Source organism: Syzygium oleosum, unplaced genomic scaffold (genome assembly GCF_021117445.2).
Source record: "Syzygium oleosum isolate NSW1041296 unplaced genomic scaffold, Sole_v2.1 Sole_v2.01, whole genome shotgun sequence".
Lineage (NCBI taxonomy): Eukaryota > Viridiplantae > Streptophyta > Magnoliopsida > Myrtales > Myrtaceae > Syzygium > Syzygium oleosum.
In genome coordinates, this window is record NW_026607485.1 from 1,749,683 (window position 1) to 1,821,771 (window position 72,089).

General features: G+C 42.6%; 4 protein-coding genes across 4 annotated transcripts; 1 reads left to right on the top strand and 3 right to left on the bottom strand.

Annotated features, from left to right (window-relative positions):
• The first annotated feature begins 12,849 nt into the window (after positions 1–12,849).
• On the top strand, positions 12,850–13,530 carry LOC130139938 (uncharacterized). Its single transcript, XM_056317941.1, has 2 exons — positions 12,850–12,962; positions 13,125–13,530. Exons 1-2 carry the CDS (start codon positions 12,850–12,852, stop codon positions 13,528–13,530), a joined length of 519 nt encoding a protein of 172 aa, XP_056173916.1.
• Positions 13,531–21,871: 8,341 nt separating this feature from the next.
• Positions 21,872–24,293, bottom strand: LOC115691608 (protein SRG1-like). The gene is made up of 4 exons (XM_030618302.2): positions 24,006–24,293; positions 23,663–23,910; positions 22,491–22,815; positions 21,872–22,209 (listed from the first exon to the last, which is right to left on the bottom strand). The coding sequence occupies exons 1-4, from the start codon at positions 24,264–24,266 to the stop codon at positions 21,940–21,942; spliced, it is 1,104 nt and encodes a 367-aa protein (XP_030474162.2). The 5' UTR covers positions 24,267–24,293; the 3' UTR covers positions 21,872–21,939.
• Positions 24,294–26,947: 2,654 nt separating this feature from the next.
• LOC130134337 (protein SRG1-like) lies at positions 26,948–30,695 on the bottom strand. Its single transcript, XM_030618304.2, has 4 exons — positions 30,323–30,695; positions 29,950–30,197; positions 27,694–28,018; positions 26,948–27,280 (listed from the first exon to the last, which is right to left on the bottom strand). Exons 1-4 carry the CDS (start codon positions 30,581–30,583, stop codon positions 27,035–27,037), a joined length of 1,080 nt encoding a protein of 359 aa, XP_030474164.2. The 5' UTR covers positions 30,584–30,695; the 3' UTR covers positions 26,948–27,034.
• A 5,131-nt stretch (positions 30,696–35,826) lies between these two features.
• On the bottom strand, positions 35,827–41,823 carry LOC115691609 (codeine O-demethylase-like). The gene is made up of 4 exons (XM_030618306.2): positions 41,534–41,823; positions 38,101–38,342; positions 37,322–37,646; positions 35,827–36,219 (listed from the first exon to the last, which is right to left on the bottom strand). The coding sequence occupies exons 1-4, from the start codon at positions 41,789–41,791 to the stop codon at positions 35,944–35,946; spliced, it is 1,101 nt and encodes a 366-aa protein (XP_030474166.2). The 5' UTR covers positions 41,792–41,823; the 3' UTR covers positions 35,827–35,943.
• Between the last annotated feature and the right edge of the window lie 30,266 nt (positions 41,824–72,089).

Genomic DNA, 72,089 nt, shown 5'->3' on the forward strand with positions numbered 1-72,089 from the left:
AGGACGAGGTATGGACACTACGAGTTCACGGTAATGCCGTTTGGGCTGACTAATGCCCCTGCCGCTTTCATCGACTTAATGAATAGAGTATTCAAAGAATTTTTGGATCAGTTCATAATTGTCTTCATAGATGATATTTTGGTATATTCAAAGAGTCTAGGAACATGAAGTACATTTGGAAAAGGTCCTACGAATGTTAAGAGAGCATGACCTTGTATGCTAAGTTTAGCAAGTGCGAGTTTTGGCTTAATCGAGTAGCATTCCTTGGACACGTGATCTCCAGAGAAGGAATCTCTGTAGATCCGGCGAAGATTGAAGCAGTGATGGATTGGCCAAGACCGGCGACAGTTACTGAGGTTCGAAGCTTTTTAGGTCTAGCCGGTTACTATCGCCGATTCGTGGAAGGATTCTCAACGATAGCCACTCCACTGACAAGGTTACTTAAAAAGGAGACGAAGTTTGAATGGACAGGAAAGTGCAAAGAGAGTTTTTAGGAATTGAAACGGAGATTGATAACTGCGCCAGTACTAACAATCCCTTCAGGACGGGGGGGATATGAGATTTATAGCGATGCTTCGCTTAAGGGATTGGGATGCGTGCTAATGCAACATGCAAGGGTAGTTGCTTATGCATCGCATCAGTTAAGGCCTCATGAGATGAACTATCCAACTCATGACTTGGAACTGGCAGCAATCATTTTCGCACTTAAGATTTGGAGGCACTATTTATGTGGAGAAAGGTTCCAGATTTATACGGACCACCAGAGTCTCAAGTATTTGTTTTCTCAGAAAGAACTAAACATGAGACAACGTCGTTGGATGGAGTTGTTGAAGGACTATGACTGTGACAATTTGTATCATCCCGGAAAAGCCAATCGGGTAGCGGATGCCCTAAATTGGAAGTCGAGCATCGCGCAGTTAATAGTCAAAGAATGGATCCTATTGGAAGGAGCGCGTGACTCAGAGTTTAAGTTTGAGGTAGGACATCTCTCCAGTTTGGTGGCGACGTTAAGAATTGAGCCGGAAGTGCAAACCAGAATTAAGGCATTACAATCCACGGATCCTGAGATTCAGAAGATTCTAGAAATGGATAGTACGAAGAGGAGACCAAACTTCCAAGTATCCGAGGATGGAATTCTGAAATTTAGAGGACGTTTGTGCATGCCCGACAATTTGGAACTTAAGGATGAGATTTTATCGGAAGCTCATAGGAGCAATTATAGCATTCACCCGGGCAGCACGAAAATGTACCAGAACTTTCGACAACATTATTGGTGGAATGGAATGAAGGTGGATGTGGCCAAGCATGTGGCCAAGTGTTTGACGTGCCAACAGGTGAAGGCACAACATTGTAAACCTGGTGGGATGTTGCAGCCGTTAGAAATCCCAGAATGGAAATGGGAACACATTACGATGGATTTCGTAACGGGATTGCCCAGAAGCCAGAGGGGGCACGACTTTATTTGGGTGATAGTGGACAGGCTAACTAAGTTGGCACATTTTCTGGCAGTACGAAAGGATTTCGCGCTCGATAGGTATGCTGAGTTGTATGTAAGACAGATAGTCCGTCTTCATGGAGTATCGGTATCGATCACTTCGGATCGTGATCCCCGGTTTACTGCTGCTTTTTAGAGAAGTCTCCAGACTGCCATGGGATCAAAGTTGCAATTCAGTACGGCCTATCATCCGCAGACGGATGGTCAGTCTGAAATAACCATTCAGACTTTAGAGGATATGCTGAGGGCATGTGTATTAGATTTTCAGGACAAGTGGGAACAACAATTGCATTTGGTTGAATTTGCCTATAATAACAGCTTCCAGCAGAGCATTGGTATGGTACCGTTTGAAGCGCTTTATGGCAGAGCGTGTAGAGCGCCGTTGTGTTGGGATGAAGTGGGAGAAAGAAGTGTAACGGGTCCAGAGTTAGTTCAACAGTCAGTGGAAATGGTAAGAACTATCCGGGAAAGGCTAAGAATAGCTCAGAGCCGTCAGAAAAGTTATGCGAACCGAAGGCGTAGACCGTTGGAGTTTCAAGTCGGTGACCATGTTTTCCTTAAGATTTCCCCGATGAGAGGACTGTCTCGGTTTGGTAAGAAAGGAAAACTGAGTCCAAGGTATATAGGCCCGTTCGAAATTTTAGAGAGGATTGGAACGTTGGCCTATCGTCTCGTCTTGCCGCCGAATTTATCGCAAGTTCATAATGTCTTCCACGTGTCAATGTTAAGAAAGTACGAACCGGATCCGACCCACGTGCTGAATCATGAAGTAATAGACGTGGACGACATGGTGTCGTACGTGGAGAGACTAGTATGAATTAAGGACAGGAAGGAGCAAGTTTTGAGGAATAAGACGGTCCCGTTGGTCAAAGTTGTTTGGGAGCATCACGGGACAGGAGGTGCCACTTGGGAAAATGAAGATGTAATGAAACGTCATCACCCCTATTTGTTTGGATAGCTAGGTACAGTTGTAAATTTCGAGGATGAAATTTTTATTAGGGGGGAAGAGTTGTAACATTCTGAATTTTCGATCATTTTCCCGGGATTTATGAAATGAATGTTTTGGCCAATGCACTTATAGTGAGATCTCACTCGGAACCGCGCATTCTCGGGATACTAACCTGAGGGGTAAGGCCATCAAGGGGTTGAGTTCGCCCGACCAAAGAACTCGACCTTGGTTCGACCTTCGACCATAAGGATTGACGAGGGACTTTTTTGGGCCAACAGAGACCGATCTATTTGATCGATCGTATCCGAAGGGAACTAGCGACAGACCCTCGCAATTACATGACAATCGAGGTCGCCTTGGCTCGAGCAAACTTAAACGTGACTCGACTTAGTGTCGGTCACGGGTCGAAAGCGCGTAATCCCAATGAGCTACCCGTTAGTAGGAGATAAGCTAAAGTCGTGATTGTTAGATTTTAAGCATTTCTTGGAATCCGGGCCCGGGAATCGAGAATTTTGAAAGTGACAATTTTTAGCGGCCAATGACGTTTTTGGCGTGGCCAACCTTGGGGCCACCCATTTTTGTAAAAAAATGGATTTTGGTTCGGGACCGAAAAAATGACCGTTTTGCCCTTATGGACCGCGAACGAATTTTGAGGACTGGATTAAGTCGGGGGACTGATAATTAGCCTGTATGGCTGAAAATAGGAGGACAAGAATGCTCCTCTCCTTCCATGAGCAATTACGCTTTTACCCTTGAATTATTGGAAAAGATTGAATGTGAGTCGTTGGATTTGGATAAGATCGAATATTGGCCTTTGGATTGGTGTGGTAGTTAGAGGGGTAGATTGGTAATTTCGGGTGGGGTTTTAGAGACCAATTATTGGGGGCACCATATATATATATTCATTTTCTCTCCCTCTCTCTCTCTCCTCACCCTCACCCACCGAAACTCTCTCTCTCTCTCCTTCCTCGTGCGTGAGCCAACTTGGCCGGCCACCAGCTCGTAAGCCGCCTGGTCGCCGCCCCTCCCGCCGTCCGCCACCGGTGCTTCTCCTTCCTGGCCACGCCACCACCGTCCGCCGTTCCTCTCTCTCTCTGTCTCGCCTGTGCTGTTCGGTCCAGCCACCACCCGAGCCACCCCTGACCGTCCTCTCCTGCCCCATACGTCCCCATCGCCGTCCCTAGCCACTCGATCGCCGCCTACCAACCGCCCGTCCATGGCGTTGCCGCCGCTCGCCCGCCTAGCCGCCGGTGCTGCTGCTGCTGGTCCGGCTGTTCGAGCCTCCTGTCCAGCTTGTTGTCGCCCCTTTTTAAGGTAAGTGACTTCCCCAAACCCTCCTTAGGACCTCGGGTATTGTTGGACACGTTTAGGACTCGGTTTGGGTAATTTAGGGGTTGTTTGAGGCATGTGAAGAGGGCTGGATATCAGGTTGTTGTGGACTGATTTGGTGAATGAATATGTGCGGTTTAGGAGGCTCGGATAAGGCTGTGATGATGCGGAACGACATTGGCTGAATTGTATGTTTGATTGGTAGTCTTATGCCTTGAATGGGCTTGTATGTGTGGTTGTGTGATTTGTGGTTGTTGGCTGATTTTAGACTGAGTATTGGACTGAATGTGTGTGATTGTGAAGGCGTGATGGTGTGACCGTGTAATGAGGCCGCGTGCCAAGTACGTATGGCCATGTGGCGTGATTGTGTGATGGTAATATGTGGTTGTGAAATGTACGTGTAGCATAAGATTGTGTGGTCGTGTGGTACGATAGTACGAGAGGATTGGAATGACTGGAAAAGTGGTACCCTAAGGCGTGTTCGTTTACGCGGGGTAGGTTCCGTCCTGAGGCGTGTTACGCGGGACGATGCCGTCCCTGATGTGGTGACGATGCCCGGCCCGACGGGATGACGATGCCTAATGAGGTCAGAAGACCATTAGCCTGATGCGTTTTATGCGGGCGCGGTAGTGATGGAAAGTTGAGAATGAGCTGGACTTGGTTTGATGCACGAGATTTGTGAAAATTGAAGCTTGGTGTGAGTTAATGTGTGAGTGTGACTTGTCTCGCGTGATATGGAGCTGGATGAATATGGACCTAAATGAGTTGGCTGTATTATTGTTTGACTTGCAGGGATGTGCATGATAGATCCCAGGTAGGATTGCATGTGATTGTTGGTATGACTGGTTGTGTGTGTTATGCATGTTTTGTCTGGCGGTACGTGAGAGCCTATGTGGGGTTTGGGGTTGTGCACTTATTGAGATTTGTCTCATAGTTGTATAACCACAATTTCAGACCCCCAGCCATGAACTCAGGAGGCCCGCCTCCTCGTTTTGGGATCCCTAGTCATGTGGATCATCAGGAGGTGGAGTACCCTTTAGAAGACGACCAAGCTTTCGTAAGACACTCGAGCGTTGTTTGGGTTGACGAGGGCGGATCACACCTGAAGTCGTATTCGTACGTGGCGTGGACTTATCGAGATGGCGTGGAGGAAACAGGTCCGCTGAGAAGCTTCGACATCCCTTTCCATGGCGTTGGCGAATGGGTCCCTTTGGCGATCATTCCTCCTAATGGCGAGATCGTTGATCCCGAGGAGCTGGATGAGGAGCCGCCCATGGTGGCCCCAGTGGAGCCGCAGGCTGTGCAACCATTACAGGCGATCCCTCCGTACCGCAATCTTCGTATTCCTCCGGGATTCGAATCAGAGGACTCAAGAGTAGAATGGGAAGAGGGTGATCCTCAGGAGCCACCAGGGCTAATTTAGGGGTTGTGTAGAGTGGGTCTGACCAGTCACTTTTTGGAAGATAGGTCGACCTATAGTGAAGCTAAGTTAACCCAATCACCCGATCCTTTTTGTTATGTCGGTGGTTTTTGGATGCTCGTCTGCTAAGCTTGTACGTAACGTTGTTTGTATGCTCGGTACGTTGAAAATGTATATAAGTTAATGTTGTTAGTTCATTGACTGTCTTGATACTCTACCCCGTTGTCGTCTTTTTAGTACGGGTGTTTTGATATTCATTTCCGCATGTACTTCTGATCGTTTGGGTCGGCGATGTTTTCATGGGACGTCGCATTAATTCGACCAAGGAGGGATGTCGCGAGTTCGATGGGGTTCGGGGAGTGACAATCACAAATCGGCCACCGTCAAGCATCAAATTGCACTCACAAGCACCACGACAAACTAGCCACATACGAACATCAAATCCACCCACGAATACCACAACTAGCCAATCATTGACCCACCAACATTAGCCACTAATATGCATCCAAAACCATCCCAATTCCAAACCACGAGCTCACCAATCCGACATTCAAGTCGGCCACAATCAATCATCAAATCACCCACAAACACTACGACAAGCCGACCATTGGACCCACCAAATTCAACCACAATTAAGCCCCCACAACTATCTCAATTCACCCCACAATTCAACCATATTCAACCCACACAGTCCAGTATAGCAATTCAACCATAACAGCCCATAATCTACCCGGTCTAATCCCTAAACAAGTCTAAAAATACCCATAGCCCTAAGTAAGGATTAGGAAGTCACTTACCTAAGTTTGGCTCGGGAAAAATCCACACGGGCTCAAAATGGCCCGGGTGAACAGTGACGACTCAGCGCGGGCGAGGGCGCGACAGGCAAAATGGCCGGCCAAGCTCGGCGCGGCACTTGGCCACGGCCTGGGACACTCGGCCACGGCAAGGGTAGCGGTTGGGCACGGCTGGACAGCGGGCTAGGCAAGCTTGGCATGGGTGGGCAACGAGCTAGGTTGTTCAGCCCGGGCATTGGGGCTGGGCCGGGCTAAGCGACGACACAGGGCCGGGTTGGCTAAGCGAAACGGTTGGGCGGCGGAGGCTCAGCCACGGTCGGGATAGTTCGGCCAAGACTGAGCTGGGGTGGCGCGGGCTGTCCAGGCGAGCACGGTGGCTACTAGTAGCGGCGAAGCTGCTGGGGGAACTGGGTGGTGGCGGGCGGAGCAGTGGCGGCGACCGGAACGGTGGTGCGCGGCGGCTGGAACGGCGGCGCGCGACGGCTGGATGAGGCGAAGCCGAAATAGGGGAGACGACGGGGAGGAGAGAAACAGGGGGAGGGGGATGGTCGTGCGGCGACCCGAGGCGGCACGGCGGCGTCGCGGGCGGCGGGGAGAAGCCGGACGAGCTGGCCGGCGGCTCGGTGGAGCCTGGCCGTGTCGGACGCGGCGATGAGATGAGCTAGGCAAGGGCAGGCTCGGCCCGGTGAAGGAAAACAGGGGAAGGAGAAGGAGAATGGGGGGCTCATGGCGGCCACGGTGCGGCGGTTGGCGGGGCGGCGGCGCCAGGCGGACGGTCCGGCGAGCAGTGGCTGGGGTGTGCGGCGGTCGGGCGAGCGAGCAACAGAAGAAGGAAGCAATAGCAGTCGCGACCAAAGACGAGGAAGAAGAAGAAGAGAAGAGGAAGAAAGAAAAAGAAAAGAAAGAAAGGAAGAGAGAGAGAGGAAACGTGAGCGGAAGAAAAGGGAGGACGGAACGTGCATGCATGGGGCAGAGGCGCGACAGAGGGGGAGAAGAGAGAGAGAGAGAGTTAAACGAACTTGAGTGCGATCCGACGATCCTCGTTCAAATCCGAAAACGATCCAACGGCCCACGAAAAGCCCTAATTATAAATTAGGAAAAAGGGCCAAAGATAATAAATAAAACACACTACGAGGGAGGTCTACTAGTCCAAATCCGCACCCGGTCCAAATTTCACTTTTCACTTATCCCGGGCAATATCGAGGCTGGCCACAATAATATCGACACCGTCCAATTAAATTCATCACAAAACTCCCAGAAATTCAACACCAAAGTTCAGGCTCTAAATAACGGCCAAATTCGATCAAATGCGTTATAGCGAAATCTCAAATTTAAAAATAATCCGAGAGTAATCAGTTCTGGGTGAGATTTTACTATAAGCACACTGACGAAATACACTTTTTATAAATCCCAAAAATGGGCCGAAACTTGGAATGTCACAACTCTTCCCCCTTTACAAAAATTTCGTCCTCAAAATTTACAATCCAACTCAACTATTCAAACAAATGGGGGTATTGGTGTCGCATCAACTCTTCGTTTTCCCATGTCGCACCTTCAGTTCCATGGTGCTCCCAAATCACCTTAACCATCGGAATTGTCTTGTTCCGCAACACTCGCTCCATTCTGTCCTCGATCCATAGTGGCATTTCCACGTGCGACATTGTGTCGTCCACGTCTATTTCTTCATAATTCAGCACATGGGTCGGATCCAGTTCATACTTCCTTAACATAGACACGTGAAATACGTTGTGAACTTGGGACAAATTCGGCGGTAGTGCGAGATAATAGGCCAATGTGCCAATTCTCTCTTAGACCTCGAATGGAACCACGTACCTCGGACTCAACTTCCCTTTCTTACCAAATCGTGATAATCCTCTCATCGGCGATACTTTCAGGAAATATGGTCCCCCAGTTGAAATTCCAAAGGCCTACGTCTCCGGTCTGCATAATTCTTTTGGCAACTTTGAGCGGTCTTAAGTTTGTCCCGAATAACCTTGACTGCCTCGACTAACTGCTGAATCAATTATAGGCCTGTGATACTCCTTTCACCAACTCCGTCCCAACACACTGGCGTCCTACAAACTCTGCCAAACAATGCTTCAAACGGTATTATTCTGATACTTTGCTGATAACTATTATTATAGGCAAAGTCTACTAAATGTAACTGTTCCTCCCAACTGCCCTTAAAATCCAATACACATGCCTGCAACATATCTTCCAAAGTTTGAATTGTCCTTTCAGACTGGCCATCAGTCTGAGGATGATAAGCCGTGCTAAACTGTAACCTCGTTCCTAATGCCGTATGAAGACTTTTCCAAAAAGCGACGACAAACTAGGATCACGGTCCGAAGTGATCGTCACCGGTACTCCATGGAGACGGACTATGTGTCGCACATACAAATCGACATACCTTTCCAAGCCGAAATCCTTTCGCACCAGCAGAAAATGCGCTGATTTTGTCAATCGATCAACTACCACCCAAATCGAATCATGGCCTCTCTGACTCCTCGGTAATCCCATGACAAAGTCCATCGTGATGTGTTCCCATTTTCACTCGGGGATTTTCAATGGCTGCAACATTCTACCCGGCTTGCAATGTTGCGCCTTCACTTGTTGGCATGTTAAATACTTAGCCACATGCTTGGCTACATCCCTTTTCATGTCGTTCCACCAATAATGCTATCGTAAGTTCTGATACATCTTCATACTACCCGGGTGAATACTATAATTACTACGGTGTGCTTCAGACAAAATCTCCTCCTTCAATTCTGCATCATCGGGCACACACAACCGTCCGCGGAACTTCAGAATCCCATCCTCGGATACCTGAAAATCGGATTTCCCTTTTGTGACATCCATACCCAGAATCTTCTGAATTTCCGGGTCCGTCGACTGTAAAACCTTAATCTTAGTCTGGATCTTTGGCTCAATCCTTAATGCTGCAAGAAGACTTGAGACATGACTCACTTCAAACTTAAATTCCGAATCCCAAACTCCCTTCAACAGAGTCCATTCCTTGACCATCATATGCGCGATGCTCGATTTCCGGGTCAGTGCATCCGCTACTTTGTTGGCTTTTCCAGGATGATACATAATCTCGCAGTCATAGTTCTTAAGGAGTTCCATCCAACGACACTGTCTCATATTCAGTTCCTTCTGGGAGAACAAGTACCTTAAACTTTGATGGTCCGTATAAATCTGAAATTTCTCCCCACATAGGTAGTGTCTCCAAATCTTAAGAGCGAAAATAATCGCGGCCAACTCCAAGTCATGCGTCGGATAATTCTACTCGCGTGGTCTCAATTGTCGCGATGCGTATGCCACTACTCTTTCGTGTTGCATTAGCACGCATCCCAATCCTCTTAACGACGCGTCACTGTAAATCTCATATCCTCCCGGACCTAACGAGATTGTCAATACTCGAGCGGTCGTCAACCTCTGTTTTAATTCTTGGAAGCTCCTTTCGCACTTATCCGTCCATTCAAACCTCGTTTCTTTCTTTAATAATCGTGTCAACGGTGTCGCTAATGCCGAAAATCTTTCCACGAAGCGTCTGTAATAACCCGCTAGACCTAAGAAGCTCCGAACTCCGGTCACTGTTGTTGGCCTCGGCCAATTCGTGATGGCTTCAATCTTTGTCCGGTCCAACGCAATTCTTTCTCCGGATACCACATGTCCTAAGAATGCCACTCGATAGAGCCAGAATTCGCACTTGCTGAACTTAGCATAAAGTGCGTGTTCCCTTAGGATCCGCACGACTTTTTCCAAATGTAACTCATGCTCGGCGGAACTCTTCGAATACACTAGGATATCGTCTATGAACATGATTATAAATTGATCCAGAAATTCTTTGAATACCCTATTCATCAAATCTATAAAGGAAGCAGGGGCATTAGTCAATCCGAACGGCATTACTGTAAACTCATAGTGTCCATATCTTGTCCTGAATGCCGTTTTTGGTATATCCTCCTTCTTAATCCTCAATTGGTGGTACCCCGTTCTCAAGTCGATCTTAGAAAATATCGATGCTCCTTGTGACTGATCAAACAGGTCGTCTATCCTTGGTAGTGGGTACTGGTTCTTAATGGTCACCTGATTTAACTGTCTGTAGTCAATGCATAACCTCAATGATCCATCTTTTTTTCTCACGAATAATACTGGCTCTCCCCATGGAGACGCACTTGGGCGGATAAAGCCTTTATCCAACAACTCTTGCATTTGGACCTTTAATTCCTCCAATTCCGACAGTGCCATCCTATAGGGCACTTTCGAGATCGGTTCTGTCCCTGGGGCTAATTCAACCACAAACTTTCCTATCAGGTGGCAATACCGGCAATTCCTAAGGAAAGACATCGAGAAAATTATACACCTCGGCTATGTCCTTTAGCCTTATTTCCTCAACCAACTAGTTAGCCACAAAATAATTATCTTTCTATACCTCAAAGACAAAGTTCAATCCATCCAATTTCAATCCAACATCTCCCAAAAACAAATCACATCGGTTCTTTACAAAATCTAAAATTTCCAAGCAACACTCATCCTTCCAAACCCGTCCAAGAATATCATCGTAATCCATACTTCAAATTTTTTTTTCCAACTCTTATATCCCAAAGTGATGTAGCCTCTGGGTCACTTTTCCCATGAAACTTTGGGGGTTTCTATTTCACAAAAATTACTCAACCAGTTATTGCATCCATCTGATTTACGCATTAACTTACCCTTAACCTTGGTTCCCATCAATCCCATTAAAATTCCAACTTCTTCGAGTGCCCTTAGAATTCCATCCACTCTGGGATCCTCTCGCAACTCCAACTTGCATGGACCAATACGACCTCGACCTCGACCGCTCAAACTCACGGGGTTCACACCACTCACTTACCTCCGTTATAATTCCCCTCGGGAATTAAAGACCTAGGCCAACTATACCAGTCTAAAGCCCTAGGCAGTGAATCGCAACAACAATTCACTAAGCAGGCAGCCAATCACAAACAACGGCCAATCATAACCAACAAAGTTCGTGCACTTACCTCAAGTTCTGACGCACCTGCACCTCACACATTAATGCATAAGATCACTCAACAACCACAATCAAACAGTCTGGGCTACGCATGGCACACGAGTCTCCCTAACTGACTACCCCCTAAGTCATCGCTCCTTATCACTCTAGGCTTCGACCAACTTGGATCGAGCTGACCTTGCTCTGATACCAAATCAACGGGGGTATCACGCCCGGAACCCCAATGGGCTCACGACACCCCTTCCACGGTCGTATTGAACGTGACGTCCCAGGACGTGTCGCCGACCCAAAAGAAACACTCACACGAGTATGCAAGCGGAAGCGAATTTAAAACAACCCAGACAATAAATTATGACAAAGGGGTAACAATAACGCAAACCAAGTAAATACATAACATACTCGGCATCACTTGCAGCATTCACAAATACACAACAACAACCCAGGCTACTAACTTAAACCACAATTGTCAAAATAGGGCGGTGGTTTGTAAGGTTAACTCCTCTATAAAAAGGGGGCACACAAAATATGGGGTAACTTGACCCGTCGTCCATCCCCGAGATACCCTGGTGGCGTCTCCAATCAATCACGATCGCGGATCTGAAAATGGTTATATAATAACTGTGAGAACGAGTCTCAATAAGCAACACCTTAAACCCCACCTAGGCCAATGCGTACCCAGACGAGTCTCAACATGCAATCTAACAATCGACATACTAGAACTCACATAAACATACATACCTCACCTCCATTTACACACCAACTCTGCATAATGGTCAAATCACATCAATGCATCCAGCATAACTCATATTCAGAGCACACAATGAAATTTCCCATGCATCATACAACAACACTCGTGCGTGTCTCGATTATAAGGTAAAACCACTTGGGCACGTCCCATACCATGCCTAGCACTATTCACCACATAATCAAACACTATGTAACATGCGTGGTCCAGCCAACTTTCTCACGACCTCCCAGGTTCTTTCACACTGCCTGCGTAAACACGCCTCAGGCCCATTCTCACGACTCGCATAAACACGCATCGAGTCTATCCTGCCTCAGGCTATTCGGACAGGCACACACGTCATATGCTTCAATCGATTCCATGCCAATCACATATTCAAACCACATCTTAATACACTCGATTGCCAATCATCCCAATCAATCCATGCAAGTATCAAACTCAATTCGTAAAGCATCACAAGCAAGCCACATTGCACAACCATCATTCTAACACATTGCACATACTCAATTTCAAATAATGTGCTTGCCACTTTAGCCCACAATTCCAACATTTGACCCAGTCATATTCAACCTATGATCCATCACAAACCGGCTACCGTCAAGCATCAAATTGCACTCACAAGAACCACGACAAACCAGCCACATACGAACATCAAATCCACCCACGAATGCCACAACAAGCCAATCATTGATCCACCAACATTAGCCACTAATATGCATCCAAAACCATCCTAATTCCAAACCACGAGCTCACCAATCCGACATTCAAGTCGACCATAATCAATCATCAAATCATCCACAAACACTACGACAAGCCGACCATTGGACCCACCAAATTCAACCACAATTAAGCCCCCACAACTATCTCAATTCACCCTACAATTCAACCATATTCAACCCACACAGTCTAGTATAGCAATTCAACCATAACAGCCCATAATCTACCCGTTCTAATCGCTAAACAAGTCTAAAAATACCCATAGCCCTAAGTAAGGATTAGGAAGTCACTTACCTAAGTTTGGCTCTGGAAAAATCCACACGGACTCAAAATGGCCCGGGTGAACAGTGACGACTCGGCGCGGGCGAGGGGCGACAGGCAAAATGGCCGGCCAAGCTCGGCGCGGCACTCGGCCACGGCCTGGGACACTCGGCCACGGCAAGGGCAACGGCTGGGCACGGTTGGGCAGCGGGCTAGGCGAGCTCGGCACGGCTGGGTAACGGGCTAGGCTGTCCGGCCACGACTGGGTAGCGGCTTGGGCTAGCTGGCCGGCGAGCTGGCTAGCCGATTGGCTGGACGACACGAATGGGTGGCGGAGGCTTGGCCACGGCCGGGACAGTCCGGCCAAGACTGAGTTGGGGTGGCCTGGGCTGTCCAGGCGAGCACGGCGTCTGCTGGTGGCGGCGAAGCTACTGGGGGAACTGGGTGGTGGCGGGCAGAGCAGTGGTGGCAGCCGAAACGGCGGCGCGCGGCGGCTAGACGAGGCGGAGCCGAAACAGGGGAGAAGACGGGGAGGAGAGAAACAGGGGGAGGGGGATGGTCGCGCGGTGGCCAGAGGCGGCACAGTGGTGTCGCGGGCGGCGGGGCAAGGCCAGACGAGCTGGCCGGCGGAGCCTGGCCGCGTTGGACACGGCGGTGAGCTGAGCTGCGCAAGGACGGGCTCGGGCCGGGGAAGGAAAACAAGGGAAGGAGAAGGAGAGTTGGGGGCTTGTGGTAGCGACGGTGCGGCGGCTGGCGAGGCGGCGGCGCCAGGTGGACGATCCGCCGAGCAGTGGCTGGGGTGAGCGGCGGTCGGGCAAGCGAGCAACAGAAGAAGGAAGCAACAGCAGTCGCGACCAGAGACGAGGAAGAAGAAGAAGAGAAGAGGAAGAAAGAAAAAGAAAAGAAAGAAAGGAAGAGAGAGAGAGAGGAAACGTGAGCGGAAGAAAAGGGAGGAGGGGACGTGCATGCATGGGGCAGAGGTGCGGCAGAAGGGGAGGAGAGAGAGAGAGAGAGAAAGTCAAACGCACTTGAGTGCGATCCGACGATCCTCGTTCAAATCCGAAAATGATCCAACGGACCATGAAAAACCCTAATTATAAATTAGGAAAAAGGGCCAAAGATAATAAATAAAACACACTACGAGGGAGGTCTACTAGTCCAAATCCGCACCCGGTCCAAATTTCACTTTTCACTTATCCCGGGCAATATCGAGGCTGGCCACAATAATATCGACACCGTCCAATTAAATTCATCACAAAACTCCCAGAAATTCGACACCAAAGTTCAGGCTCTAAATAACGGCCAAATTCGATTAAATGCGATTATAGCGAAATCTCAAATTTAAAAATAACCCGAGAGTGATCAGTTCTGGGCGAGATTTTACTATAAGCACACTGACGAAATACACGTTTTATAAATCCCAAAAATGGGCCGAAACTCGAAATGTCACATTGTGGGTATGCGCACACTAGTCTAGGATATCCTTGTGGGTCGAGCCACCGGCTTATAGTAGGTGGAGACCTTGTCAAGGGGGGAATCTTGGTCGCCTTTCACGGGGCGTTATCCGTGATCATACTTAGATTTCTGAGCATGAGATTGGCCAATGGAATGGACCATTGGCGTGTGCTTTCGACGAGATTGGCCAATGGAATTGATCATTGGTTTCTTCTTTGATATTATTAATTAAAACGAGATTTCCTATTGTGAAAAGGTTATGTTTAAAGTGGTATATAACGTATTTTGACCTTGAAGTTTGTGATATGTTGGAGTTGGTTAATTGAGCTTTCGTTTGGTCTTATAACCATGTGCATAGTGGGTGCTCGATCTACTTAGAAGAAATGTATTACTCACTGAGCCGTGGTAGCTCATTCCTCTCATCTTACTTGTTTTTCAGGTTCTTCACCGAGACGCTAGTAGGCGTGAGAGTTCCGGTGTTGGGGAGGACATTTTGATAGTTGGGACTTTTTGGTACGAGTTACACATAGATGTGGAGTTTAAGTTTTAGCCTGTTGCTGGTTATGCTTTTGGCCTTTTGATGGATTGTAGTTAACTCCGATATTATAACCAAATAAACTTTATATCATGTATATATGTAGATGCATATATTTTGATATCAGGTGAGTTTTGGTTATGTTAGGCTACGTCCTTTGGTGAAAGGATAGCCGTGTCATGCGCTTATTCTTGTTGAGTTAGGGGTGTGATATTTGTTGGTATCAGAGCGTAGGTTTTGATTTTTGGAGTATAGATATGGGACGTTGTGAGATTGTGTGATAGATTTTTTGCTCTAGTCTTTTATATACTAAGTAGTAGCTCATTCTTGAATACAAGCGACCATGAGTTCTGACTCGGAGCCACTTACCTCGCTTCTTAAGAATAATAAAGGCAAGCGAGTTATTACTTCCGACACTAGAGATATACCTCAACGTTCTCAAGGTGTGACTTTAAAAAGGAGACTGGAGGATCAATATGAAATGAGTTCTGACTCACGAGAAGCTAGGGAAGAACCCCAAGAGCCTAATCCCCCGACTGATTTCACTCAAGCAATGATTCATTGGTATCGTCAGGCGAAGGAATTAAGTGAAGGTGGCACCACTGACTCATGCACCTTCGCACAATTCAGAAAGGCGGATCCACCTAAGTTTGATGGGAAGTTTGATCCTCTTAAGGCCGATGGTTGGATTAGAAGCATAGAGGAAATCTTTAGGGCGGAAAAATGTTCGTGACAATCAAAAGGTCAACTTTACCACTCGTTATTTGGAAGGTGAAGCTATATGTTGGTGGGAAGGGACTAGACCCGCCCTTGGAGGTACTGATGTAATCATTTCCTGGAAAGACTTCACTGAAGCATTCAATGCCCAATTCTTGCCCGAGTCATTCCAAGCGAAGATGAGGAGTGACTTTGTAAATGTATCTCAAGGTAGCTCGTCAGTTATGGAGTATGCAGCCCGCTTTAATCAGCTCAGTAGATTCGAGGAAGGCTTCGTGGCTAGTGAAAAGCGGAGGGCAAAACACTTTCAGCGAGGGCTTCGCCTTGATAGTCGCAGTATTCTCACGCCTTTTGTACTGACTACGTACAAAGATGTCTTGGATCGAGCGATTAGGGTGGAGCAAGATATGTTGGAGAGCGGCGCACAGGGTGCACCTCAGTACAAGAGGTTTAAGCCCACTGACTATCATGATAGTCGGACCAGTAGTAGCAAAAAGTGAAGGGATTTCAATTAGCTAGGAAGGCCCAAGATTCAGAGTAATCTGGGCCCTTGTGCTACTTATGGGAAGCGTCATAGCGGTCCTTGTTATAGCAAGATAGGAGCTTGCTTCCTTTGTAGGAAAATAGGACATATGGCGCATGATTGTCCTACACAGAAGGATATCCCTGGAGATAGTAGAGTGTGTTTTGTTTGTGGGCAGCCTGGGCACCTAGCATCTGCTTGTTCTATGAGGAAAACTGCATCTTCAGCTGGTAGGCCCCAAGGAAATCAGGAAAGGCAAAAGACGACTGGGAAAGTTTTTGCGATAATGAAGGAGGATGCGGCGGCGTCCAACGCAGTTGTTGCAGGTAATATTTATATTGCCTCTCAATATGCGTATGCGTTGTTTGATCCGGGTGCTACGCATTCCTTTATTGCCATTGACTTCGCAAGGAAACTTGATGTGTTGCCTGAGCCTCTAGAGGATGAAATGTATGCTGATACTCCTACTGGAAATTTCCTGATTGCTAACCGTGTGTTCAAGAGATGTTTGCTCCGGATTAATGATGTAGTATTACCTGTCGATTTGGTGGAGTTATATATACGGGATTTCGATGTTATTTTGGGAATGGATTGGTTATCCACATATCATGCAACTGTTGATTGCTATTCTAAGAAAGTTGTCTTTCGACTTCCAAATCAACCCGAATTTTCTTTTTCAGGAAGTTGTAAAGGCACCTTGCCAAGATTGATATCAGCTTTGCAAGTGAGGAAGCTTTTGAGGAAAGGTTGTTGTGGTTATGTGGCTTATGTAAATGACACAAGTAAAGATGTTGTAGAGTTCGAAAATATTCGTATTGTTAGAGAATTTCCAGATGTGTTTCCTGAAGATTTGCCTGGCTTGCCTCCTAATAGAGAGATTGATTTTTGTATTGATTTGATGCCTGGCACTACGCCTATCTCTAAGGCGCCATATCGGATGGCACCGTCTGAATTGAAGGAATTGAAAGCACAGCTGTAGGAGTTGTTGGATAAAGGTTTTATTAGACCCATCGTTTCGCCTTGGGGAGCTCCGGTTCTTTTTGTGAAAAAGAAGGATGGTAGTATGCGGCTTTACATCGATTATCGAGAACTTAATAAGGTGACGATAAAAAATAAATACCCTTTGCCCCGGATTGACGATTTGTTTGATCAACTTCAGGGAGCTCAAATATTTTCTAAGATTGACCTTTGTTCTGGGTATCATCAGTTGAAGTTAAAGGCAGATGATGTACCAAAAACTGCTTTCAGGACAAGGTATGGCCATTATGAATTTCTTGTCATGCCTTTTGGATTAACAAATGCTCCTGCTGCTTTTATGTATCTGATGAATAGGGTGTTCAGACAGTATCTTTATAAGTTTATTGTGGTATTCATTGATGATATTTTGATGTATTCGAAGAGTTTGGAGGAACATAAACAACACTTGAGGTTTGTGTTGCAAACTTTGCGTGAAAAGAAGTTGTTTGCTAAATTCAGTAAGTGTGATTTCTAGCTTGATCATATAGAATTCTTAGGCCATATAATCTCGAAGGATGGCATTTCGGTTGACCCGAGGAAAGTTGAAGCAGTTGTCCAATGGAGTCGCCCTACCAATGTCACTGAAGTGAGAAGTTTTCTTGGTCTAGCTGGCTACTATAGGCGGTTTGTAGAAGGATTTTCTAAACTTGCTAGTCCACTTACTCGCCTAACTCAAAAGGGAGTTAAATTTGTTTGGTCAGATCAGTGTGAGAACAGTTTCCAAGATTGAAGAGACGGTTAGTATCGGCTCCTATATTGACCTTGCCTTCAGGTACTGATGGCTTCACAATCTACTGTGATGCATCTAAGGAAGGTTTAGGTTGTGTTCTTATGCAGAATGGTAAAGTTGTAGCCTATGCCTCTAGACAGTTGAAAGTACATGAGAGAAATTATCCCACTCATAATTTGGAATTAGCAGCGGTTATGTTTGCCTTGAAGATATGGCAGCACTACTTGTATGGTGAGAAATGTGAAGTCTTTACTGATCATAAGAGTTTGAAGTACATCTTTACTCAGAAAGAATTGAACATGAGACAGAGGAGCTGGCTAGAACTCTTAAAGGATTACGACCTATCTATCAATTACCATCCAGGTAAGGCAAATGTGGTAGCCGATGCCCTAAGTCGTAAGTTTTATGGAAACATGGCTACATTGCTCACTTCTCAGAAGCCTATTCTTGAGGAAATGAGGAAGTTGGACTTGGAAGTATTGGTACACAAGCTTGGTGCTCGATTAGCTAATCTTTAAGTACAACCAATGTTGATTGACAGAATTAAGGCTAAACAGAATGGGGATCCTCAGTTGGGAAAGATTAGAGAAGGAGTAGAAGCTGGGAGACGAGGACTTCAGTATCCATGCGGATGGGTCATTGAGGTTTCATGGTCGGCTATGCGTTCCTGATGATTCGGGATTGAAAAAGGAGATATTGCAGGAAGCTCATAGTACGAGATTCTCTATCCATCCAGGAAGCACTAAAATGTACGGGGATGTGAGAGAGAATTTTTGGTGGATCAACATGAAGAAAGATATCGTGAAGTTTATTGACCAGTGTCTGGTTTGCCAGCAAGTAAAGATTGAGCATTAGAAACCAGGTGGATAGCTACACCCACTTGAAATACCTAAGTGGAAGTGGGAGCATATTACCATGGACTTTATCGTCGGTCTATCGAGGACATCTAGTGGTAAAAACGCTATATGGGTGATTGTCGATCGATTGACTAAATCTGCTCACTTTTTGTCATATCGATTCGATCTTTCACTTGAAGATATGGCAAAGCGGTATGTTAATGAGATGGTGAAGCTTCATGGGGTGCCAGTGATCATTGAGAGTTTGCAAGGAGCATTGGGTACTAAACTCAACTTCAGTACGGCTTTTCATCCGCAGACAGATGAACAATCTGAGAGGACGATTCAAACACTAGAGGATATGCTAAGATCCTGTGTTATTAACTTTGATGGTTCGTGGGACGAACACCTTCATTTAGCGGAGTTTTCTTATAATAACAGCTATCATTCTAGCATTAAGATGGCTCCTTTTGAAGCTCTATACGGTCGAAAATGTAGAACTCCCATATGTTGGGATGATGTTGGTGAGAAAAGATTAACCGGACCAGAGTTTATTCAGGAGTCAGAAGAGAAAGTCAGGTTGATTCGAGAGCATTTGAAAAAAGCACAAAGCCGTCAGAAAAGCTATGCTGACCTCAAAAGACGCAAGGTAGAGTTTGATGTAGGAGATCATGTATTTCTCAAAGTTTCTCCAATGAAGGGAGTTATGAGATTTGGCATTCGTGGAAAGTTAAGTCCAAGATACGTGGGACCATTCTTGATATTAAAGAAGATTAGCGAAGTTGCTTATAAATTAGCTTTGCCACCAGCATTATCTAGGGTGCATAATGTATTCCATGTGTCCTTGCTGCGGAGATATGTACCAAATCTTGAACACGTACTGGATTTTACACCATTAAAGTTAAAGGAGAACTTAACTTATGAAGAGCAGCCTATACGCATCGTCAACAGGAAGGATCAAGTGTTGCGACGACGCACTATCCCTTACGTGAAGATTCAATGGCAAAACCATACTAAGAGGGAGGCCACTTGGGAACCTGAGGAAGAGGCAAGATGTAAATACCCGAACTTGTTTGGCGATTGAGGTACGTCTGAATTTCGAGGACGAAATTTTTATAAGGAGGGAAGAATGTAATAATGGGCTTAAATAACCCATTATTTTATCTAGAGCCCAGCCCATTAACTTGTCTTTATTTTCAATGTGAAGCGGTGAAGAAGGAGCCTCGGTGACTGAAGAGAAAAAAAGGAGAAGAAGGGAAGAAGAAGAAACGCACGCAGAGAAGAAGAAAAAGAGGAATAGGGAAAATCTTCGTGTGTTTGCGATCTGGACGACTCAATAAGTCGAATCAACGTCATTTTGTAACGCCGGGTAAGTAATCGAGGCCTCTATTCGTCTAATTGGATTGATTTCGGAAATTAGGGTACAAATTTAAAGGAATATTGATTTTGAATTGCGAGGCTCGATCGAGGAGATATTAAGTTGCAATTTTGTGTGGAATGATGGTTTATGGTGTTGTAAAGTGTTGGGGTTTGTTGAGTAGCTATTTCGTAGTATGGTTGTTCGGGACGAATTTCGGAGTTACGTGTTACTCGAGTGGCGAAGTCCGATTTTTGAGTCGTTAAGCTGTGAATATATATAGAATTGGTAGTTTAGGGTGTTGCGAGGCCGTGGGATTTTACGGAACCTGATTTGGACTTACGGTTTGCCGGATATGAATTTTTAAAGTTGAGTGCGCGCAGTGAACAGTGCGCGATCAGTGGTTTTTAGGCCGATTTTTGTCAGTTTTCGGCTCAATTTTAGGACGGCCAAGTTGGGGTTCTTGTAATGCTCTGAATAAGCTTTCTCTTGACTATAAGTTCGCTTAGAACGGAGTTTAGTGGAGAAAGTTATGGCGCAATCAAGTTTCGCACTCAAGTTCCGCGTCGTGGACGAATTTGGATAATCGCTTTGGACGAGTGATTTGGGGGCATCTTTAGTCGTTATATTAGTGTCTAAGCCTAGCTTAGCCGAGTCGTAGTTGAAGTAACATTTTACTCGGTTTTGATACCGTTTTTTCGACTTATTGTTAGGTATTCGAGTGCGTCGGCACGAGAAACCGCCGTAGGTTAGTTTTTCAGCTTTTCAAGGTGAGTGGTACTATTTCTTCTTTGAATTTGTAAACTCATGTTTAGAAAATGATATGTATTAGACATGTTACCATATAAGAAATGGCATTTTGATTGCATAAAATTGGATCGAGCATTTACTGCCATCTTGTGTATTTGAAATGAAAGATTATCTTTTGATTTTGGTTTGAATTTACTGAATGCAAATAGGTTTGCGAAACCTTTTGAAAAAGACTCATGAGGAGTTCTTGCATTTGAATGTGGCTTATGAAGGGTTTTATATCGGTTTATGAAATGGTTTATGAAATGATTTCTGGAATGGATTTTGTAGATTGGTGGATGATATTGTTGTGGATTTTATGCGCATACTAGTCTAGGATATCCTTGTGGGCCGAGCCATCGGCTTATAGTAGGTGGAGACCTTGCCAAGGGGGGAATCTTGGTCGCCTTTCACGGGGCGTTATCCGTGATCATACTTAGATTTCTGAGCATGAGATTGGCCAATGGAATGGACCATTGGCGTGTGCTTTTCGACGAGATTGGCCAATGGAATTGATCATTGGTTTCTTCTTTGATATTATTAATTAAAACGAGATTTCCTATTGTGAAAAGGTTATGTTTAAAGTGGTATATAACGTATTTTGACCTTGAAGTTTGTGATATGTTGGAGTTGGGTTAATTGAGCTTTCATTTGGTCTTATAACCGTGTGCATAGTAGGTGCTCAATCTACTTAGAAGAAATGTATTACTCACTGAGCCGTGATAGCTCATTCCTCTCATCTTACTTGTTTTTCAGGTTCTTCACCAAGACGCTAGTAGGCGTGAGAGTTCCGGTGTCAGGGAGGACATTTTGATAGTTGGGGCTTTTTGGTACGAGTTACACATAGATGTGGAGTTTAAGTTTTAGCATGTCGCTGGTTATGCTTTTGACCTTTTGATGGATTGTAGTTAACTCTGATATTATAACCAGATAAACTTTATATCATGTATATATGTGGATGCATATATTTTGATATCAGGTGAGTTTTGGTTATATTAGGCTACGTCCTTTGGTGAAAGGATAGTCGTGTCATGCCCTTGTTCTTGTTGAGTTAGGGGTGTGACAAAAAACAACGACAATTTGTCCTCAATTTCAAGTCTCAATCATCAACCAAATTATACTTAAGAAAGTAATTAATCTAGGACACGTAGAGTGGTCCCTCCGATTATAGAATTCTTCCCTTAGATGACCATGAAGGGAAACACTACGTAAAGTGGTGTTTTCGACTGACTTCAGGGATACCAAATCCAAATTCAATTCCCTTTCTTTTCCTCATCCTGAATGGTCCTCATAATATCAAGATATGATTTCCCTCGGAGCTCACGAGAGTAATATCCCCTGAAGTAATCGCCGACACCTATTCTTCTGAAGAACGCCGGCTTCTCTGGTGTGATTAGGATAGGTGCTGGACCCATTTCGCATTCCAATTTCGGGCTGTAAAATGTGGCAACCGAGAGCCTTTCCTTCATTGAGTTGACTGTTACTCGGTGCTCAATGCTACGATAATTGCCATTCGTGATAATCTGTGTCAATCATCAAATACACAAACTACTCAGTCATACCACTGGTGGATTTTTGTTCATGAATTTCTATTCTCTATACTCATCCTAACAAATTGCATAAAGTTTTGTTTATATAAACTATTCATCGAAAGTTTTCTATAAAATACCAGATTGTGTATGAGATAACAGTCTTGTCATCAGCAGCACACCGAATCTAGACAACATTGGCTAGTGTATAAAACAAAATTAGGTGGATATCTGCAGCAAAACTATTAGAGATGGGGCCGATCGAAAATCTTTACCTCTAAAATGTCTCCGACGTTGACAATGAAAGCATTGGGAAGGGGCTGGATGGGAACCCACTTGCCCTCTTTCCTTACTTGGAGACCTTCCACTTCATTGACTTGGAGAAGAGTTGTGAGGCCTATGGCGTCAGAGTGAGGAGTGAGGCTGATGACGAGGTCGGGTTGCGGACAAGGAGGGTAATAGTTCATCCTAATGCCTTGCAGGCCCTCATCAAACTGTTCTACCATGTCCTTCGTGTCCATCTTTAAAGCTTTTGCCATGAGGAGGAGCATCTTCATTGCAAGATCTCGTATCTCCGAGGAGTATCTATCCAAGACATCTCTGCACAATTAAAAGATGATACTTTTAAGAATAGGTTACAAACGTGTGTGAGAGAGAGAGAGCGCATGGATTTTCTCACATAATGTGAGGCACTGATATGAGTAGGTTTATTTTTAGTAAGTAATTAATGGTTCATCTCGATGTCGAGAGATTTGGGATTGGTAGAAAATAGTTATAAAGGTTGTTAATAAATTATTCATCATACTTGTTAAAATATTTAAATAATAAATCACGCCTTCATCTAATAGTTTAAGTTTTAAGAACAGTTGGTAATGGTCCTATCAAATCTCACATGGTATCAGAGTTAGAGGTCCTGAGTTTAAATCTTTTCAGGTCCCATTTATCTCCCGAATTAAATATATCCACGCTTAGTACTAGGCAAAAAGACCAGACTAAGCATGAGGAGAAGTGTTAAAATATTTAAATAATAAACCACAGCTTTATCTAACAGCTTAAACTTTTAGAACAGTTGGCAGTGGACCCACAAAATTTCACAATGCTAATAAAGTTAGGTATTATTACTGATGCGGGCAAATTATCAAGCCAATATTCCATGCATCCAGCTCATATCAGCCCAACTCACATGAACCATTAGCTCTAGTGAATCTTTCCAATGATGCATGTGAGTTGGCCACACATGCACCGGGCGTAGCCAAAAAAATTTCTTAATTTTGATCTTTGATTTGATTGTTTATGTGTCAACCATTTAGAGTAAATTTAATATTTAGCTAGGAAAGGAACCAAAGATCCAATTGGGGGGGAAGGTTAAATTTACGACATACATTTAGACAATCCCGATCATTTTGAACAAATAGTGTACTAAATGCATGAGATAGAGAGAGAGAACCTGAAGGGAGAAGGAAGCATGGGAAAAAGGTGAGGTTTTCTCAAATGTCTTGGGAGGGATATCATGTAAAAGAGGTCGCCCCAATCAAGCTTCTGCTCCTCCCACAAAACAAACGCCTGCCCAAAACCCTGCAAGTCTCCTTCTTGTTGCCAAAACTTCCTCTTCTCCTCCATTGGAAGCTTGAAGAACTCTCGTATTCCCAACTTCACCTCCTCCAACAATGAACAACTCACTCCATGGTTTATCAACTGCATGCACAAAAATGGATCGATTAAGTTCAAAAGTCGAATTCTTGAAAACACAAATCCGGACCCTTTTGTCTCAAGTAACTATCACGGAAGACCTGGAAGAATCCCCAATCTCTGCATGCAAAGTGAAACTTTTCAAGCTCGGACTCCATTGAATCCTCGTCGCTTGATGAGAGCTTGTTCAGGTCAATTACTGGCACTCGAAGCAATGAAGTTCCAGGATCATCATGCATGAACGGATGATCTTGGTCGGTACGGATATATCGAGGCGGGACTTCAGTTATGGCCTCTTTTGCCAGCTCCTGAACACTTGGGACTGGTAGAGAACCACCAAACTTTGTGACATTCGCGTCCATCGTGGCAACGAGAGGATCAGATGACAAAAATCTCGAGGAGTAGGCTATCAGTTATAACATCTATTATGAGGGTTTCTAATGTTCTAATGGCTGTAGGATGTTAGCTAACCTGGTTTCTCATTTATAGCAGTAGTGTCAAGAAGTACATGTGGCTTCCGGCCACACTCAATCTACCAACCGACAAAAGTATGGCTTCGTGATCGGTTATTGGTGTATGAATCCGCCTTATGTTATTAAATAGTGGAAGCTTCAAGAAATGAATACATAGTGAAACATAATTGATAATATTATTATACGATCGATCTCATGTTGGACTCAAGTTTAATAAATAAAAAATTTTACAATCTAATGAAAATACCATTCGTCACAGAAGGGGAAAAAAGCATATGTTTAGCAAAATTTTATACACTCACTGTTGGATGATTGACATGTGTACTTGAGGATAATAATGTAACCAAAGTCAACTCCATATCAATCATCCAAAGGCGCATGCGTGACATAATTTTTTTAGCTATTATGAATATTGAAATCGTATTGCATTTGACATGACACAATGTTGAAGTCAACACAATGTTCTATATAGATTTAGTAGCGGTGATTGTCGCGACCTTCCCAAAGAAGAACCACTTAAAGGAAAACTAATGGATTATTAAGCTCAAAGGCTTAGCACAGACTCTTCCAAGCAATTTGCAATTGGTACTCAATTAAACATGCAATTTTCTTACATTTTGGAGTCACCACTCATCAATTAGGATTGATTCAAAACTCAAGCAAAGTAAGGGATAACACTCTACTTGTACGAACCAGAGCTTTGATGAATTTGGAACTTTATTACGATAGATTAATCTAACACCCTTTGGTACATTTTCTCTTTGGTCTCTCTCAATCTCATTTAAAACAAAACCCCCCTTTCACCTAATAATGCTCACTCTATTAAATCAAATCTGATTTGTTTAAACCTCCACACCTCTCACCAAATCACCGAATTGCCCTCAATTTCCAATCTCCAACGAAACTCCTTCACTGTTTGACCACCTTTCGAATTTTGATTATTCATCGAGTCAAATTCAAGTTTTGATTATCTCCACAGGATCATGGCAGAGCGTTATCTTAATCTGCTCGGTTGGTTTAGTAACATTATCTCCTAGCCAATAGGCATGCAGCCTGCTAGTAAAGGGATTGGGAGGGTGGGGACGATAATATCACAGTTGCGGGGTTCAATTTCCGCGCTCTGCAAGAGGTAGAGCAAAAGTCAGAGAGTGAGAAGAATTATATATAAGACAGACCAAAAAAAAAACATTATCTCCCAGCTCGCGGTTTTCATTTTTTATGTACAATCTGCTGTGCTTGCTGGATATTGACCAAACCGCCAAATCCCACTGATCGCTCCTTATATTTTCAAACCCTGCAAGTCTCCTATCACTCCATCCATTACGTGGGTTTTGACATTTGGCCATGGGATAAGATGAAAGAGAGATGGTCAGCCATTATGGAAAAAGAATCAGGCGCACGCTCTTCCGTCATTATGAAAATGGAAAAACATGTTATTGGCGTGTGATGATGGTATGACTTAGAAAAAATGCAAATCATTCGAATGATATTTTTGTTTAGAGGTCAGGAACAATCCTTAATTTTATGGCATAGCCGAAGTTTCAGTGTCAACAGGGATTTGAAGAAAGAGATGAATAGGTGTATCGATGATGCTGTTTTGAAGACAGTGATTTCCTTGACATGATTTGTGATCCAACTCAGTCGATTCCGATGGAAGTCCTGTACTAAGCGAAGGACGATCCCAATTCAAGCCTTGAAATGATAGTCTTGAGATAATCTCGGTTTTTATGCAATTTCAATAGACACAGACTAACGAACGTGGGGACCAATCTTCGTTCCAATGGTCGCATGAATACCACTATGGGAAGGGAAATTCATGCCTACCCACTAACGGCAATGAACTAATACTTTTTTCTATAGAAATAAATGGTGCAAGACCTAGGGCCACAAAGAGGAGCCCAACCGGGACTTAGATTACTTAATTGACATCTTTTTCTATAGAGATTTACGACATTACCCCCAACTATTTCTAAAAGAAGATAATTACTAGAAAAACATTGACTATCAATACAATGTATAAACCATAGGTGAATATCCTTGAACCATGGCCAAACCAATTTGGTAGTTGAGAGGGCGAACCTTAGTCTCAAACTAATAATTTAGATTTTGCTCATATTGCGCGAGACTTGTCGGTTCTTCTAAGGTAGTGCGTTATAGGGCATGCTCTTATCCCGTTTAGTGAGAGCTTTAGTTGTCTATCATGACGCGGGGAAACGACCCTAAATTCCACACTCGCAAAGTCGAATCCCATCAAAAGCTTTCGCAACCACCTTTTGCGCTCCACTCGTAATATGGGCTCTTTACCAATAATCAAGTTCAGCCTTACTTTGTTGGGAATGAAACTATGCACATTTTGCAATGGTAAGAAGAACAGCGATTTGTAGAAATTCGAGAATGTTGAACTAATTCTTCCTCTGCAGCAGTTTTAGGCTGGTTTGTTTTATTATGAGTAAAGTTCACTTGCTTTCCCAACAAAAAAAGAGATGTAGACAAGTTAAAAGGTTCTGTTTATGTCGTTATAATGTCATTCGGAAAACAAAGGGATGAAATTGATCAACAAAAGCAAGGAGGGAGCGAAATGGATATGGATTGTAGAGATATTGTGTCAATACATCCACTTATTAGAGAGGTATATCGAGAGTGTAAACATAAAGATACTATGCAATCCTCATGACATCGAGATATGACTTCCCTTGGAGCTCACGAGAGAAGAGTCCCCTCAAGTAATCGGCCATGCCGATTCTCCTAAACAATGCTGGCTTGTCCGGTGTGATCAGGCTCGGTGCGGGACCGAATTCCCCTTCCAATTTCGGGCTGTAAAATGTAGCAATTGAGAGCCTCTCCTTCATCGAGTTAACTATTGCTCGATGCTCGATGCTATGATAAGCACCATTCGTCACAATCTGTGTGGATTATCAAATGCACAGACTAATTTGTCAGCCCTCTGATGGATTTCGTCCGTGAAATTGTATCATCAATAGTCATTCTATTGAACTAACTAGCTCATTGCATATGAATAAACAACAGTGTCCGCATTGGGATTTGAAAAATATACACATAACTAAGCAGATTTCCCGCATTCCATTATTGAAATGTCTACCATTTTATTCAGGATGATTGTTGCATTCACAGCCGCATACATTTTCGTTTTGATTGATGATTGATCCATTTTAAATATTTATAAATCAAATGTTAGATTTTGTATGAAATAACAGCTTTGTCATCAATAGCAGATGAATCTAGACAATACCAGCTCGTATACTAAACAAAATGAGGTGGAACTCCGCGTCAAAACAATAGAAATAAGGCTATATACCTCTAAAATGTCTCCGATGTTGACAACGAATGCATTAGGAAGGGGCTTGACAGAGACCCACTTGCCCTCTTTCCTTACTTGGAGACCTTCCATTTCATTGACTTGCAGAAGAATGGTGAGGCCTACAGAGTCGGAGTGAGGAGTGAGGCCGGTGACGAGCTCGGGTCGCGGACACGGAGGGTAATAGTTCATCCTAATGGCTTGCCTGCCCTCATCAAACTGTTCTATCATGTCCTTGGTGTCCATCTGCAGAGCTTTTGTCATGAGAAGGAGGACCTTCATTGCAAGGTCTCGTAGCTCTGAGGAGTACTCATCTAAGACGTCTCTGCATAACAATAAGATGATACATTTAAGAATAGGTTACAAAGGTGAGAGAGAGAGAGAGAGAGACTCACAAAATATGACATCTCGATGGTGAGACTACGGGACGTGTAGAAGACAGTAAACAGGCTGTGTAGACAATATTGATTGTAAAATTAAGGTATTCTTGATGATGTGGGCTAATCTTGAAGCTAGTCTTCCATGCATCCGGCTCCTATTGTTGTTTTGTTTTATGTTCGGTGCTTGCTTGTCTTATATGCATATCATATCACATACTTTAGACATTATTTGTTCACATAGTATCATTAATCTTATGAAGCACGCAAAATAAGTCATGTATGGTTCCCAAATCTTGTATAAGTCATAAATGAAAGTTCGCTATGAACGACAGACCTATTCAAGTTCTTAATTAACTCAATCTCATTATGATAGCAACAATGCAATTCTTGTTCTTGAATTTGAGGTAACCAACTCTCGTACATTCACACTAATACTAGTCCCTACGAGTGTTTCGACAAATCATTTCCCCATCAAAGTGTGATGTACCTAAGTGGATTTCATCGTTATTTCTACACAAAACCTAATAATACACAAACTCCAAAAAAAGGTCCTCAATAAAAAATTAAGATCTACTTATGTATGATTAAATGGGTACCAAACCCTTAAGAAATTGTTACTTGACTGACGCTAGAACGCTGATAAGGCATAGAATCACCTTGTGATTTACCTCACTTTGACTGGATTGTTCTTTATGAACAAGGGATGTGCAACTCATTCTAATTGTGACTAGACATTATAAAAGAATGTCATCGTGATCTTCGTTTGATTTGGCCAGCTGTAATTTGCCGACCAATAAACCAAATATTAATGGCCTGAATCCATATTGTGTTAACAATCATATCACCTGCCCATATAAAGCTGAAAGCGACAATTCTCTGTCCTCATTCCCAAGTCTCAATTATCAACCGAATTATGGGTACGAAGGCCAGGACAAGTAGGAGAGAACGAGGACGACCCTACATGAATTTTTGTTTGGTGTGACGCCAGGGATACCGACATTGTATATAAATTAGTTCCACTCCTTTGTGCACTAACTTTATTTATAAAAAAATGGGTTTTCCAATCTCCGTCGTTTTTCACCATGTGCAGTGACCTCGTAAAGATTAAGTAACGCTCCAAACTTTTAGGGAAATTCACCCAAAACTACCAAACCCTAGGCCACGCCTCTATTGCTGCCGCTGTCGAACACCACTTTCGTCATGGTTGTGATTGCCCCTCTCTCTCTCTCACGTTTGGCATCTGCCTGCCCCCAACCCATGACACCACACTTGGTTGCCGTTGTTGCTCTTGTGCCACCCCTCCGCCTCCTTCGCTGTTGTCGCCCACCTCACTCTTTATTTAAGTGAGGAATAGGGGCGGGGTTTGCGCATGTGGTCACCCCATCTCTGCCAACCTCCAATCTAGGTTGACTAAGGGATTTCCATTGCAACTTGAGAGAGAGAGAGAGAACCACAAAGGCCGCAAGAGAAAGGGCTGAGAGTGGGGTTTTGAGTGGCGTAGTGATGGTAGTTGCAGAAGTGATATGATGTGATAGAATATCTCACGTATTGCTTGACTATGGAGTTTATATGGTCATTATATACATGTGGTCTCCATTTATCCATCAGCTTAAATATTTAGGTTGAGCTTTTGAATATAATATCAAGATTATTCATTAAAATCTCTCTTCATTTATTGGTTTAAATTTTCGGATTACACTTTTTTACATAATGGATGGTGAGGACGGGTGGCTTAATATTGCTGGTGGGGCGTCAGTGGTGGAGGCGATCCGTGTGCGATATGGTTAGTGGGCAAGCTACGTGTGTGCACGTGTGGAATGAGAAGGGGAGACGTAGAAAAGGAGAAAACAGAAGAAAAGAGGGAGAGAGAGAGAACCTGAAGGGAGAAGGAAGCATGGGAAAAAGATGAGGTTTTCTCAAACGTCTTGGGAGGGACACCATGAAAAAGAGGTCGCCCCAATCAAGCTTCTGCTCCTCCGATCCAACAAACATCTGCCCAAAACCCTCCAAGTCGCCTTCTTCTTGCCAAAACGTCCTCTTCTCCTCCATTGGAAGCTTGAAGAACTCTTGTATCCCCAACTTCATCTCCTCCACCAATGAACCACTCACTCCATGGTTTATCAACTGCATGCAGTAAAAAAGGATCGATGAACTTCAAAAGTCGATTCTTGAAAATGAAATCCAGGCCACTTGTCTTAAGTAATACTCACAGAAAGAAAAAGTAAGATTACGCCTTGGTGAAATTTTACCTGGAAGAATCCCCAATCTTTACATGCAACGTGCAACTTTTCCAGCTCGGACTCCACCAAATCGTCATTGCTTGACGAGAGATTGTTCATGTCAATTATTGGTACTTGAAGCAACAAAGATCCATGATCATCATGCATGAGCGGATGGTCTTGGTCAGTACGGACATAGCGAGGCGGGACTTCGGTTATGGCCTCTTTCACCAGCTCCTGAACACATGGGACTGGAAGAGAACCACCAAGCTTTGTGAGATTAGCCTCCATAGTCGCGACGAAAGGATCGGACGAGAAGAACCTCAAAAGATGTGGTGATTGGTAATGGACAAGAACTAATAAACTTCAGCTCTCTTTTAGTGGGCTTCACTATACTGGCTTGCTTAAAGACACTATCTATATATAAGTATATACTTCCATCCCCACGAGATTCTTGATGCCAATTAAAGAAATTAAATAGTTCTTTTATTATATTTTTCTTCATCCAAATTATTGTTTAGTTATATACCGTTGTCATTATTATTTGGCCACGAGGAGACATACTCAAATCCATAACCCACAAGTGAGGAAGGGAAGAGGGCCATGTGCATGTTCATGGGCATCCATTATTCAATGGCCAATCGATACATTAATTTGAGGATTTAATGATTGTAGGATGTTGCCTAACCTGATTCCTCATTTACAGTAATTGCGTTAAGAACATGTGCATAGTGTGATTTAGTCACGTATCAAGATATATCTTGATCCGTCAATTTCTATGGGTAGGTAATATAGTGAATCATGGATCTCACAAGGTGGCATGGCAAGTAATTTGCTCACTTAAAAGAGAAGGAAGATTGGATTGCTCAATCTAAACTTATGGAACAAAGCATTGTTAGGCCGCATGTTGTGGAACCTCATCAATCGTCCATCATCTTCCCTTTGGAGTATATGGGCTCACAACAACAAATGCAGAGGCAGTCCGATTATGCAGATCAACATTAGGGGTACTATGGCTTGAAGTAGACGATGCTTCCTTAAATTGCAACATATTTTAATCTCGCTTATCCATAGCTCACGGTACCATTGCCGAGATATTTATGATTAACTCAAACATTTGGGACTAGTTGTGCAGTGGTATGACCTAATTTGGACAAATGGCATTAGCAAACGCAATTTTATTAGCTGGCTCGTTTATAGAAACAGACTACCGATAGTAGAGATCGTCGTTCAATAGATGACTTAAGTTGATATCCAATGTAATTCTACAGGGCTAGTATAGAAGACAGTACACATTTATTCTTCCAGTGTGTGAACAGGCAACTTATGGCACAGTAGCCTTGCACAATGAGGGATTAGGCGTTCTTTAGGAGGATAGAATGAGGAACTTCAATGGATGATTAGGTCAACAAAAGGCAAAGACTTGGCGTCAAGACTCCTCAAAGTATGGCATATGGATGGAATGCAACCAAAGACGGTTTCAAAATAAGTCAACCGATTTTCATATTATTTTGGTTAGTAAAAATGTAAGAGGTAGAGCAAAAAATTAGACCTTTTTAGCAAATGTTGTGATGGCTACTATGTTGAGACTTCCTACCTCCATCTTTTTTATTTATTAGCACTATTTGTATAGTTGGGAGATATCCCTAAGCTATTGTACTTTATCCGCTTTATAATACTAACATTTTACACCAAAGAAAAAGATATAACTTGATCCATACTAATTCTCACGAAATAAAAAGACACAAGCTTCCAAACAACTTTTTTAGCATTGTTACAGGTCCTACGCACGAATTATAAGTTGAGTTTGGACAACATCTTTTCCAAATCATATCCTGAGTATATCTATACCTAAAAATGACAGAGACCAAGTCAAATTTTGCATGTTTCTTATTATATTGAGCTGTTTATTGGCTTCTAGCTATGCCCAACTGCCAGTATAGAAGAACAATAATTGGTGCTTCGTGATCGGTTTATTGGTGCATGAATCGGCCTTATCTTATATAATATAGTGAAGTGAAAGCTTAAAGAATTTTTTTAAAAAATTTCCCATTAGATTATGCTAACTCGTTATCAATTAAATTGTTATAGTTAACATCATAAGCAAGCAAACTTAAGCAAATCACGTTAAGTTTATTTTTAAATAGCAATAATGCTAGGATTAGGATTTAGACAAGCAATCAAACTTAAGTAAACTGACTTATCTTGATTTATAAAAAATAAAGAATTATGGTTAAGATCTAAACAAAAGTTACTTCACCTTAAAATTCTAAGCAAATGAAGGTTAACTAATGTACTAATATATTATGACTCCCACACTAGAAATAAGTATCTCAACTTACATAATATGCATCAAATTTAAAAGTAGCTATTGTAAACTCAGTTACTATATATTTAAATTTCTCGAGCCATGATTTATTATCTATTGTTGAATAACGGCTGGATTAATATAATCCCGGGCGCCGCAGGTGACTTAACCGGTGGCACGTGTGTGGTGGCTAGCACGTGTCGCCCTGGTTTACTCCCGCTGTCGGCCGTGCGGGGTTCCCTGGTTACAAAAAAAAATATATATATATATATATATATAAAGACCTTTTTAAATGTTATTGTTATGCCTCCCAAACAACAAATGGGATTATCATCATCTCAATTTAGGAGAAATACCCCTTTAATATGCTGCCACATTAACGTATAAAGACCTAACAAATTATATCCATCTACGTTAACATGACAGTAGTTATCAGCAAATTTTTAGTGGCAAAAAAGTTGACGTCTTCATTCCTTTCCATTGAAGGTGATATGGAATTGTCACGGTCTAAAGGTTACCCATGCACAAAGGACCATGAATCATTCAAGAAGACCAGAGGAACTTATCTAGTGTTCTCTACAATATTTCAGGGGCGGGCAATATGGTAAATGTACCTTATTATGGAGCATTCCTATGCAAGTAATTGGTGGGTTGGGAGGTGGCATCTCATTGGTAGATAGTGAGGTGGCATCTCCACCGTTAAATCGAGGAGTGATTTACGGTTGTGGTTAAGCTTGTACTTGTATCTAAAGGGGTCTCCTCCCCCTCAATTGTATTATCTCAGTCTCATGAGTAATTCAAATCTAGAGCTTCTTTCACTAAAATTCCTTGTGAGCGAGTGAGTGTGGGAAACGCTAACTTGGGAAGAAATTCCTAAGGCCACACGGGTAAGGAAACGAGCTAGATTGATCGACAAATGACAAGTGGTATCAAAGCGAGTCAATCCTAGGCGTAATGGAACATCCTTTCGACATTACATCTATCCATGGTGATAAGGCGGTTGAGGACCATGGAAGGGCCATCGAGAAACAAGGCAGTAGGGCAAAGAAGGGCCGCGGTAGCTTAAGTACAAATGACGTGCTCGATGACTCGGAGACCCGTGTGGCGAAGATGGAGATCATCATCATGGACATCCAAGGAATGATTGAGGAATTGTCCGTACGCATTGAAGAAGGCGAGACTGGAACGGGGGAGCTCAAGGCAGAGGTGCAAGAGCATAAATCCGGCTTGGGAGAACTCCAAGGGGAGATGCTGGGTACCCTGACCCACACAACCGATGAACTATGGCAGTGAGATGATGCCTTGGAGGCCTTGGTGGAGGCCATGCGCATTGAGATGGCCGAGCTCAAGGCGAACCTCGCCGAGGTGAAAGCGGCACACGTGAACAGGGTGGTCACCATGTAGCCTAGTCCACAAGTGGACACCCCGAAGCCAAATGAATTTAGAAGCACAAGGGCAATCAAGGATGTTGACAAATTCTCATGGTATATGGAGCAGTACTTTCAAGCGACTAGGATCACCAATGGAGGACTTCGGGTAAGTACCATGGTCATGTAATTGACGGACAATGCCCTACTGTGGTGGCGTCATGGGTACGATGATAGAAGTGGTGAACCTATCACAACCTAGGAAATATTCATTAAGTAGTTCTAACAACAATACTATCCCGCCTATGCCGAAGAGGAAGCTCGAGATGAACTATGTTGCCTAGAACAAAAGGGAGGTGTCTAGGAGTACATCAAGAAGTTATCCGAGTTGCTACTTCAAATCCCTTCCATGAACAATACGGAGGCCTACTACCAATTAATGAGCGGCATCTAGTGATGGATGAAGCAATAATTGAAGCGACACAATGCAAGAGATCTCTCAACGGCCATGTCCGTGGCCTAGACCCTTGTGGAATACAAAGCAACTTCTGGGAGCAAGCCGGATTCTCGACCGAGGGCAAAGGTTGCTGGTAAGAGAGATCGAAACAAATTTCACTGCCCAATTGGAACCAAGCCGCTAGTGGCCCCTGCAAAGGCAAAGCTGAAGTCAAGCGGTGGAGAACATAAGAAGGGACGCTCCTCTTTCAAGTCATTGCCTCGTGACTTTTGGTTCCCTATTCCTATTGTCTCTATATTGCCTAATTATTGAACTTTGAGATTATGTTATAAAGATATCTTAAAGATATATACTTTTTGTTCCATTGGCGGGATAGGAGTGCTGAGGTTGTAGAAAGAAACCCTTACAGCAGGCTCAAGACACCACAAAGGATGGGAGTCGTGGGGAATCATGAAAGGATTCGGGAGTACTCAGTCGCTATAGTTTTCTGTACTTATTTCTTCCCTCAATACGTACCTCTATGAAAATATATTTTTATGTGCATTAAACAAGTTATTCATAGTGCATCTGCAAAATTAACTCAGCAAAAAAAGGGTTTCTAATTGACTGACCTATCCTTTCTATTGACGCAATTTTAAATTGCGGGGACTCGGTGGCGTGCGAAGTGTTGCTACTGAGATGCTTACGAGGTGTGGTGTAGGTCGCCTATTGCCGTATGATTATGACAAAGTCAAGGTAGCTAACATGGACAGATTACTTTTCAAAACACTTGAAGCTTTCACAACATATAAATATTCATGTATATGGGCAAGAAATCTAAATAAAAATACTTTGTACCTTCGCAGCATCTTGAAAACAGCCTGTTTCGGCTTAAACAATATGTAGTTTTTGCGTTTTTTTTAATGTCATGAATGGGTTTCCTTCAACAATGCTTTTGCTACATGAGGCCCTATTATTATATTTAAGAAAATATTTTAAACCATCTATATTTGGAGTGGAAATTAAAGACTACTAGAGAGTTGGGCTGGGTTGGAGCGAGTTCGTGGAAGTTGGTCTTGGATAGACGAGTCGTTTGAGACAAAAGGGTATGAATTGAGCTCAAGAGTCGTCCAATGAACGAGCTTATTACCTGTTAGGATTGCTGCGTTTGAAGTTGGTTATAGTTTATTTTAGTTGCGCTTCTCAACCTTAGTATTTAAAAGGAGATTGCTTTCGGGCTTTTATTTATCCACCCACCCGAATTTCTATTTTCAAACGCTTCATTGATCTTGTCATCTTCATCACCATCACCAACAGTGACCCTTTTAGCTGCTTTCTGCATCGTCTTTCACTTGTTTTGATCTTGTCAGCGTCATCCGCCGAGACGGCCGATGGTTGGCTGCCTTTGATAAGGAAAAAGACATAGAAAGATTTACAAAATATATATCCAACATTATGTGACAAACTCTTATTTGATGCTTAAGTATATTTGCTCGTCAACTACGCTTCGCAAGCAAGGGTCTTCCTAAATCCTTCTCGTTCACTCCACTTGAAATGCGACAGCCTTCTCCGGTTGAAGCTTCATCCTTTCTAAATAGGACTTTCCATCAAGCTTGTGGGAAAAGAAGTCTTGGACATATTTCTCCATCTTTATCCTTCTAAACAACGCTGGACTTTCTGTTGTCGTCAGAGATTGGATTGGGCCAATTTCTGAGTCCAGCTTAGGGTTGAAAAACATGGCAATTGAGATCCTTTCTCTTGTGGAATTGACCGTGGCTCTGTGCTCGATGCTGTTGTAAAGACCATTGCTAAGAATCTGCAATTATAAGCAAAGGAAAATCATATGAGACAAGAGCGCAAACGGGCTGGGCTTCAAGGAAATATTTGGCCCGGCCCAGAGAAAAAGGAAAAAGTTGGGCCCAGTAGCCTGGCCCGATTGAATGTTACTCTGAAAAAACTGGTCCAAGCTGACCAGGCCGATTTGGTCTTTCATGACTTTCGGATTAATATGAATACTCCTAGTAAATTCACCGAATCACTCGTATGATATGTTCATGGTTGTTGAAATTTACATGAAATGCCTTTTAATGACAAGATGCCTTAGTATTGCCAATGAATCCAGCGACAGTTCCACTGAACAATTTCAAGGCTAATGTTTGACAGGAAGGAATAGGAACAAAATTGGGGTCTCGAGAGTTTCAAACTTAAGTTGTCCTACACCAACACCATGTAGAAGTTATGAGATCTTAGAGCCTGTTTAAGTTGACTTTTATTCTCTTTTTTTGGGTCTAATCTAATCTTGTGCTTCACACAATTTGACCCTTTTTAAATACAAAATACTTGACGATTCCACAATATACAAACATTGACATGTAAATTCACACATAATTTATTAAACTTTTCAAATTTATATGATACTTTCAATTTTAACGAGAAATCACGAAAATACTTTTCACTTTTACTAAATTATTAACAAACAAACCCTAAAATCTTAACTGGTAGATGAATACATTTTGTAATATTTAAGTCATCGAATGAAAATGACATTGCATCGAAATCTAAATTATATGAACCTAGCAGAAGGTAAGGATTATAGTCATCATCAACTTACCTCCAAACTAAACTCATTTAATAATGATGTACTATGTTCTTCGAGTTAATTAACATGCTTTTAGAGAAAGGGGCCAAAAAATTGTTTATACTTGATATGTGGTGATGTGACATGAAAACTTATGTTATTTCAAGTGACCTAAAGTGGGTCTAATAAGTTCTCCAAGCGAGGTACAGTAAAATGTGTCTAGACAATACATACTCACTAAACGACAAAAAAATGGCATTCCTTAGTAAGAGGGAAAAAATAAACAAGTTAAAAATTCCAAAATTGAAGGAGAAAGTTTGCCAAAGAAAGAAAAAGGTACCTCCATGACATCTCCCACATTCACCACTAATGCATTTGGTAGAATGTGAATAGGTGTCCAAGCTCCATCCATTTTAATTTGGAAGCCATCGACACCGTTGATTTGGTGGAGAATGGTGATGCCGGTAGCATCTGAGTGCGGTGTTAGCCCAATGACAAGCTCTGGCTGTGGGCATGGAGGATAGTACGTCATCCTCAGAGTTTGAAGGCCATCCTCAAATAACTCTTTCATCTCGTTCATCTCAATATCTAAACATTTTGAAATCAAGCCAAGTAGCTGCATGGCCAGTTTTTGTGTCTCCTTAATGTAATAGTCTAAGGTGTTTCTGCATGTGAAAGGAAGGTGTTAAGTATTATTGTCATAGTCTACAAATCGTGGAAGGTTCTTGTATGTGCTAATATGACATGTGAGCGAACTCAAATGTATTGTTGGATCAGGTGGCTCCCATGTAGGCCCACCTTATCCATTGATGCATGTGAGTTAGATGCAAATGCTCTAGATGCAGCCATGAATTGAGAGAGAGAGAGAGATTTTCTAGGTTATAATTTACATGTAGGAAGTTTATCATTCACCGCCTTTTAGGCCCAAAATCAGTAAAAGTTGTGGGGAAGCCCACAAGTCTATCTTCCTAGCTTTATACACATCATGCTTTTAAGCAAGATCTAATATGGGTCCTATAGATTTCAAGGATATCAATTAGCAATTATCTTGACGATATACACGACCATCACATGTATGTAACATTTGCTTTTTTTCATGTATAAAGACACAGAAACAACCTGAGTGACAAAGGGAGCTCCGGAAAGAGATGGGGTCTCCTTTTGGCAATAGGGTTAATTATCATGAAGAACCTGTCACCCCAGTCAAGCTTTTCTTCCAATCGTGTGACATTGCCATAACCTTCGACCTCTCCTGACCTTATCCCGAATTTCGTTTTCTCCGACAAGGGAAGCTTGAAAAATTCTTCAATTTCATGCCTTAGATCCTCTAGCAGAGAAGTACCTATCCCGTGGTTAACTAGCTGCATGGACAAATTGCTATTTTAAAATTCTAAACTTTCAGAATACGGTCTTGAACTTTCTTATAAAATTTCCAATATAGTCTTGATTATCGCTTCCTCAACCTTTGCCTTCGTGAAAATATATTTGATTTTCTATGTGACAATGTTCAGAAATTACCACGTAGAGTACAGTCTTAATAAGTATGGGTGTAAACGGTTCGGTTCGGTTCGGTTTTCTTGAAAAACCGAACCGAACCGTTAAGGGTTCCTCCTTGAACCGAACCAAATAGGAACCGAACCGAATTGGAACCGAACTGATAAGCCGATTTGGTTCGGTTTGGTTCGGTTTGGTTTTCGGTTTAGTTCGGTTTGGTTTGCAAAGTGTACAAACGACCCCCAGCCCCACATACAGAACCCCAAACCCCACCCCCCAACCTCCCCACGGGGCAAGAAAGACCATACGACAGACCCGGCAAAACCCAACAAAGCCAACGCAGCAGGAGCTCGCCGACGACGACGGCATAGATCTTACGAACACCGCCGCCGTCGGTAAAAGAAGAAACGAAACCCCGAGGTCGCCGCGACCCGTTTCCCACGATCGCATTTCCGCTTAGCTCGTCGGGCACGGCGGAACAAAACGCGAGCCAGAAAGAATCAAACGCTCCAAACAAAACCGATGTAGAGATCCAGATCTAAATCTAAATCCAACCGCAAAGGGACCTCCGCAGAACGCTAGCTGACCAGGTGATAGAGAGAGAGGGAGAAAGGGGGAGACTGACAGAAATGGTTGCGGGTGCCGGTGGACTTGAGGTCGAGGACCTGGACGACGAGCTCGGGGACGTCCACGGGGGAGTCCGGCGACGGGGCCGACCAAACCGATGAGTGTCGTCACCGGCAACGGCGGTGGCGGGGGCGGCGGCGGGGGCGGCAAGTCGATGGGGAGGAAGAAGAAGAAGAGTAGGGACGGCGGTGAGAGGAAGAGTGTGGAGGGCCGTGAGGAATGAGGATGGTCTCGGCTAGAGGAAGAGTGTTTATTTCAGTTCAGTTCGATCCGAACTAATCCGAACCAAACTGAAATAAACCGAACCGAAAAAAAAGGGTTAATTTTGATGATCCGAACCGAAACCGAAATACACGAAATTTTCGGTTCGGTTTGGTTCGGTTCGGTTCGTATCTCGGTTCGATTTTCCGGTTCGGTTCTGACACCCCTACTAATAAGTATATATCTTCAATTTGTATAATTTATGCTATTGGTGAAAGGGGCAGTGGCCCATGCTACCCTTTCTTATAATTGATCCGTTAAAATAATGCCAAGTATAAACTAATTTAGCAAAAAATCATACATAAAATAATGTTATAAGCTTTTGTTACATGTCAAACATGACTCAGTTATATATATCGATTTAGAATCTCAGTTTTAGCATGTAGCATTAATTTTGATCAGTTATATAAGATATGCTTCAATGATATATCTACACGTGCTAGTATATTTTCTTATCATAAGTTAATCAATGTGCTTGTTAGTCCATCTATGACGCATTCTGGGACCATAATGGTTAAAATAAACCAAGACGGCTTTTAATGCACATGGCAATTAGTTAGAGGAAATAATATTATTCGGTCTATTCTCTTTGATTGATATCTTTCTAATTATTTTACTACAAGACACCTTTGACTAGACTGTTTCAAAGACTCTTGGTAGGATTTGAATTTATATTCATAATGGATGACATGATACTAAATATTTATCCACGCGTTGCACAAGAATTTTTAAATTTATTGTGAAAATCGAGACATAAGATATATAACATAGAACTAAAATAAATGAAAAAGATAAACTAATTTTTTTATAGGTGGTCATTTTGGAAAAGCATATTTGTAAAAGGAAGAACCGGTTTTTTTATATGAAAAACATAAATTATATATTATAGGTAGTCTTTCTGAAAATATAAAAATGTAAAAGGAAGAACAGTTTTTTTATCATCTAAAAATAACAAAAATGGATAAACGCCACAATAAAAGGAGCATAAGATTGATATTCATATTCTAGTATTAAGAAGGACAAAAACAACACTTGGCAAAACGTTAAACAAAGCATAGTAAGATTAGATGAGCCGTAATACTTATAGGAATTATGCTAGTATACATCGTCATGCGTATTGTAAAATAAAATTGAAAATATTTCCAACAATGAAAGAAAATGAATGTTTAATCTCTAAAGTATATCTCTAAATGGCTAAATTGACTTGAAAAATAAAATTGAGATTTCAGTGATCCTATTCTTCCCACCAATTCCGTAGATAATTCTAACAAAATTGCTGAAAAGTGACACATGCTAATTGAACTGCCAAAATAGAAACATGTACGTAAAGATTGTAGTTGAAAACATTTAAAATATTTACCATTTTGAAACAAGATAAAAGAATGAATTTTGGATCTTTCAATAAAATAACTCAAAAAAGATTAGTGGAATAATGGCGGATACTAATATGGAAGAAATACCTTGACCTTTTCTTAATCTACAATTCTAGGCGGCAAGTTTACAAGCAAACATTTCAGAAGACTTTGTATTAATATATTTATATAGATAAAGTAGAACAATTAATTTGGGTTTCACCTTTGGAGATCAATTTGCACCTCACATCAATTATTCTCATGCTCTTTTTTGATATGGTCCTTGTTTTTTTCTTTTGGCTTTTTAGCCAAAAAAAAGAAAGAAAAAAGCAATAAATTGCTTAACTTAGTCGATTCTCTTGAGGTCTCCAATCATGATAAACTGTTATCTAATACCGTTAATGTTTCTCTCCGGTAGCCCTATTCACATGCTCGTGAAAAAAACAAATTGCACAGTACGATATTATACCACATACGTACTCAATATCTGACATAGAAAAAGTTCAATCGAACCAAGTCAACCTTGCTACCATCTCCAAGAATTGAAACCTGGGTCATATACAAAAAAGAACGAAGAAAAATTGTGCAATGCATCGAATGCATATCCATACCATGTAGCTAAGCCTTTGGACATCGTGGAGTTCATGTGGGCCGACCGACCGACAACGTCGGAGGGTTCAGGTTGCAGATCGGAGTTTCTGTTTTTGGTCAGCCTGATTTTTTATTGAATAATTTTAACAAAATTTGAGACGATGACGATGACGAAGCTTCAAGCCCAGGTGAGCTTGAAAGATAGAGAAGAGGGAGTCTGAGAAAACCTGAAAGAGACCCAGGTCTTTGCAAGCCTCATGCAATTTCTCCAATTCATGATCACCCCCAGTTTGGTCCAAGGACAATTTCCCCAAGTCAATGATCGGAACAGTCGGCCTTTGAGTGCTTCCATTGTCGGGGAGGATTTGCAGTTCTTGGTTGCGACGAACATACCTCTCTGGAACAACCTTAATGGTTTCTTTGATGAGCTCTTGAACGCTCACCACGGAAGAACCAGTATGTAGAGGTGGTACTTGTGATTCCATTTCTTTTATGTGATGCTGAACTCACTCTTGCATGGCGCTATTTATAGAGAGAGAGAGAGAGTAAAAAATTGGTAAGTTGCTAAGTAGCAAGTACTTGGAAGATTCAAGGAAATTGGCTTCTAGAAAAGGTTCCATTCAGATTCAGAACTTGATAATCAAAGCTTGACACATCTCACTCACTCTCTCTCTCTCTCTCTCTCTCTCTCTCTCTCTCTCTCTCTCATCTTCAACCAAGTCAGATCTGGGTCGTCGAGGACAACAGAGCTAGATCTGCTCTTTTGAAGAGGGCTCGGCTCCACTTATGTCCTTGCTAGTGTCCACTAGCTCTATGCAGACCCTCCTTTTTGGAGATCAGGTTAGGATTTCAATCATTTCCAATACTTGTGTTTCCTTCTAAGATTTTTCTATCCAGGATCATTTTCTCATGCGGGTGTATAAAGAAGCACAAATGCCCACCAAGAGTCTACGCAGCAGCGTTAAATATTGCTCTTTTAGAAATTAACAAAGAAGGAAAGAGTCTCATGAAGAAGATGGCGGTACTTATGTGATGTTTATCCGACTTCTAATAGTTCAGCAAAGGAGATGTTCTAGAATCACGCATATTAGTCTTCCCCAAGGCTATCATGGCTCGAAGGCTGACAAGTCATTGTCCAATACCTTTTCACAAAAGTTGTGCTTGTCCTCTCCCTTGTGAGAGAGAAACTGGCCAGCAGGATGTCTCTCCACCTCTACTATGATCAAAATCCTTCGTCTAGAAAGAACACGTGAGTACCTTTGAGGACTACGTACTTGACTTCTTTGTTTTTTGTGATGTTAAATTTTCGTTTTAATTTTCCACAAGTGACATGATCTCCAGTTGATTTAAATTGGTTGACAATTATTATGGAAAAATTATCCAAAAAGTCTTAAACATACTATACAGAGGTCAATTCAGTTGTAAAATTATAAATTATGCCAATTTAGTCCTAAACCTTTTGAATATTTGCCAATGTAGTCCTTCTGACTAAATATCTAAATAATATGTTTAGAACTAAATTGGCAAATCTTCAAAAGGTTTAGGACTAAATTGACATAAATAAAGGTTTATGACTAAATTGGCTGCCGTACAATATAATACATTGATAGAATCGTTTCAAATCTTAATTATAAAGTAATTGTCGCTTGTTTCCTGTTGTTACACGAAATTTTTAGTTTTGTATATATCTTTTTATCAACAATGAAAACTATAATTAACAAAACCGCCCTTAATTTCATGTGGTTTTGTTTCCTTCGGTGCTTATATCGTTTGACTGAACGGATGGTAACAACGTGCCAGTTAGGTTCGATCAGCAAATCATGCGATGATTGCATATCTGCAATACATGATCTTTTTTTTCAACCTTCAGCTCTATTAATTTCCATGGACGCAGCTCCACCGATGGTGGCTTCGTAGCTCCCAAGATTAACATTTTCAATGACCCCTTTCACAGTGATCAATCCTTCAAAGAAGTACTTCGATTTACTTGCGAATCTAATTAGTCATACATTTTGACCCTTCCAATGATGTGAGATTTTTGTGTTAATGCGGATGCTTATCCTTATCCGTATTTGATCAAAGTCCCAAATGACCTTTTTTGGAGTAATTAATTTAATTTTCGGTACTTCCTATTGGACTCCAGTTTGTAATGATTGATGTCAGAAAAAATTGATTGATGAGACTGATTTGTAATGATTGATGTTAGTAAAATTGGTTTATGGCTACCGGAGTTTCGCGTGGTCCTAAAATAAATTGACGAGACTCTTCTGGATTTCAAATGAATCTCCAGCAAATAATGTGCAAATGAAAAGGAAAAATGAGAACCAGCGAGGCTGAAGATCCTTTAGGTCATAGCAAGGTCATTGTGACAGCATTGAATGCGGAAGAAAACAAATAAAAAAACAAATGATTGAAGTTGGATTGTCAAATCATGACCCAATTTATGCAAATCATGTACCTTTCAAAACGGTCAAATTATAAATTTTCAAACCTTTGAAAATGAGTAGGGTCACCCAACATGTGAGCTAGTTTTTCCTAGTTCCGTAGCAGACAAAAATATTTGTGAAACGTTTAAAAAATATCGAAGACAATGATTATTTTATATTTTTTAGAAAGAAAGGGTTTGAGAAGAATTGAAACCTACCTCATCCATTATCGGAATATTTGATTCAATGCACCAATGACATGCTTCTTACCCATTAGGTAAGCCTGTTACCATAACACCAGTAACTTCAACTGGAAAAGCACAAAACTGACATTAGACCTTAACCTAGGTCCGACTTGGGTGGCTAACTAAGGTTTCCTATGACCAAGAATAGATTGAAGAATAAATTTATGACCTTTAGCTTGCAATTCAAGTCTTAGGTCACTCGACCAAACCGTTGGTGATTAATTTATATGTCACACCTCGAACCCCAGTGGGCTCGCGACACCCATTTGTTGATCGTATTGAACGTGACGTCTCAGGACGTGTCGCCGACCCAAAAGAAATACCCACACGAGTATGCAAGCGAAAGCGAATTTTAAAATAACCCAGACAATAAAATATGACTGAGTGGTAACAATTTACAACATTCAGTCGTACAATTCAGGCATTAGGCTCCTAGGGTTAGATCCACCATAATCATCAAAAAAGGAACAGGTGGCAGGTAGGCTAGCCTAGCTATACCAAAAGGGTCCACCAACTCCATGGGCTCCTCTTCGGGGTCTTACTCCATCGGCTCTTCCTCAGGATCCCAAAACGCTGTGACGGACCATTCATGGTCGGGGTCGGGGGTCTGAAATAGTTATATAATAACCATGAGAACGAGTCTCAATAAGCAACAACCTAAACTCCACGTAGGCCAATGCGTACCCAGACAAGTCGTACATGCAATCTAGCCAACAACATAACGAGTTCGCATCATTGCCATCAGAACGTATGCCAACTCTACACGTTAGTCAAAACGTGATAATGCAATAATAATAACTCAATAACATATCACAATCACTCAAACACCAATCACACTTACACTCAATCAACCCAACCAATTCAATCACACATTCAACCAGCCAATTCAATCACACTCAATTCGCATGCGTGGCCGAACATCTTTCTCACGACCCGCGCTACTACGCCTTAGGTCCGCCCTCCGATCAATCCGGGCTCCGTCCCGCGTAACCACGCCTCAGGACATTTCTTTCTTTCCAATGACCCGCGTAAACACCCCTTCGGTCGAACTTTCCTTCCACGGACCACCGTCAACACGTCTCAAGTCCGTCAACTTTCATTCTACGGACCACCGTCAACACGTCTCAAGTCCGTCAACTTTCATTCTACGGACCACCGCCAACACGTCTCATGTCTGTTAACTTACAGGTACACGTGCCACACAATTCCATTTGTCATTCTCACACGTCATACTAATCAAATTCCAATCACGAGTTCACCAAACAAGCCCACCCATCCGACATTCAAGTCGGCCCAATCAAATGTCAATTTCACCCACAAACGCCATGACAAGTCGGTCATCGCACCCACATGAATCACCACTAATTATGCCACATAATCACCACAATTTCATCTAACAATTTATCACATTCACATATTGATCCTAATCCAAGCTTAGCCCCTAAACCGGTACTAATTAACCCCTAAACAAGTCTATAAAGCCCCTTGGGCATAAATACCCAAAGTACTAAGTAGGGATTAGGAAGTCACTTACCTAAGTCCAAGCCCAAGAAATCCCACAAGGGCGCCTTAAGAGACCTAAGCCTCGGGGCAACGGGGGTCCACTACGACTGCACACGGGCGCATCATTAAAACAACGGCGCGCACGACCTCGCCTTGGGACAACATGCATATGGCAGGTTCGAAGCATCTAAATCAATGCTCATGCATCAATGCATCACAGCGTGTGCCTATTATAAGACAGAATCCACTTGGGCCGTCCATACCATGCCTAGCGGTTCTACCCTATAATCCGCCTTTATGTCCACGGTTATTACGCCCCTCGGAGCCCGCTTTACACATCAAGCGTCGCCAGCAGATGGTAGTCTTCGGCGCATCGGGCTCCGCCGCCCCATCGGGCACGCTGCGTCCAAACGCACGGGATGACGGCATTCCAATACGGCATCAACAGGGCGCACGTAAGCGATGGTATCCCGTAAGGAGCATCGAGTCGCCTCGGGCGCGACAAGGCATCCGGGTATCGGCACCCGAGATAATCCCCCGGGCATCCAGATAAATCGGGCATCGTCAAGCGATACACGGCAAGACGGCTCCAACGTGTGACCCACACGAGCACACAAGCATTCCCGGCAAATTATTATCTTCTCAATTAGCCCATGCGTCCGTGAATAGTGCTCACATTAATGCCATACAATAATATCACATGGTCACACATGCAACAGTCAATCGATTTTGTGAACCTCATTTTAAACATGAATTCAACATCGGATCACAGCCAAATAAACATTATTGAAAAGCCAGGTAATTGCGGTTATTGCCTCTTTTAGGCCGGAAATCGAAAAGCCAAAGATTTCAAGTAAAAACAAGCAGTTTATGGAATTCTAGTAAAACTGGACAGAGTTGCATGATTTGGGAAATCAACTTCAAAGACGGCGAGCTAGCAAGGGATGCACCGAAGGGAAAGGAAGGGCTTGGCCAGGAGGTGGGAGGGCTGGTGGGTGCACGGCGGGGTGGGGTGTGCGGCGAGAGAGGAGGGAGGTTCACGTCGTGTGCGGCCGGGCGACGTTTAATCCAATGGCCAAGATGAAGTGGCCAAGATCAAATCTAACACGAATGTTTGAAGGGTAATTTAGAAATAATTTTGATGGATTTGTAAATTTGGCGACGGCGTGTGGACGGACGTCTAAGCGAATCGAGCGGGTAGGGGCGAGATTTAGGTGGCGTGCCAGAGCGAGCTAATGAGCGGTGTGTGACATCCTAAAAACGGGTCCATTTGGGATTTATAAAATACTGAGTTTTATGAATGTACTCGTAGTTAGTTCTCACCCGGAACTGATCATTCCTGAGATACTAAAGTAGGGAAAGGCTAATTAGGGATTTGATTTCGTGCGACTAAAGAAAATTCGATCGTGGACTGACTTTCGACCATGAAATCCTCAAGGTGATATTTTGAGCCACTGTTGGCCGATCCAAGGATAGCCAGGGGTCAGTTCGCCACTGTCATAGTAGTGGATCGTGGGTGATTCCGTAGGACCGCGAAATGACTCGACGAATGATCCTGAACCTATACCAAACGATCGTGCCCCTCGGATCTAGTAATTGACAACCGAAGTCGTCACGAACCGGATGAACTTGCACGTGACCTGAATTATTGTCAGTTACGGGTCAAATATGCGAATTTCCCCAACAAGCCGCCCGTTAGTTTGAGAAACGCTCGAGTTGCGTTTAATAAAATTTGATTATTTAATTGAGCCCAAATTGGACATCGGAAAAATTTGGAAGTCACAACAGGACGTTAGGACGACGTTGCGGATGGAACGTGCAAATTTGGATTGTTCCGATTCCTCCAGAAAAATTCGATTTCGATGAGAAATGAAGAAAGTGACCATTTTACCCCTAAGAGTTTGTAAAGGGCATGCTTTATGGTAGAAGGGCATTTTGGTCATTTTGCCCTAACTTTTTGGATTGGACAATTTTGCCCTTGGGATTTTATGAAATTCCCGAAATTCCCAAAATACCTTTGGATATTTTTGGTAAGATTCGATCTCGGCCGTCGATTACAAGATAAGATCGAATTTGAGCCGTTGATTTCGTTTGTGAGAGAATGGTAGGATTGTAAATTGCCACTTTGGTCAAAGTTGGTCCAAGTCTTAAGTCTCTCTCTCTCTTCTCTCTCCCCCATTCGGTCCCCCTCACCACCGTGAAACCCCCCCTTCCGATCTCTCTCTCTTTCCTTCACGCCAACCGCCCCTCCCCTCGCCGATCGCCGCCGTCCGTACGTCCGCCGGACCGCCGTCGTGCCGCGCCGTCCACGCCGCCGCACCTCTACCAGCCTCAGCCGCCGTCTCTCTCTTCTTCTCTCTCACGTGTGGCCGTGGATCTCGGCCAAGGGAGCCGCGCCACCGCCGCACGCCGCCGGTCACCGCCAAGCCGTGTCGCCGTTCGCCGTTGTCCCCGCCGTTCGCCGCCGCTTTCCATTCTAGCCGCGATAGTCTAGAACTAGGTAAGTCGCGCTCTAAACCCGACTTAGGATATTGGGTATCGACGGGTAATTTTGGTTGAAATCGGGTTTATTTGGGTATGGAATTGTACGGATTAGGAGTAGAATCAATTGGCGGGCCTAGGATTTAATTCGGGAAATTTTTAATGGATGTTTTGAGGACAACAGTAGGCTGTGAGTGACTGTTCAATGGGCTGTGATGGGCTGATCGGGATGCAAATTAGATTTTTAGAACCGGCAATTAATTGTGAGAAAGTGTTGTGAAGGGCCGGAGTTGATTCGACGCCATTTGGTTGGAGAAAAATGGCAAATTGTGCGCTTATTGTGTGTTTGAACTGCGACTGGATTATAGAAAAAAAATTGAGTGCGTGGTTGTGTAATTAAATGATTGAAATATGCCTGTTGGGTGCACGCTGGGGCCAGTCTGAATTAATTGTTAAATTGGCCTTGTCAAATGCTTAGTGAGCATGAATTGTGTATGAATTGATGCGTGCACGGGCCATGTGTGATTGGCCAGCTGAGTGTGATAAATGCTTGTTGAGCATGTGCATAAGTAAGAAAGTGGATGTGTTATGACATGTGTTCGTGGAGGTTGTGCCGTCCTGAGGCGTGTACTTCAACGCGGGACGATGCCCGGTATTACCGGAAGACTGCTAGCCTGAGGCGCGTACTTCAACGCGGGTTGCACAATAGGTGGTAGGTGTTAAGCCTGAGGCGTGTACTTCAACGCGGGCAAGAAACATGGCCTGAGGCGTGTACGTTAACGCGGGCCCTGAAGTGTTGTGATAAGTGGTCGCAGTGAACCTGAGGCATGTACTGTAACGCGGGTCACTGGCGAGGAATGTGGAAAAGAGATAATGAGAACGGAATGAGTGCATGACATGAGATTGTACTTGTTTGTGATTGTATGTGATGTGCCTGCTATGTGATGATTTGGGGTATGTGTGATTGTGTTTTGTGATTGTCTGGAGGTACGTGATAGCCTAGGTGGGGTTTAGGGGTGTACTTACTGAGATGTAGTCTCATGGTTGTTTCAACCAATATTTTTCAGAACCCCGACCTGAGCCATGAATCCTCCGCCACCGCCACCAGAGCGTTTTGGGGTACCAGTGCATACCGAATATGAGGTTGCAGAATTCCCTATGGGTGACGGTATGACCTGGATTAAGCATACTACGACTGTTTTTGTAGAAGTAGGACTACCTTTATGGGAGACCCATGTTTATACCGCCTGGTTCTTCCGGGATGTAGCCGGGGATGAGTTCGGGCCCGTTAGGGGTTTTGATGTTCCGTTTGACTTAGTTGGGGATTGGGATCCGTCTGCCATACTCCCGATAGATGGAGAGTTGACTAGTGCAGAGGTTAGTTTAGCTCAGTCTGGTTTACATCCAGCGCCCACAGCTCAAGAATTTTCCGGGGCTGAGCATGAACCCGAGCCCGAAGCATCGCAAGCTGAAGTCGACCCGATGGATATAGATTTAGAGCCTATTCCCGAGGAGGAACCAGAGGAAGTAGAGCTCGAGGCAGAACCCGAGGATGAGCCTGACGTGTCTGAGGAGCCTGAGGAGGAACCGGAGTATATAATCCCGTATGAGCAATATATGGATCCTAACTTCGTGCTTGAGTACAATTTCTTTGATGTTCTAGCTGAGGAGGATCAGAATGAAGTTCCAGCCGAGTCGGGTGACATTAATCACCCGATTGAGATCGAGGCGGAGCTGGAGTCGTTAGAGGAGCAAACTGTCTAAGAGAGTTCGGATTCAGAGGACGAGGAGTCAGACTCAGAATGGACGCCGAGCAAGGGTCGTAGGGGCTAGTATAGGGGTTCGGAATAGGTTTTTGCAGAATACCATTTTTGAGGTTAGAATACCAGGTCATCGATCTTTTTGTGTATCGGTGGTTTTAAATACGGTGTGCAAGTGTAGATGGCGGTTGTAAATTGTGAATATTTATAAGTTTGATAATGGAATCGAATATGTGTATTCTCCCTGAATGTTTCCCCAGTTTTAATTTGTCCGGGTAAAATTGTGATTTCTGCTGTTGAATTAAATCTCTGATGATCATAAGCGAGGTCTGCGATACCTTGGGATATCGCATTAAACCGACCAGTAGAGGGTGTCGTACTCTAGATGGGGTTCGGGGCGTGACACGGTGAGACTCGCGGCTGCGAGCTATCGGGCGCGCAGGCGACGGCGGCGGTGACGTGCTGAGGTTGGGCGGCAAGCTGGGTTGGCGAGGGGTGGTCGGGCGGAGGCGACGACGCACGGCGGTGACGGGCTGCCGCACGCGTGCGAAGGAGAGAGGGAAGGGTAGTCGGCCCAGGGGGGCACGGCGGCGGACAGATGGCACGGCGCGGCGGTCGGGCTGGCTGGACGGACGGTGCGACAGCGGTCGAGCGGCGAGCGGTGGTCGGGCGAAGGAAGAAGCAGAAGCGGCTGTGTCGAGGAGGGGAAGACCAATGAAGAAGAAGAAGAGAAGAAGAAGAAAGAGAAAGAAAAGAAAGAAAGGAAGAGAGAGAAGGGGGCAGTCTGCATGGCAGGGGGGGTGTGCGTGCGTGAGAGGACGTTGCACGGGGGTGGGTGGTGCGGTGCAGAGGAGAGAGATAGAGAGGACAAAAGTTGATTTTTGTCCTCGAGTGCAATCCAACAGCCACGGTTCAAAACCAAAAATCGATCAAACGGTCCACGAAAGTCCTAATTAATAATTAGGAGAAAAGGGCCAGAAGAAACTAACTAAAACACATTACGAGGGAGGTCTACTAGTTCAAATTCGCACCCGGTCAAAATTTCACTTTTCGCATATCCCGGGCAATATCGAGGCTGGTCACAATAATATCGACACCGTCCAATTAAATTCGTCCCGGAACTCTGAGAAATTCGACACCAAAGTTTGGGCTCTAAATAACGGCCAAATTCGATCGAATGCGATTCTAGCGAAATCTCAATTTTGAAAACAATAACCGAGAGTGTCAGTTCTCGGGCAAGATTTTACTATAAGTACACTGACGAATTATACGTTTTATAAATCCCAAAAATGGGCCGAAATTCGGAATGTCACATTATATATTCAAGCCAAAAGTGAATTTTGACTCACTTTTAGAAATTTTTCAAATTAGTTTTAGGGAAAAGACCACTAAAAATCCCAAACTATGCCGTCTATGACACATTTACCCTGAACTTTTTTTTTGTGACACCAAAAATCCCAAACTATGCTATTTGTGACACATTTACCCCAATGTACTTTAGTCCATGGGCATTTTCGTCTTTTTTGCTTTCTCTTTTTTTTTTTCCTTTTTTTTCCTTTCCGGCGTGGTGGCCCTCGCCGGCGTCGGGCGGCCCTTGCCGGATCCAGGCGAGGGTCGCCTCACCTAGGCGAGCGAGGGCCACTCTCGCCCGAATCAGGAGAGGGCGACCCTCGCCAGCATCGGGCGAGGCCCGCCCTCGCTCGCCTAGGCGACCCTTGCCCGATCTGGCGAGGGCGGCCCTCACCGGCGTCTGGCGAGGGTCACCCTTGCCTGAGTCGGGCGAGGGTCGCCTCGCCTGGGCGAGCGAGGACGGCCCTCGCCCGACTCAGGTGAGGGCGACCTTCGCCCGACTCAGGCGAGGGCGACCTTCGCCCGACGCCAGCGAGGGTCGCCCTCGCCTGAGTCGGGCAAGGGCTGGCCTCGCTCGCCCAGGCTAGGCGACCCTCGCCCGACGCCGGCAAGGGCGACCCTCGCCGGAAAGGAAAAAAAAAAGAAAAAGTAAAAAAGACGTAAATGCCCATGGACTAAAGTACATTGGGGTAAATGTGTCACAAATAGCATAGTTTGGGGTTTTTGGTGTCACAAAAAAAAGTTCAGGGTAAATGTATCACAGGTAGAATAATTTGGGATTTTTTGTGGTCTTTTCCCTTACTTTTATTAGTATTAAATATTAAAATAAATACAAAAACTTCCGATAACTTCATCCTTTCACCTACTTCTTTGAATAACCACCCATTCTCATTTTATTCCTAGATTTTCCCTTTTTACTTGGTATCAACTTTTATACCATTTGCTTTTAATTTCATTTTTATCATGCAATCACATAGTGCATGCCCAAATTAATCTATGAGAAAATGATTTGCCACCAATAACAAGTATCAACCCACATATAGATCAACAATCATACATAAAATTTCCCTAGAAGTTAAAAGATTTATCTTCGGAAAAAAAAATTCAACTATGTCTCTTCTCCATTGGAAATTCATGCACCTTTCTTAAGATGAGAGAAGAATCGTTCCAAAAGAAAAAAAGAACTCTACTCTCTGATCACTAGACCATATCATGTGTACCTTTAATTACGTGATTCTCACTTTGGGACCCATATAGTTAATAGTTCCATGGTCTTGGTCTATGTTGTCGGTAGACGATGTAACTTCTCATTACGGATGGGTTCATGAACCTCTCATTTGCCATATAAATTAAATCATTGAAGTATAGGATGACAGTTTTTGTAGGGCGGCCAATTTAATACTAAACTATTTAATTTGATTAATTTAGATCTAAACCTTTTTCACAATATGACAATGTAGCCCTTCCTGCCAAATTGATCAATTTTGGCGAAAAATAATTGATGTTGATGTGGGTCGTCCTACGTGGTACAGTTGGCGCGCCGGCACTGATGTGAGCAATTTTTGTAATTTTTTAAAAAAAGATTGATTTTTTTTCCTTTTTTTTAAATTTCCCTCAGCCGGTCAACGGCTTTGGCAATGGCCCGCAACTTCCGCCAAGCACAAGTGAGGGCCAAGACTCCCTTGCCTGCTCTAGGCAACGGTGCACAAGCCCTTGCTATGGTTGGCAATCTCTACTAGCCATCGCGAAGGCAGTGGACCGGCAGAGGGAAATAAGAAAAAGAGACAAGGAAAGGAAAAAAAGAAAAATTCATGAAAGTTAAAAAAATTGCAAAACTTGTCCGCATTAGCATTGGCCGCAATTTTCGGCTAAAATAGGCCGGAAAGACTACATTAGTAAATTGTCAAAAGGTTTAGAACTAAATTGGTTAAATTGAAAAATTTATGATCAAATTGGCCACCATATAATAAGTTTAGGTTGAATTGAACAATTTTTCCATTAATAGTTCATGATCTTGGTCTATGTTGCCGGTAGACTATGTAACTTTTTGTTCCGGATGGGTTCATGAACCTCTCATTTGCCATATAAATCAAATCATTTAAGTATAGGATGTCACTTTTTGGTTCTCCATTAAAATTTTAGGAGTAGCGACACATGATAATGAGTTTTGGTTAAAAGCAATGTGATGGCCAATCAAATCACTAGTCGAGTGCATTTAAAGTTCAAGGAATGAGAAAATCATGACTCCCCAATTTTTTGGTTTGTGAACCAACCATATAATTTAACAGTGTAACGCACCGCAAATAAATTAATTTGGAATTAATTTCGAAAGTGCGTATGTGAAATTGGGCCAAACAACTATTAAAGTGATAGAAATAATATTCATCTGTGGTGGAAAATAGTGAGATTGTTTGAGTAAATTATTTGTAATCATAGTGTACTATTAGTACCATATAAAATTTTGTTTAGCTCTCTCCGAGAGGAAGTCACATACACATGAATAGTAATATTCGGTTTATTTCTTGTTTTCTTTTCAATACGTTTCGACCTGCCTAATTTCACCACCATCTTCCAACGAGAGATAAACCATCATGATTTGGAGGACATAAACCAATAATAATGTAGACCACACTTCCCATGTTTATCACTCGAACATATGTTTTCACTAAAATTCCGTTTGTTTCACAGAAAATATTTTTTGAGAAATTTTTTTTTCATTTTCCGGCGTTTGGATTACTTAGGAAAATAAGTCAACGAAAAATCTATGCTTAAAAAATCAAAAATCATTTTCAAAAATATGATTAAATATAACCACTTAAATCAGAAACTTTGCATTTGAGGCACGGGAACCCCAACACTTGTTCCCATGCCCTTGGCAATGGACTCAAATCTAAGGGCAGAGGCCGATTCCATCGGGGTCCATTGAGGTCAAGCTCGAGTCTAAAGATGCCGGGCTCGGAACCCCAACGCCCTAGCCTAAGACGCCAATGCTTGTGCCCGGGTCCCTAGTACCCAGATACGAGTCCATTGAGGCCAGGCTTAGGTTCATAGCGCCCATTCCAAGGCGTCGCGTGAAACCGGGTCCATCAAGGGTGGGAACGTGACCCCAACACTCGAGCGCATGTCCATTGAGGCTGGGCCCGTGTCCTCGCACCCAAGATGGAATTCATCGAGGCTAGGCCCAAGACACAATTGCCAATGCCCAGTTCCATCAAGGTCAGGCTCAGGACCTTGGCGCTCGTGCCTGCCTGCTCGAGTCCCCGGTGCTCGAGCTTGAGTCCTCGATGCCTGGGCCAGAGTCCATCAAGGCTGCGTTTGGGACCCCGGCACCCGTGTCCATTGAGGCCGCGGTGCCCGCACTCACTTTCCCGGCTGTTCATGCCCAAGTCACTGGGGCCCAATTGATTTTCCTAACCGAACGACGGAGATTATTTTTCAGTTTATTTTCAAAATTTAACCAAACACCGGATAATATTGTCTTTTGAAGAATATTTTTAAGAAATGTCACATTTTCATGGAATAAACGAAGCCTTGCTGTCTGATGTAATGCACTAGCTTACTTTTTTTTTTTTTGGGTAAGGTACGCACTAGCTTACTTTTGCCAGCTAAAGTTCAAACAATGATGACACGAAACGGACTATATTTTAAACGAACGACATGGACAAGCATCGAATATGACGCACATGAAATGGATTCAGTCTTAGAATCTGCATCAACGAGTCGATATCGATAAGCATAACATATGCAATAACCCAATCAACGGAGAGGTTGTGCGGTGAAGACTTCTTTCTTTCATGGTTACGTCTTGAAGAAGGCATTGTCTTGTGGGGTGAATTTAAAACGTGTGGTTTGACTTTGCTCGTCTTCCTTTTCACGGTTACGTCTTGGAAAAAGGCATGATATTTCAAATGTTGGTGAATTAAAACGTGCTAGTTCTTTTTTATAGTTAATTCTTATGTAGTTTCTGTTGAGAAAAATCAACCGGGAAATGGAATCAGACTTTAAGGCGTGAATACACTATCTTTAAGGAATTATTTGTCCCATAACATTTTTAATGATAACTGGCAAAAATCCTTTAGGCTACAACAAAATCTCAAACTAAAATATCATATAGTATTTTTGGTATTTCTCCAAGAATTCTCAAAAGCAAAACAATTGAAAACAATTATTGTATTTTTTTAGCAAGGAAAATTGATAGGCAAAAAGTACTAAGGCGGAACGACGAATTTATAACAGTGTTTTAGAACAGATACAACCTTTCCTCTAAAAACGTTGCATTTGAACATACACTGTTTGAAAAGCCATACTATCAATTCGGATAAAAGAATTATAATAGCCGTTTATTTATTCTGAATTTTATAACTCTCGAAAAGATACAACCTTTCATGCAAAATTGATCAACCGTAATAAAAATGAAAATAAAAATAATAAATGTTGCTAAGTGCGCCAATTAATCACGCATCCACATGCAAGTGTTGTAGGTCTAGTCCACTTTGCCCATGGTCTTTAATTGTAAGGCTAAAACCCTTCCACTTATACATTGATCCACATACTCATTTCATTTATATGTGGGACAAGGCACTTTTTGTTTGTTTTACAAACAAACTATCAACAGTTTCTTCACTAATACTTGAGGTTTGTGTTTCAACTTTGCTCATCCATTTTTTCATAATTATTGTTGAGAATGTTTATCGAATTTGAGCCACATGAAGGAAACCCAATCCAAGTAGAACTTCCAAATCCAAATAGGGCTTATGGTTTGACGCTCGAACAAGCAAGAAATTTTTGCAATGCTTTTCATGCTTGAGTTGGAATCATAGTTTGAGTCGGCCAAAGCACATCAGTGAGTAGATGAGCTTTGGCTGTAACAATTGATTCTGCGGCGTGCTTGTGGATTACAACATGAAGAAATTGCAAGTGTTTTGAAGCTAATAAATCTTGAGGTAAGATTTGTGAATTCATTTGTAAGATTGAGAGATTATTTTATGAGAAATTGTGAGAGCTAAATATTGTGTGAGTACTTGAGTGACATGAATGTGGCTATGTTGTTCTAGGTTACACCGTCAAAGCAGGTAAATATAAAATCCGAATTATTTCCTTTTTTTTATTGTGTTTGATCACTTGCTTTTTGCAATAGCTACGTCTTGGAAAAGGCATAATATTTTATATGCTGGTAAGTTAAAGCGTGCTTAGTTCTTGGTCTTTAATTAATATTAACGTAGTTTCCTCGTAGCTAACTTGAGGCATGTACTTTGACTTTGCTGGCGTTGGGAGTATTTACTATTCATCACCAAAGTCACGTTGATAATGAACAGAAGCGCAAGAACTGCACCGGCATTAATCGCTCTTATCCAATCGAGACTAAGTATACCGTCATTGATGACGTTTTACGCTTGTGGACCAAATTCAATGTCCATGAGAAAGGATCACAATCTCAGGAACATAAAAGTCTAGTCAATGAAGCCTCGATTGCAAAAGGTCAGGGACTAAGAGTATTAATCAATCAATTTTTTTTGAAGTACAAAGAGAAAAAATCAATCAATCAATCTGATTTATTTGAGGTGCCTAGGGTCATCCCTTTCAGAGGTCTTCAAATTTATACTCGAAGTGAAATGTACTCCTTAAATTTTTCGATTTCACAATTGTCAATTTTTAAAACTTAATTATAAAAAATGGTGCAATAAAAAATTATCATTAGGACCATTTTTTCTTAAATGACGGGAAAATTTGATGTAGACTTATTGATCGGTTCTCTCTTATTGTAGATTTTCTTGATTGGTCTTCTCTTATTGTTATTTTTTTGGTACACTTGATAGTGTGACAAGCTACCATGAGGACCGCGTCACGAAGGTGATTGAAAAACAAGAACACAATCATTGAGAGAGAGAGAGAGAGAGAGAGAGAGAGAGGAGGAGGAGGAGGAGGTGTGGACTGTGCAGCTATCTATCACAATTGTTGTGAGGGCCGCCAAACCCTCACCTAGAAAAACAAGTGTGAGCATATCATGCACACAGACGCTTACACGCGCGCGTGCATATACACCCTCCCACCATACATATTTGCCACTAGCCTAGCGCGAGGCCACACTCGTGGCCATCTGGCAAGGTCAAAGGCCGCGACCTCGCGGCCTCTGGTGAGGGATCAAGCCCTCTCCAGTAGTTGGGCAAGGTACGATCTCACCGGATCCAACGATATTAGGCCTCACTCATGGCTGGCAAGGCTCAACTCTCGCCAATCCAGCGCAAGGTCGGCCTTGCGGTCATTTGGCAAGGTCAAATGCTATGACCTCATGGCCTCTAGTGAGGGATTAACCCTCGCCAGCAGCTGGGCAAGGCACAATCTTACCGAATATGGCAAGGTCGGGCTTCCCCCATGGCTGGTGAGGGCCTCGTCGGCGGTTAGGCAAGGGCCTCGCCGGCAGTTAAGCGAGGCTCGCTGGCCCTAACCTTTGGCCGGTTGTTGATCTAGCAACCGACTAGGAAGAAGAAAGGGAATGAAGAAAACAAGAAAAAGAAAAGAGAAAGCCAAAAAATTAGATAAAATATTCAAAAAAAATTAAAATATTATTAAGAGTTGTTGATGTCAGCGCCGTCAGTGCCACGTAGGCCGACCAGCGTGCACGTCATTAATATCCGGTCAAAATTAGCTGAAAGAACTGAATTGGCATAAAAATAAAAGTTTTATGATTAAATTGGCATCAAGAAAAGGTTTATGGCTAAATTGACATTAATGCAATAAATTTAAAACTTTTAGGACATTTTTCCCCTTTCCCAAGCGTACAACCTTCTCTATGTAAATGATGATTGGATCTTATAAATATTACTCATGTTACAATATTTTACATCCTAAGCCTCTCTCACACACCGCAGGTTTCCAAAACCTCGCTTGGGACAGTCAAACTTTTGTAGTCTTTTTTTTTTTTTTGTGCTAATACAAACTTTTGTAGTCTTACTACCTTCTTTTTGGTGCACTCAGCAGTCGAGGTTGATTGTGACACGTGATGGTGGTGAGAACGGGGTAGAGTTAGTTGACGCCTTTTCTTTTTTGACCTTTGGATTTATTAGGTTTAAATGAACTTTCAATTAGGCCTATATCTAGCGTCAATTAAGCAAGACACCAACATCAAATATCCTAAGAAATAGACAATAGAAAAGAGACATATAAGTAAAGCCCATGTGATCTTTTCGTCAGTAAAATAAATAGACCTTATTATGAAGTATAAAATAAGGCGAGCCACCCATGCATGTTTGGATGAGTGTATATATGGATATAGATACAGGATGTATGATTATCGAAAGCAAGGTGTTGGTGCCAATTATTACGGTTGTATCCTTTAAGGTAGCTATTGAAAGATACGAAGCTTATGAGGAGAAGATATAATGACAGGACTATTGTGGATAAATATGCAACCTATAGGGGATGAATAGGTTAATCAACCAAACTTGATAGATTTTGTGGAATTATCATAATCAAGTTTGATGTATACAGGAATGAGCATGTGATATCAATGCATTGCTTCTATCAAATAAGTATGAAAGTAAATAGAGAGATAAAAGATTTGCATAAAGATCTTTATAGTGTTTAGCTTAGATCAAATCTACATCCACTTTTCCAGACTAATAGCATCAATAGGTTGGAATCCACCAACTATTCTTTGAGAGGTTGTAATGTAGCCAATGATACTTCTTGTTGACACCTTTTTTTTTTATTGCCCAATTAAATTGCACAAAATTTAGGGGTTAATTTTCTTTAATTCCTAAAATAAAAAAATATATTTTTATCTAATTGCATTGCATATAGACAGTAGGCACATTTGCATTAATAGGGCCTATTAGAGCATATTTTCCTAATTAACTTTAAAAAAAATTAAAATTTTATAAAAAAATAATTCAAAAAAACAGAGACGGGCCGGTTTGACCCGGCCTTCTTTCTTTCTCCGCCCGCATGGGCCCAGCCCATTTTCTTTTTTCCTTTTTCCCCGCACGCGAGCTGATCCCAGCCCAGCTCACGCCTTCTTTTCTCCTTCCCCAGCCAGGTTGTCCCTCTCTCCTCCTTCCCCTATTCTCCCATGCCCCGACTGTCGCCTGCGAACCGCAGATAATCCACTCCACCGCATGAGTTGGCCACAAAAGTCTTGGGAGCAGGTTATGGCCGGTGTAGGGCCATCAAGGCCACGACTTTGGGGGCAGGAGCAACGACCGGCGGCCACTATATAAGCGGCAGAGAAGAGAGAGAGCAGGGGCGGTTCTGATCCGAAATAGAGCATCCATAGAGAGTTAGAGAGAAATAGAGAGAAAAGGAGAGGTTTGAGAGTTTGCAGGGACTTAGGACACCAATCAGCCTGCCCGTTACCCGCGGATTGGTCAGTGACCCCCGGAAGCAGCCCTGACCGGTGAGTTCTCCCCAGTCTCGAGTTCCCCTGCCTGCCTCTATTTTTGTACGCGGTTTGCCCGGGACTCGCGCCGATCATTTCGCGCGAATCCCGGCCTATATCGTCCTTGCCCTCGGTCCATACGTCGCGTCGAAGGTGAGTGGTGGTCACCGGAGTTGGCCAGGGCCCTGAAACAGGTCGAATTCCCCTTGTTTTCTGCACGCACGCCAAGTGTTCGAGGAAATGCTTCAACGAGGCCAATTTGTTTTTGGTCGCCGGTCGACGAACAGGTGGTCAGACGGTGAGTTGGGCAAGCGGAGAGCTTTATAGGGGTCCTGGGAGACAAAATTCAGGCCGGAGTTGGCCTGGGTCGGCTGGCCAGACGTTGGATCTCGCTCGGCCAACACCCCCGCGTGTCTGTACATGCGGGGACCAATCCGACCCGGTTCCCAACCCGGGTTGACCATCTGACCCGATTCGGAACCGAAGATCGACCCGAGTCAACATTTCGAGTTGGATCCGTTGACCCGGGTCGGTTCTGATCTACACGGATCCTCCGACCCAACCAGGTTTATTATTATATTAATATTTTTTTTCTTAAAAACGTGTTATTATTATTATTATTATTTCTAAAAAATATATATAAAATCATTTTTTTTATTTTATAAATTAAGAAATAATCTAGAAATTAGTATTTCCTGAATATTTTCTAAATTATGTGAATTTTCTGATTATCAATCATATTTTAAATCAGATTGGCTTACAAGACTATGTAGTAGGACTTTGCATGTTATATTCATCGTTGTCATATTATTATTATGCATGTTGTGTTTTTAATTAGAATATAATTGCATAAATTGTTGTGTTTTGAATTTTGTTGCCTTAGTTAGGGTTAGAACCCTAGGCTGCATATTTATCTTGACTGCTAATCGTTAATGATTGTGCACTCGTTTGATCACCTCACATGTTAGTAGATATGTCCTAAAATCAATCCAAACTGCCTAACAAATGTTTTCTGAAGTGAATAAGATGAAAGGTACTGGAAGGGCATTAGTCACTCAACTAGTGTAACCAAGTCCTCGAACTCATTTAATCTCTGATTCGTAGGAGTAGGGTGATTCTCTCGTCACCTTGCTTGGGTTTCTAATCGACTCACCCCAAATTAATTAGTGGCGACTCCTAAATAAAAATCACTTGCAGGTTAAAAACCTAAACCTTAAGTCGTGATTTGGTATGGGTTTGGGAGAGCTCGAGTTAAGTCTCGGACCTAGACTTAGCACGTACCAGGTGAGACTCCCTTTTTTTATGTTTAAAAAACCAGAGGATGGTCGCGACAGACTGGCGACTCTGCTGGGGAGTTGCATTTTTTTTTTAAAAGTGGACTTAGGCCTGAAATTTTGTCTTGTTCAAAAATATTTTTGTTTGGCAGCGAGGATTCCATGTACATCTCTTATATTTGAGGTGTTAAATGTTCTTGCAGTTGGGAGTTATAAGGGGCATAGTTTTTGTTAACTCCTTATTTTGCAAATTCGGAGTTTGGGAGTGAGGATTCATTTCCTAAACATTTGAAATGATGATTGTTTATGAATTGTTACGCATGCTTTAATGATTTAGCACTACACTGTTGCACACACAACCATGCTACCGAACCTGGGCCGTGATAGGGCATTTTAGAATGGTGTTAAGAAAGATATGACCTTGAACACGAGCCCGCGATGTAGAGGTTGCCTTTCTTTTCCCCGAAATTTCTTTCTAAAAAATCGTAAAGTGTCTATCTTTAGCCGCTATTCGCGTGACTATAAGATATTTCTTTCGATTTGGCCGAGGTTAAAAGGACTTGACACCAACGCAAGACTACAACGGTCAGGCATCCTTTTAATTTCACTTTGCTAAACCAGTCTAGATATAAATCGAACCTCACTCCTCATGTGCATGTTTTTATGATTGCCATGGTTCTCGGTAAAGTAAGTTTTTTATTCCTACACCTTGCAATTTACTTATTTTCGCGTATCTCGGTTGGTCCATGATTAATCTAGTTTGGTTGTGGATTCAATACCATAGCCATTTCGAAAAAAATAATCACTAAAACTTTTTCAAAATATTTGCTTCCAACTCATTCTCTTATTTTTATAAGCACGTTATAAATCATCGTTTTCCCATGCGATTTATTATCATTTTAAATATAAAAAAAGGGAGAAAATGATGTATAAATAAAAAAGGGCGTGCCCCGGTAACACTACTAGTGCCTCGGCCTGGTGGTACCCGGGAGTGAAGGCGGTCCGAGTCGACCGGGGTTCGAACCCCGAGATTGCCGTTGTAATGAATATATATATATATAACTTTTTTGCTTTTCTTGTTTTTTGCAAATAAAAAATACGTGATAACTAGATACAATACTAGACTAAGTCATGGACAGATCCCTTATGAGGTCTTATACTCATTCGTTGTCATATTTTTAACAGGTAGTTACGAATTATACCAGTTCGCCAGGCAAAAATGGCCAAGGAAGACGTATCGATCCGTCTCACTAATGTGGAAAACGAGATGAAGCTGGTCCTCAACATAATCGAAAATCTCACGAAGCAGGTGTAGTCCATTCATGGCAAACTCACTCCCACACCTGAATCAATTGAGGTGGTGCTACCACATTCGTTTACTAGCAACGATCAAGCCACAGCTAGTAACGGTAAGATGCCTATGTTAGAAAAGGATCCACTCCCACTTGCGATCGAGGAGGCCAAACTCGAGAGTGCGCTAATGATGGAACATGACAAATGCCTTGTGAAGGTTGAGGAAATGTTGAAACAGTTACAGGGCCCACAGCATTCTATCCCACTTGACATGTCCGTGTACAAAAGGGTCAAGATGCTAGAAAAATTCAAAATGCTAGAATTCGAGAAATATAATGACACTTCATGCCCCAGGCACCACTTGCACATGTATCATGTGCGAATGACCCAGTATGTCGATAAGGAGCTTCTCATGATTCAGACTTTTCAAGCAAGCTTAACAGGGCCAGCTTTGACATGGTATATGTCAAAAGATGTAAATGCCTTTAAATCTTGGGATGATGTTGCGGATGCATTCCTCAAGCAATACCAATTCAACCTCGATGTCACATTTTCTCGTGACGATCTCGAATGCATGGAGAAAAAGAAGAGTGAATCGTTCAAAGAATATGCCACCAGATGAAGGAATTTGGCTGCCCAGGTCACCCCAGAACTCCCTGATTATGAACAAATGAAGTTGTTCATTAAGTCTCTTTCATATGAATATAGATACTGACTGGTTAGTGCCACTGTTAAGTCACTTAATCGACTCGTTCCGGTGGGCGAGCGCATCGAAATGGGATTGCGTGAAGGGTGGTTTACTGACCCCACCTTCACAAGCAATAGACTCGGCATGAAAAAGAAGAATGAGCTCCTTGTAGACGTGGATTTCACATACACCCAGATTACTTATCCTCCCCCAATAGTCTAGATAAGTGGTGGGCAGCAGTCAGCCTCAAGCCGCCCCAAAGGAGAAATAACAAAAAGCAGTTCACGCCACTCCCTTGGCCTATGTCTCAGATCCTGCCCATTCTTCTGGAGAAGAAATTGCTTGCTAAAGAGCCAAAGCGTGAAAATCCTGAGCGTTTCCCCAATTACGATCCCTCCAAGGCATGCAACTATCATTTGGGTGAAATGAGACCTTCCGTCAATGACCGTGTTGTCTTGAAGAATAAGGTCCAGAAATTGTTGGATGCAAAAATGTTTTCATTCCGCAACGTGCCACCCAATCAAGCAGGAGGCACAGATGTTGTCATTGAATAAACTGAAGACTCAATTTTCCTCCCTTAGAATAGAGACATATTAATAGTTTGAATCCTCCCCTATGTGGGAGCTTTTCTTGCCTTCTAAAGTCTCATTTGTTTTCTAGGATTCCCAGTTTCCTGAATTTTCAATTATGCTTGAAATTTTAGTATTGCAATTTCCATTCCAACAAATGTAACTTGCTTGAATTATTCAAAAGAATTACAAATGTTTTATTTTGAGGGATTGAGGAAGTATCCCAAATCGGCCCGTTGACGATATCCAGCCATGTAAAGGAAAGTGTGCTGAGGCCTGGGCTTCCTCATGCTTCCTCGTTTCTAAACTTTTGAAAATAAAACGAATGTTTTATCATTTTTCAAAAAGACCAAAGAAAGAATCATGTTAGAAAGATATATATGCTCATAGCCATGTTTTGTTTTTTTAATTCACTCACTTCGTGTCTCAGAGCATATCCCCTTTTGATTTGTTATTACAAAGGGGCATTTGAAAATGACACAAACTAAAGAGCGCATCAGGCCCTGGTAATGATCGCGGACCGACTAATCCGATAAGGGCAGTCCGAGCGAAAATCATCCAACCTTCGAGATAAAATGTAGGGCAAATATCAGTCCCAAAGAGTCAAAGGGAGTGTTGAGCATTCCTTGCCTCCACGACGTGCAGAACATCATTCAGGAACAAACCAAGAAGAGATTATCCCTTTTGAAAGAAAAAGGTACGTCTTATTCCTTAATAAGTTTTGGAAATGACATTCCATCTCTTTTCTTTTGCAGTTGACGAATTGAGGAGCATGCCAGACTCTGACGTGCTAGGAAGCCGGATAGAGCGCAAATCTTGGGACTTCTTGAACGAAACATAACGAAATACTAAAAGGATATATCTCGTTCCTTGTCCTAGCCCAAGTTTGTGAAAATAGCTAACGTGTTTTTCCCTTAAAATGCAGGGAGCGCTTAATTGGGAGAGTAGACTAGGGAGCATGGAATTCCCCTAGTCCATCAAAAAGGGTGTATTTCATTCCTAAAGTTCATCCACTTTAGCATAGAAATAACATATCATTTCCTTTTATATATGATGAATTTGAATAAAGGTCTAGCATAAGCAGGTGGAAAGTACTTTGCATATGACAAGATAGTGTCGATGCTGATCCTGACAACCATGGAAGTCTCGACGGTAGTCATTGGAAAAGATTACGACGCCTATATCAATCGAAGACATTTAAAGTTAAGATTAGCATTGCTACGAAGATCCCCATGCAAGCAATTGCATATGCCCTGCGCAGTCAGGAATCAGAGGATTCCTAAAAATCTCCTCAACGTGCCGAGACCTCATTGATACAGCATGCGCCGAGAAGAGGACCGCCTAATTGGGAGTACCCTAAATTATAGAGGATTTCATTCGAGCTTTAAGACAAACCATGAAGGAGTCACAAAAGAAAAGACCATGCTAGCTTTGAAGGCAAAATGGAGGAAGGGTAATTTGGTATCGTTCACAATTTATCCTTTATCATTTCATTTCTAGCATGAGCTCATGCTATTTTCGACAGAAATTGTCGACATTTGAGAAAGCTCAAGGAGTTGTCAATTTAAACTCAAGTGAAGGGAGTCACGAAGGGTAATATTATATCGTTCGCAATTCCTGTCCCTCAAAGAGCCATTTGTTAAAGCGGTCTTTCTTATTACCTTGCAAGTTTGCCTCACCATTGTAGCATAGGTAAGTATCTCTTTCCCTAAAAACTCTTCTCATAAGAGTAGAAAGAATCAAAGAAAGAGGAAGCAATTTAAAGCAATAGATGCTTAGTCCTCCTCCAAGTGCACTGCATGTCTTTTGGAAAGGAATTTTGCATGGTAATTTTACCTGTTTAATTCACCAATTCCATGTGAAAATTTTGACAATTGGACGAATGGTGTCAAACTACTCAGGTATGCTGAATGAGATATGTCGGGATGACAAAAGGCGATCCTTAGTCCATACACATCCCCATGTACTGATTCCTGGTGAGACGAGTGAAAATATTCCATGTCTGCAAGGTAAAGGGGTTTCTCGCATAAGGTACGGTAGCCAAAGTGACGAGAGGCAGTTCATTTTTCTGCCCCATACACTACCGGCAATCCTTTGCTTAACCATTTTGAGCCCATACACTTGGAGGTTCCTTTTAAATTACCCCTGTTAAGAACCACCCCCATATTGGGGCAACTGGAGGTAAGTCGACATCGCAAGGTGAGAAAAATGGATAGAAATTTTCTTGCTCTCACTTGTATCAATCTTTAGGTGTTATTATTGCAATTGAACTCTCACAGTGATTTAAGTGCCTTAGGATGACGAAGAGCAGTTCTTCTTCTATCACATACACTTTTATCCCTTACTAGCCCAATTAAGCCAGCGATTTTGTTTCGTACGAACCCAGTTGGTGATCATCCTCCACACCAGGGCAAGGTGAAGGTCATCACAATTCGAGCATCATGGTCCAAAGTGCCAGATGAAGATGAAGACCCCAAGAGCCTAATAATATGGTCTTATTCAAACTTGTCTAGGCTAGTTCTTGACAATACCAAAAGAATAGCAAAAAAATGATGAAACGAAAAAAAATGAAAAATGGAGGACGTGAAAAAGCAGTGTGCCTGGTAAAAGCAAGGCCAATGCCCATAGACAAAAAGCGATAAAAAAGGCGAAGGAATTTGTATCCCCAAGCAAATTTGCAATTATTGGACAAAAGTCCAAGAAACCAAGACACCAAATTACCCCGGGAAGTTGTCTAAGAGGATCCTGACGGTAAAGAAAAAGACAGGTGACAACGCCAATATGATCACCAACTCTCACCCATTATACACACATTTTTAGCCTAACGATCTTTTCGTTTCTCAACCTATGAGACGAGCCTACGTTATGTCACTCATAAAGTCTCTTCTGACTAGGGCACCTGAATTAACGTAGAATTTCAAATGTTTATAAACATCGCTCGAGGAAGTGCGAGCAAGACTACTTCTATCTCATTTTGCAAGATTCTTGACTTGTAGACTCGGAGATGATCACGGAGTATTTTCTTTCATGGCCTTGACTTGGACAGTCTCATTTGTCATGCCATTGACCAAGCCTACATTACAACCCTGAAGAAGACCTCTCAGATTGGTAGTGTCATACTGCTTGCGAGAAAACTCATACCCTTGTTAATATGACGACGGTCAGATTGAGTGTTGTCAATATTCCTGCATTAATGGTCGGGACAAAATAACCTTTTTTCAATTAGAGCGAGTGGAAAGTCGTTTCTAACTGAAGGTCCCTCGTTCAGCATCTTGAGAAGTCCACCTTGTGAGCAAAAATTGTCTCAAATGATGATTACTCTTATTGGATATTTTGTGATGCAAACATGGCAAAATCATCATACATGAGCTTTAATTGAGTTATCTACAACCCCAGTGAGCTTTGAAATGCACATTCTGAAATAGCCTAGCTTGTCTATATCTTTGATGAATGTATGCATATTTGCTCTAATCGTCTCTAATAGATAAAATGTCCTTAAGGACTCAAATAGCACTAGACGTCTAGACTGTCTCCAAAGACGTCCCAAAGACTCTCGAATATCCTCCCCAATGGAGCTGACATGGCACACTTTTGCATACCTGAGTCTCTTTTAAGACTTGCTCGCGAAGACCCACTAGGCAAATCATCAAATCCTCGGGTGAGGACCTCCAGGTGCTCATTGTTTGAGCCTTTCCAAGATCTGCTGGCGAGGACCCACCAGGCAAATCATCAAATCCTCGGGTGAGGACCCTCAGGTGCTCATTGTTTAAGCCTTTTCAAGACCTGCTGGCAAGGACCCACCAGGAAAATTATCAAATACTCGGGCGAGGACCCTCAAGTGCTCATTATTTGAGCTTTTTCAAGACCCACTGGCGAGGACCCACCAGACAAACCATCAAATCTTCGGGCGATGACCTCTAAGTACTCACTATTTGAGTCTTTTCAAAGACCCGTTGACATGATCCAAGTGCTTCGATAAGCAAACCTCAGTCAAGGAGACCGAAAATAGGTTCGGTCCTAGACAAACCATTTCCCCCGTCAAGGCGGCCGAAGATAGTTCGGGTCCTCGACACACAATATCAATTATCTGGAATTATTCTACCCTTCGGCAAGGTAAGTAAGCTCATGTATATTTTTATTTGCTTTAGCATGCATCATCTTATATCGCATCATGAAAAATGGGACCCATGGTCTCGCCAAAGATAGCATTCATTGTACACGCACGGGCTAAATTTAGGTGTCATTTTATCTTTGAATGCAATATCTGCGGGCTCAACCTCGGCGAGCTCACCTTCAAAGAGGGGTAGCTATTGACACCTATTTTTTTTTATTGCCCAATTAAATTGTCCAAAATTTAGGGGTTAATTTTCTTTAATACCTAAAACAAAAAAAATATTTTTTTATCTAATTGCATTGCATATAGACATTATGCACATTTGCATTAATAGGGCCTATTAGACCATATTTTCTTAATAAACTTTAAAAAAAAATTTAAAATTTTTTAAAAAAATTAATTAAAAAAAATCAGGTACAGGTCGGGTCGACCCGGTCCTCTTTCTTTCTCCCCCCGCGTGGGCCCAGCCCATTTTCTTTTTTCCTTTTTCCCCGCGCACAAGTTGGGCCCGGCCTAGCCCGCACCTTCTTTTCTCCTTCCCCGGCCCGGCTGTCCCTCTCTCCTCCTTCCCCTATTCTCCCCTATCCCGACCATTGCCTGCGAACCGTGGATAATCTGATCCACTGCGCGAGTTGGCCACAAAAGTCTTAAGAGCAAATTATGGCCGGTGCATGGCCATTAAGGCCACAACTTTAGGGGCAGGAGCAGTAACCGGCGGCCGCTATATAAGCGGCAGAGAAGAGAGAGAGCAGGGGCGGTTCCGGTCTGAAACAGAGCATCCAGAGAGAGTTAGAGAGAAATAGAGAGAAAATGAGAGGTTTGAGAGTTTGCAGGGATTGAGAACGACATCAGCTAGCCTTCCCGTTTCCCATGGATCGACCGGCGACCCCCAAAAAGCAGCCCTGACCGGTGAGTACTCCCCGATCCTGAGTTCCCCTGCCTGCCCCCGTTTTTGTATGCGATTTGGCCGGGACTCGCGTCTATCGTTTCGCGCGAATCCCGGCCTATACTGTCGTTGCCCTTAGTCCATATGTCGCATCAAAGGTGAGTGGTGGTCACTAGAGTTGGCCGGGGCCTTGAAACAGGTCGAATTGCCCTCGTTTCTGCATGCACTCCAAATGTTCGAGGAAATGCTTCAATGAGGCCCATTTGTTTTTGGTCGCCAGCCGGCGAACAGGTGATCGAACGGTGAGTTGGGCAAGCGAAGAGCTTCATGGGGGTCCCGGGAGACAAAATCCAGGCCGGAGTTGACCTGGGTCGGCCGGTGAGACGCTGGATCTCGCTCGGCCGATGCCCCCACGCGTTTGTACACACGGGGACCAATCCGACCCGGTTCACAACCCGGGTTGACCATTTGACCGGGTTTGGGTCCGAAAATTCTACCTGGGTCAACATTTCGGGTCGGATCCGTTGACCCGGGTCAGTTCTGACCGGCCCGGATCCTTTGACCCGACCTGGTTTATTTTATATTAATATATTAATATATTTTATTTTTTAATTTTTTTTAAACTTTTAAAAAAAAATTTCTTCAAATCGTGTTATTATTATTATTATTATTATTATTTCTAAAATATATATAATCGTTTTTTAATTTTATAAATTAGGAAATAATCTAGAAATTAGTATTTCTTGAATATTTTCTAAATTATGTGAATTATCTGATTATCAATCATGTTTTAAATCGGATAGGCTTGTAAGACTATGCAGTAAGACTTTGCATGTTATATTCACCGTTGTCATATTATTATTATGCATGTTGTGTTTTTAATTAGAATATAATTGCATAAATTGTTGTATTTTGAATTTTGTTGCCTTAGTTAGGGTTAGAACCCTAGGCTGCATATTTATCTTGACTGCTAATCATTAATGATTGTGCACTCATTTGATCACCTCACATGTTAGGAGATAGATCCTAAAATCAATCCAAACTGCCTAACAAATGTTTTCTGAAGTGAATAGGATGAAAGGTACCGAAAGAGCATTAGTAACTCGACTAGTGTAACCAAGTCCCCCAAACTTATTTAATCTCTGGTTCGTAGGAGTAGGGTGATTCTCCCGTCACCTTACTTGGGTTTTTAATCGACCCACCCCAAATTAATTAGTGGCGACTCCTAGATAAAAATCATTTACAGGTTAAAAACCTAAACCCTAAGTCGCGATATGATATGGGCTTGGAAGAGCCCGAGTTAAGTCCCAAACCTAGACTTAGCACGTACCAGGTGAGACTCCCTTTTTTGATGTTTAAAAAACCGGAGGTCGCTCATGACACTTCTACCAGAAACTGATAGATCACATTACCAAATTCCAAGCACTACTACAATACTCAATACACTTCTCAAACGAACTTACAATCAATGGCAAGCACTTTAAGTAAATGAACTTCTTGCTCAACAACTCAACAAGAGCATGAGTGTATCAAGAGTAAAGCTTTCTCAGTCCGGAGTTGCTCTCGTGATTAGTGATTTCTCCAAAATGCATTGATCTTCTCATATAGTCTTCAATATTCAAACTAGCTCTTGGATAATCTTCAAGAGAATCAATTCAACAATTGAAAATAAACAATACAATCACTGAGAGATTTGATCATCCATACAATTAAATCTTCCTAGCATGGTGTAGTTTCCATGAAAAGAGTTGCATATATTAGAATATAATCTTTTTTACCAAAGTGATTGACGACTGATTGGATTTTCCTTCGTGTATCTCTTCCGGAGTTCCATGCCTATGGCTTGTTGTCAATGTTCCTTGAGACTTAGATTGATAGTCAAAGGACTATTTGGGTCTTCAAATCAGAATGCGTAAACACGTGATACGCATGTTCTTCTCAAGAGATATAGAGAGCTACATTAATAATCAAGGCTCAATAGAACTGTTCACCTTATGACACCTCCAAGTGTTTATGAACTTCCCGTTCCTCTGACTTGTTCATCCTCTATTGATTAATCATCAGTGTTTCCATTTTGTACTTCAGAACTCATCGATGGTGATAGAGCTTCCTTACATCTACATTGCCTAAAATAAAACATTATATGCATTCATTGATTAATAATGACAAAATGATGGCTTTGTCAATTTCAAAATACCCCAAGAGGTTTTCCCAACAAGGCCACCATGGGAGTATGTCTCGGGTTTGGGCACAGGGGTCTTAGGCTTAAGTTTCATGGTCCTCAATCAAGGTCTGGTGCTTTAGGTCTGGCCCCTGCGTTGAAAGTCCGGGAAGTGGGTATGGTGTCGAAGGGGGTGAAGGTCCAATTGGATTCTAATCATTAAGACAATTTAAGCATATTTTTGTGGATCACCAAAATATTTTTTCCTTCATGAGGAGATAACTTTCAACAGCTGATCTTTTTCGCAAAAGAATATGTGCTCCATTTGAGACATGATTACCCAGTGTCTATATCTATTGGGTCTGCATGATTGTCGGGTACGTGCTAATACAAATTGAAAATCCAAACGCTCATTTAAAAGTAAGGATAAGTCCACATGCTGTTTTGTTACATATGACAAGAATCCTTGGGTTGTCCTAGAAAACAAAAAGGCCAAGAGCAAGAACTCAAGAAGCTCAAGCATCGAGTTTAGACATCTGGTTCACACTACAAAAAAACATGTAATTTGCGACGGAAATTTTCCGTCAAAAATTAGCGACGGTTTATTTCCGTCGCAAATTTGTGACAGAATTTGCGACGGATGAAAAATCCGTCGGAAATTTGCGACGGAATTTTTTTCCGTCGCAAATTAAAAACCGTCGCTAATTCCGGTCGCAAATTTGCGACGGAAAAAGTTCGTCGCAAATTTCCGACGGAAAAAAAACCGTCCCAAAATCCGTCGCAAATTTGCGACGGAAAGAAGTTTGTCGCAAATTTGCAACAGAAAATAAATCCGTGTCGCAAAAAGTTCGTCGCAAATTTCCGACGGAAAAAAAAACCGTCGCCAAATCCGTCGCAAATTTGCGACGAAAACGAACGTCCGTCGCAAATTTGTAGTTTATCAGCCCGTGATATTCCAACCCTATCTCTCTCTCTCGCTCTCTCTCGCTTTTCTCCCTCTTTCATATGTCTAAAATCAGCAAAATCCATGCACGCAAATATTAATCTCGGTGAAGCTTTTGTATCGGTAAGTATCATAGCTAGCTTCGTGACTATTCATTGTTGAATTGTAATTTCTTTTATTTTATATATGTTTATGTTTTTTTTTTTTTTCGTATCTGCATCACCGGTTTAACGACCGGCGACCGGTGACACCTCGCCGGCCTTTGGATGAGGCCGAACGGCCACGCCGTTTTGCGACGAATAAATGAAAATTCCGTCGCAAATTTGCGACGGAATTAACTTTCCGTCGCAAATTTGCGAGGGATGAATTCCGTTTCCATCGAACATTAAAAATTATTAAAAAATGATTCTTAAGTGATTATTCTTTTTGGGTATGTGTCTAATTGAACGTCTCGCAATCCAAGTGGACGTTGCAATTCTCATCAAATTGACCACTTTCTCCTACCAATATTTCAGTCAAATATTTGGGTAAGTCTTCTTTACATGGTAATTTTTTTTCTATTTTTGCAATTTCATATTAATTGTTGCGTGATAACAAAAATTATAATTTACAAAATGCAAAGAGAAAGGGCTTGGATGTATAATAAGAACTTACCTGGACGTCAAGGATTGACAGATGAGTTTCGTACTGGGTTGGAACTATTTTTAGACTTTGCT

Bases quoted from the DNA above. Each gene is read 5' to 3' on its own strand.
- LOC115691608 (XM_030618302.2), bottom strand. From the start codon at position 24,266: ATGGACGCGAATGTCACAAAGTTTGGTGGTTCTCTACCAGTCCCAAGT. The intron at 22,816-23,662 runs GTTCTCTCTCTC...TTAATTGTGCAG, and splicing joins ATGCTTCCTTCTCCCTTCAG to AGATGTCTTGGATAGATACT. The intron at 22,210-22,490 runs GTAAAGATTTTC...TGATTGACACAG, and splicing joins ACGTCGGAGACATTTTAGAG to ATTATCACGAATGGCAATTA.
- LOC115691609 (XM_030618306.2), bottom strand. From the start codon at position 41,791: ATGGAATCACAAGTACCACCTCTACATACTGGTTCTTCCGTGGTGAGC. The intron at 37,647-38,100 runs GTTGTTTCTGTG...TTTCACATGCAG, and splicing joins GAGCTCCCTTTGTCACTCAG to AAACACCTTAGACTATTACA. The intron at 36,220-37,321 runs GTACCTTTTTCT...TTATAATTGCAG, and splicing joins ATGTGGGAGATGTCATGGAG to ATTCTTAGCAATGGTCTTTA.
- LOC130134337 (XM_030618304.2), bottom strand. From the start codon at position 30,583: ATGGAGGCTAATCTCACAAAGCTTGGTGGTTCTCTTCCAGTCCCATGT. The intron at 30,198-30,322 runs GTAAAATTTCAC...TACTGCATGCAG, and splicing joins AAGATTGGGGATTCTTCCAG to TTGATAAACCATGGAGTGAG. The intron at 28,019-29,949 runs GTTCTCTCTCTC...ATTGTTATGCAG, and splicing joins ATGCTTCCTTCTCCCTTCAG to AGACGTCTTAGATGAGTACT.
- LOC130139938 (XM_056317941.1), top strand. From the start codon at position 12,850: ATGGCCGGCCAAGCTCGGCGCGGCACTCGGCCACGGCCTGGGACACTC. The intron at 12,963-13,124 runs GTAACGGGCTAG...TGGGCTGTCCAG, and splicing joins GGCGAGCTCGGCACGGCTGG to GCGAGCACGGCGTCTGCTGG.